The sequence below is a fragment of the Lytechinus pictus genome, chromosome 18 (assembly GCF_037042905.1).
Source record: "Lytechinus pictus isolate F3 Inbred chromosome 18, Lp3.0, whole genome shotgun sequence".
Taxonomy (NCBI): Eukaryota; Metazoa; Echinodermata; class Echinoidea; order Temnopleuroida; family Toxopneustidae; genus Lytechinus; species Lytechinus pictus.
The window spans coordinates 12,253,974-12,316,355 of NC_087262.1; the positions used below are offsets into that span (position 1 = coordinate 12,253,974).

The 62,382-nt window shown below is 36.0% G+C and overlaps 1 protein-coding gene across 1 annotated transcript; it reads left to right on the forward strand.

The window, feature by feature from the left end:
• Positions 1 to 25,920: 25,920 nt before the first annotated feature.
• LOC129281508 (cGMP-specific 3',5'-cyclic phosphodiesterase-like) lies at positions 25,921 to 55,620 on the forward strand. Its single transcript, XM_064112891.1, has 14 exons — positions 25,921 to 26,966; positions 34,527 to 34,587; positions 36,120 to 36,167; positions 37,596 to 37,739; positions 38,607 to 38,699; positions 44,383 to 44,433; positions 44,882 to 45,028; positions 45,884 to 45,991; positions 46,957 to 47,066; positions 47,371 to 47,458; positions 48,493 to 48,593; positions 49,543 to 49,759; positions 50,454 to 50,537; positions 51,072 to 55,620. Exons 4-14 carry the CDS (start codon positions 37,629 to 37,631, stop codon positions 51,279 to 51,281), a joined length of 1,320 nt encoding a protein of 439 aa, XP_063968961.1. The 5' UTR covers positions 25,921 to 26,966; positions 34,527 to 34,587; positions 36,120 to 36,167; positions 37,596 to 37,628; the 3' UTR covers positions 51,282 to 55,620.
• The last annotated feature ends 6,762 nt before the right edge of the window (positions 55,621 to 62,382 follow it).

Genomic DNA, 62,382 nt, shown 5'->3' on the forward strand with positions numbered 1-62,382 from the left:
GCTGATGATGTTGTTGATGTTGATGTTGATGGTGATGATGGTGATGATGGTGATGATGCTGATTATAGTGATAATGATGATGATGATTATGGGGATGATGTTGGTAATGATTATGATGATGATCATGATGATTGTGATGATTGTAATGATGATAGTGATGATGATGATGATGGTGTTAGTGATGATGGCAACATAAATGATAATCAGTATGTCCAAAATAGATGACGATAACGATGATGATAAAGATAATGTTGATGAATGTATGTGATGATGATGACAATGATAACATTCTTTGCATAAAACAAATAATTCCCCCAACTAGAAATCCACTATCAAAGCCCCTTCATCAGTCTTTCGAAATTGTTATTTGACCCCATACCAGCTGATATCATGATTCGTTTGAATGGTAACAAGATGTGGCCCGAAGGTTACCTTGAAACTCTGCAATTATTGCAAAGTCAGCATTGCTTTATTGTGAATATTTCAGTGCAGACAGACAATTTTAAAGCAGAAAATATTTCTTAAACCTCAGATTAGAGCGCCTTGTCCATTTCAGACAGAAAATTTGGTCAGTTTAGGGAGTTGACCTCAAGCACCACTTTACTCCTTCTTGGTCAATTTAGGAAGGGTTCTCATCAGTAGGGAAACTCCCCTTTCTTTTCCACAAAGGTCAAAGTACTTCTCCTCCAATTGGAGCAAGCTGAAAGGGGTGGGGGTTATAGCATATATACTTTTTTCCTTTGAGAGAGATGGTAATTTGATAGTTTCAGCAAGTTTTGGTATTGCTTTTAGAAGAGATCTCTTTCATAGTGCCATTCTCACTGAAAAGAATATCTTCAAACTTGTCCCTTCCTCTCTCAAAATTCTTTATTTTTTGTATGCAGTTATTTCCATCAGGTGTGAACGCCTGTTTTTTTCAACTACTCCGTGATATATCATGTGATGTTTCTGTATAACAGTGTTTCTGTGAAACGATGTTGTATTCGTGTATGAACGAACCCTTAGTTGTACCCTTATACGCATTTAATTCATCGGTCTAGCTGTAAATTGTTGATTGCATTGGAGAAAAGTGCAGGGCTCTGTAAAATGAGAAGACTGACATGGGAGCCATTTCTTCCTCCTCTGCTCCGAGTCCCAGACCCAACCGTTGATGAATTAGATGAGAGGTGTGATGCAGTTCTGTCTGTCTGTCTGCCCGTGTTTCTGTCTTTAGTTCTTTCTGTCTTTAGTTCTGACAATCTCTTTCTGTCTTTATGTCTGTTTTTTGTTCTGTCAGTCTGCCTGTCTCTCCTCTATATCCTATCACATGTCTGTCTTTCTGCCCATATCTCTGTCTTTCTGTCTGTTTTTCGTCAGTCTGCCTGTCTCTCCTCTATGTCATTGCTCGTGTCTACCAAGTTTCTGCCTATCTCTCTGTCTATCTTTCTGTTTTTTGTTCTGTCAGTCTGTTTGTCCCTTCTCAATGTCATTGGTCTTTTCTGTCATTCTGCCTATCTCACTGTCTCTTTGTCTTCTTGTCTGTCAGACTTTCTGGGGGCCTTCTTAGGCTTAACTCACAACTCAGAGCGGCGACCAACCGATTAGTAGCCTGCTCGGGCGCCGCTGGAATTTAGGCATCGCGAAACGATTTTTGTAAAATTCAAGCGGGCTGTAAAAATACTTAGCGGTGGCCAAGCAGTGCCCGGCCGATTACCCATTACTCAAGTCCAAATCTGGATCAAATCGGGGAACTTATATATTTGACGTCCGAGCAGCGATCGGCTTACAACCCACCGAATTCTGGGCGGTCGGCCAACGGCCTATTTTAGGTAACTGCCCATCCGATCTTGAATTCGCCGCAAGATCATCAACCGATCACTGACTGGCAAGCATCCGATGACCACTCGACAGCTGTTGATCGAATGAGATCAATTTACGACCTAAATCGTTCGACGGCGACCGCTCAATTACATCGGCGCCCAGATGGTGACCAACCGGGAGCTGAGCGTATTTCGGGCGGCGAGTGAAAAGTGAGCAGGTGCCACCAGAATTTAACTCCTCGCTAAATCTTGAGCGGCTACCGAACGATGCCCTAAAAACCAGTAGCACCCGGACGGCCGCCAATCGGTGTCCGGGTGAAATTAGCAAAAACTCGCCGCCCGGTCGCCAAGCAGGCTAAATTTTGGAGTTGTGACCTTAGCCTTCTTTTTATCTTTCTGTGTGTCTCTGTTTTGTTGCAGGATTGTTTCTGCTCGTCTCTTAGTCAGTCATTATGTCTATCTGTATTTCTCTCTGGCTCTCTGATTGTGTGTCTATCCCCTTGTAATTCATTCATCCATCCATCCAGCTATTCATTCATGTATCCATCCATCTATTAACTAATTTGTTCATCCATCCATCTATTCACTCATTCATTCATCTATCCATCTATTTGTTCATTCATTCATCTATCCATCTATTCATTCATTCATTCATCCTTCCATCTTTTCACTCATTTGTTCACGCATCTATTCATTCATCCATCAATCCATCTATTCATTCACCCATCCATTCATCTATTCATTCATTTGTTCATTCATTCATCCATCCATTTATTCACTCAGTTGTTCATCCATCCATCTATTAATTAATTCACATATCCATCCTTTAATCCATCCATCCGTCCGTCCGTCTGTTCATTCATTCATTCATCCATTCATTCCTTTACTTTTCTCTCTGTCACCTTCTCTTTATATTTTACCACTTTTGTCTGTGTCTTTATTCATTTTTGCTACCCCTCAGTCTTCCACATTCCCCTACTTCTGCTGTGGTGTTTTTCTTCTTTGATTAAATGAATTTGTTCTTTATTTAAATCTGTTGAATCTGTTTCCTTTTATTTTCCAACTTTATCTTCTAATATCTTTTTTTTTCTGTCTTCCCTCTTTTCTCCGTATCTATCTTCATCGCTTTTCAGAGTATTCATATCCTACCAAGTTAACTTTTGCTTATTGGCATATGGAGGGGGTGGAACTCTGCGGATACCCATTTCAGGGGGTCTGGTACAAAATAATGTAACATTAAAGAATAAGAAGAAAAAAAGAACAACAAGAGGTATTTAACATGATGAACAACCTCATAAATCCACCAGCTTCTACAGCTTGAAGGGGAAACAGATGGGGGAGGGGGGGGGGGGGCGTGAGGCCTCACCTGGGCTGTGCTTTCCTATTAGATATGCCACTAAGTTTTATCCGTATGATGACGGCTGTTGGTTCGGGATATTTTTTTGTACAATACATGATATAAGGCTACCAGGACCTTTTCTTAAAATGTAAAAAGTATCTTTTGAAAGATAGATATACCACTTGCAAACAGATCTATTTTGAACCTTTTGCCTTCAAATCATTATTGATTACATACGTGGTGCTATTGAATGTATGCCTGTATGTTGTGTAGTGGGTGTGTTTGATGATGATTTTCAAATTTAAACAGCAACATGAATCATGGGGTAGGGTTATGAAAATGCAACTACAGAACACAAACACGATGAGGGGTGCACTGTTCGGTGTCGAAAAAATATAAAGCTGATTATACGTCGATCGTCTTTAAATTTCCCGCTCTCGTTTGACCCATGACAAGAAAGGTCAATTCTGACAGATGCTTGAGTAGGCAAGAGAAAATTTAAAGACGTTCCAAAACTCAAATCGCTTTCAGTGTCGCATTTGCGATGATCAAGGTCTAAAAATCAGATCTGATCGCATTATCCAAACTAACCTTTTTCGTGTGTTTAAATTTTCCTCTGAATCGCGATCTGAAAGGCGTTTGCTGTTATGATTGTTAACAGGGGACAATGAACACACCCTTTGTTTCTCATTTTATCCATGTTTTGTAATGATGTATTCAATCATGTTTCATGTTGCTGGTTAAATTTGAAATTTTGACATGGAGACACCCTCATTATGTTATTCAAATGAACGAAACACCTGGTTGCATATAAAGGGTTTTGCTTCATTTTCACACCAACTCAAAATCGACCGAGGGAATACCATGGCTTATAATGTAATAGATTTTTTCGATCTGGAGTCGGTTTTACGTTTTTGTGTAACTGTGGCAATAGGCCATGTGCAGCAATGGGTTTTATCAGGAATATTGTATGTGTTTTTTCTTTCTCTCAATCTTCCTTAAAAAAAAGCAAGTCCACACATAAATACCAAGAATGTGTATAGCATTTTCATTTTTTCGAATGCAGGATTAAAGCGCACTGTTGAATGAATGCCATACTCACGGGCATAAGTGCTGTGGCTGGGGGGTTGAACCCTTGTCTTTCCTGTGTCAGGTCAGGTGCCTTAGACCACTTGGCCAAGGCACCATCTTATATTTCTGTGCGGACAAACCAATGAAGGATTCAGGAACACCACATTGAAATCCTGCATGCGGCTATGCCAGGGTTATCAATTGGGTTAACGTGTTGATTACTGAATTCTGTAATTTTCATAGGCTTTGTACCGGGACTACCTTGTTCTAGTGGTCATTAGGTTAACCTGTTAACTGCTGAATTCTGTGATTCCCATAGGCTTTGTACAGAGATCGTCCAGTTTCAACAGGCAAATAAGTTAATCTGTTGACTTCTGAATTATGTACTTCCCATAAGCTTTATACAGTAACCATCCATTTCCAATAGGCGATGGGTTGAACGTCAGATGTTCCTTCGTCAATAACTCCAATCTTCTTTTACCTGAGGACGTATGGTTAGGATAGGGTAACAAGGTCCATGTATTACTAGATGGGGATTAAATGTACAGATTTTCTGGTACACACTTGTTATTCTGAAGATATTTGCTATTCCCTACATACATTCTTCCAAAGGGCAATTCCATAGGTTGGTGGACATGAGCTCAATGTGTCTTTGTACATAAAGCCCATCTGAACCGTAACGTGAGTAACCACTTTATCTGCACCCCTGGTAAAAACCATGTGTTCTTTATTTTTTGAATTATATACAAATTTGTCTCCCTAATATACTTCTTTGAAATGGATATAATCAACTTTCATAAAAGCCTTGTATGAGGACACTTTTCACTTATGTCCACTTTTCATTTTATGCATGTCCAAATCATGTAACGTGAGTAACCGACACATTTCAAAGATTTGCCAGGAGCATAATGAAATTTCCCAAGTTTTGTTTTTATACAAAGGATAGTCAGACTGCCTACTATGTTGTGATAAAGAGATGTTTAGTTCCTATCAATAATAATGGAGTTACAGCTCCAAGTATGAGTCAAGGTGTCTCCAAATGTAACGTGGGTAACCGTGGAATAGCCCCAAAGGTTTGTTACTCTGAAACAAGCAAATTTGCACAGTAGTTCTTTAAAAGGTTGAAACAAGTGTTTTACATCTTCAACAACAAGTTTGATTTTTAAATGCAATTCTCAATAAATTAAGCAATTTTAAAACTGTTAACACGTACTGGAAAGTTCATACAGTAAACAACATTGTAGAAAATTTTAGACAGCACTTGTACTGTGTAATGAACCACAATTTGCGATCAGATTAATCAATCTTTGGAATATCGAACCTTGTTTCATTTTTTCTGCATTACAAAATGTCTGACTAATGAACACTTATGATATTAAACCTTTGGAATAAACAGCTGTAACTTATTCTGTGGAAGTATTTCTCTTCAGATCACATGTCATTGACCTATTTACACACTTAAAGTTATATTAAACTCTGTATATTGTATGAATGTTATAAATAGGCTAATTTCAGTATTGATATATAGTGCTGGTAGGTGTATAATGTTGGTTTCCCTTACAAATGATGATGATAGAATGATATGCTATTTCATTTAGTGTAATGAAAATTGTTGTGTGAAATTCTTAATGATCATGTCACATGTATTTACCCATTCAGTTGTTAACAATTTCAAACCTGGAAAAGTATCATGATATTTACTTGTGTGTATTCGTAGTCAAATTATTGCCAGTAATTCAATGTTTTACTCGTTTTTCATGTGCGGTAGTCTCATGACCAAAAACGTCTTCTATGTCATTTTTTTTCCTTTCTGCATTTTTTTTTTCTTCTTTGCATTTTCTAGAATCGTAGGAAATGGATCATCCTTGCTGGTTTTTATTATTTCATGCAAACAATTTTTTCCCATCACATGCTCAGATTTTAAATCCGATTCATTCATTTAATGTGATCATTGACATGTTTTTTGTCTATAACATCCCCTCTGGAAAGAAAAGAAACATTAATGAAATGCATTTTTTAGAAGAAAAAAAATAAGAAATCCACATTTTTTCTAACTCATTGTCAGCACTTCCATAATTTTCTGTCCTCTGTTTTATTTATTTTTACTCTTTTTATTCACAGAAAAAGAAAAATAAGCGGATGGCCAGTAAAGAGCAGACGGTACATTTCATTTTAAGATTTACACTTTTTGAGTTTTCTTTTCTTTTCATTTCCTCACTGATTTCACCCCTGTTTTTCTGAGAAAAAAAAATACACAACACTTGCACTTTTCCACCCTTCCTTATTTTCCCCCATTTTCTGGTGTTTTTTTTCTACGCTTAGCATGAGGAGACCCATATCTATATCCACATGGCAGAAGCATGCTTGTGAACATTAATACGCATACTATCTAAGTTTGTAACTTCCCCCGTTTTCTTTCCATTGGCTTGTGCGTCTCCCCGAAACATGCCATTCTTGTTAACCACCTTCATTATTTATTCCTCAAATCAGCAACAATCTTGCTCTTCCGATGCCTTATTATCAGCATCTTTCCTCCGGTGTAGCTTGGAAAAAGGAGGCATCTAACGCTATCTATCTCTGGTGGCATTATCGTATTAAACATTTACCTTATTCACTCGATCAAATTGGCAACGATATAATCCCTGATATTATACTGATTATACTCCCACCATTTTTTTTTTGGTTGTGGTATATCATAGCATTTATCACTTTGTTCAGATGGATGCAGCCTACTCCTTGATCTTTATTTTCATATGATTCTCCTTAAATTGGCAACAGACTCTGATCACATTTTAGTGACTATTTTTCAGCTAGTACAAAACAAAATATCCAATGAGGGCCATGGCCATTAAGGGCTATGAGCATATCGATTCGATATGAAATTGTGTGCATTTATTTTCTCATAATTTCCTTTTTTTCCCAATTTTTTTGAAAATATATATTTTTTAACACATCTGCATTGCCAATTTGAGGAGTAGATATTTTCATGGTTGATGGGTTATTGCATTTCATAATGGTTGTGAAATATGCATTTTGCCTAACCTAGATCAGAAAATTAAGTTAGAGACTAATCTGATGAAGTTTGGTGTTGCCAATTTAAGAGGGTAGTGTTGTGTCGTGCCAGGTGTGATTTGTAAAGTTCATGTTCCCTTTCTCGCCCCATAAGTAGCATGACTTGTTTTTATTGTGTGTAACAATTGTAGTGTAATCTATTTACTAATTTCTTTTATTTACCCCCATCCCCCCTTCCTATTTCTTTGAGCCCCAGGTTAACGAGAACCTGTAACAAGTTTGAATGAAAGAATTGTTAAAGAATAATGGATTATACGAATGATTCAATTTGTTGCATGCAATAAAATGGCAACTTCAGATCATTGGCAATAAATGCACAATTCTATTTTTTCGTAAAATCTTATAAATTAATTAATATTACTTTCTTCAGATAGATACTTGGAATGTTATTGAATTATGATCCACATTTTGTTAATTATAGAAAGGAATTCAAATTGCCACTCCCTCCCCAAAAGAAAAACATATGTATGACAGATGCCAATTTGTGTTCAATCCCTTTCTGTTTATCATTGTATTTTTTTAGTTAATAAAATCATATAAATCAATCAACCAAGCAACAAATTATTCAATAAAAAACATAGTTTTATAATGACTAACAATAATATCCAAAATTTATTTCAATCTCATTAAAAAAAATGATGAATTTGATTTGTCTCGAAAGTCTAGAGCCTTCTTCATTCCTTAGTTTTTAGTAATTAATTTCTGGATGACCCCACCCTTATGTTTGAACCCCACCCGTTTCCTAGTTTGTACCCCTCCCCCGGTATGTGTGTGTGCATTGCGCCCTCTTGTTTTCCGTCTTTATTAACAGTGTGTTTCCGTGAGTGCAAACGTGAGTGCAACTGACCGAACTTTTGACGATTGACGATAACACATGCCGTAGGCATCTTGCAGAAAGTTTGTGCCATGCTATTAAAAGGAATCCTACTTGGCGTCTTTTACAGCAGTGCCAAGTCAAAACGCTATATAAATTTTTATACAATGCTCTTTAATATGAACCTTCAGTAGTTGTTCAAACAGTTTAAGCAATTGTTTAAAATCTTACACAATATAATTTAATTTTTAATTTATGGGGGCGGCGTGATCAAGTGGTTAAGACTCGTCTTTCAATGTGAGGGACATGTGTTCCATTTCCAGCCAAGAGGTGTTTTCATTCAGCAAGAAATTTGTCCACATTGTGCTGCACTCAACCCAGGTGCCCAGGTGAGGTACATGGGTACCAACAGGAAGTAATTCCTCAAAAAGCTGTTAGCACTGGAATTGGTAGGCTAGATTAGCCGGGGTAATATAGGAGCGCCTTGAGTACCTAACAAGATGGATATGCACGCTATACTAATCCTATGTTTTTTTATTTTATTTTTGAATATTTAATTCTCAATAAATTAAGCATGGTTGCTTAAACTCTGAAACATCTAAACAAGTGTTTAAAATCTTAAAAAACAAAGTTTGAGTTTTAATAAAATTAATTCTCAAAGAATTAAGCATGGTTTAAGGCATTTCCACAGTTAAAATGAAATCCATGTCATTTTCACCAAATTTTGCACAGAGTTACTTAAGCACCTAAATATTCCAAATATCCCAAAATTAACATGGGTTCATGTGCTTGATTTTTTGCTATCGAGCTTTGCAGTTCACCCATTTCAAAGGTCTCGAGAAGTGCGCAAAAAAATAATTTTGCAATTTTAGACCTCAGGAGATAACAACGTTGAGTTTAATCCTCTATTACTCGATCAAAATCCATCTAAATTTCACCAAATTTTACATTATAGGTCAGAAATATATATTTAAGATATAGAATCCACTAATATTGCTTTTCATTTGCTATTTGATTTGAAAATAAGGTGTGAAATACGACAAAAACATATTTAAAAATATTGACATTTATGTAACAGATTTAGGAATACAATGAATGCTGCAGTTTATTCAAAACCCATGTCATCTTTACCAAATTTTGCATGCTGGTAGAGAAAGTATGCTGAAAGAGGTGTGAACATTGAAAATTGGGGTTCATGTACTTGTTTCAAACTATCAGCAAATGTGCCTTTAAAAACATCAAAAACGTGTCAAAAGGCTTGCATCTACGTAAAGAAAAAATCTACACGCTATCCCATTTAATCTAAATCAAGGTCGTATTTGTCATACCTCGCAGCGCTGCAGAGTAGAGTATTCTGAAGAGGTAGAGGCATTTAAAAAGTTGGTCCATAGATTATTTTCAGCTAATAGCTTCATAAAATAACACATCCAGATTTGCTAATAAAGTGCAGATGACTGGAAAATCAGCTGATACCTGTTACTGATTACTCACCTGTTCACTTATTGTGACGTCAACGCGCATGGCGTAAAATATTCGCAGATAGGACTGCGCACAAACATAACTGGGGAATGTTCTTAAACTGCTCCAACACTTACTGGGATCATACAGCATTGTATAAATTTTTTACTAGCATATTTAGTGGATATACTTGCTTTCCCCATTGATTTTGTGTATCCACTGCAAAAGCAATGGTGTAAAAAAATACACCAGTTGGCGTTCAGAGATGACAACACCAAGCGTTTACACTAGTGTTAATTTCATGGTGTTTAGTTCAAAATTCTTTGATGTTATCATTACACAATCCATTTGTCATTTAAAAACTATATGGTGTTGTGTTCAATCTCCATGGTGTTCTTTTAACACCAAAGGATATTGTCCTCTAAGAACACCAACTAGTGTTCTTAACACTTTAGTTTAACTAAAATGTTTCATTGGGGGGTTAGAACCAAAAGCAGGATACCGGTAATTGAAAGTTTTGGCCCACACTTTTGCTAACAAACCTTTTTTTTTCCAGCTTAAAGGTTTAACTGCTCTCATCTTAGTTTAACACTCTAGACAAACTAAACACTATTCTGTAAGTTTTAAAACACTAAAACACTTTTGGATCAGAAATTGCAAACACTTTGAATTTAAAATTATCTCATATCTGACTAGCTTTCCAAGTTACTTTGACTCCAAGTGACTCTTTTTAGGTGAAGCCATCCAATTATATTCCAGTCATATGGTTTTAACTACCAGCTGATGAAATTTACACAGTAAAAACACTGTTAAAAAAAATTAAAAATCTTAACAACCATGCTTAATTTATTGAGAATCAAATATCAAAAATTAAACTTTGCTGTTTAACATTTGAAGCACTTGTTTAAACTGTTTAAATAACCAAGGTTCATATATATAGTAAACAACATTGGTCAAAAATTTGAAACCATGTTTTACTGTGTATAGCCAAAACTACACTCTGTAGAAACGCTAATGTATATTCTAAGATTCTGATACACCTTTGTTCTGCCCACAGTAAAAATGCTGTCAAAAATTATACAACACTTTAAAACTTAAAGATTTTTAAACAGATATTTAAAATCTTAATCAACAAAATTGAATTTTTGATATATAATCTTCAATAGATTAAGCATGGTTGTTTAAATTTTTCAGCAACCTCTGTAAAGTTCATAGGAAACAGAGTTGTATAAAAGTTTTAAACGGTGTTTTACTATGTCCGGTATTAAAATGATTGAAAACACTTTTCAAAATCTTCCAAGAATGGATCCAGAGTAGAATGAAACATAGACCAATCCTCTTTCCGAATTTCAAATTATCTTCTTTGTACCATAGGTAGGCCTATATGTTTAATCTCTGACTGTAAATTCACATTTGCATAAAATACACAAAATTTTAAATGTACATGAGTCAATACGACTTGTGCCATTTAATCAGGTTATCGCGTCTGGTCGCGGTCAATCGCGTAACCCGACCATTCAACGAATGGCCCCCTAAATTCCTGAAATATCGGTCAAACCTACCCAACCTTTTGTAGTTTGGCTGTAATTTTCACGAAACATCAGGTAAATTGCACCCGACCTGTCAGGAAATTATGGGGCCTTTTTCTCATATGGTTGGGTAGACTACCCGGAGCTTCGGCATATAGGGGGCCCTTTTCTCGAATGGTCGGGTTTCGCGATTGCCCGGGCCAGATGCGATAACCCGATGTGATTGCACAAGCCGTCAATATCAAGAACCTAGCTACTCTCATAAATCATAACTGTAATAGAGATTACTCAGTGGTATTTTTCTCAAGCTCTCCGCACTTTAACATTTTGTTCTTATACTGTAATCTAAGTAAATGTTGTTCTTTTGATATATTTTCAAATTCTAATTTACATGCAATGGCCCTAATGTTTTTATTTATTTGTTATCAACACTTCTTCTTACAAAGATACTTAATATGAGGCATATCATTTGGTAAAAGAAGGCAAAATGTCAGCAGTTATTTAGCTATAGAAATTCTATGTATTACATTTTATGTTAATCCTTTTAAAGAATAATTTGTACAATTTTTTTTTCCTGAAAACTAGGAATTTAGATTTATATTCTATTGCTTGTATACCCTCCTCCTTCTTGTCATCCCTCTGTCTCCTTCTCTCTCCCCCATTCTTTCATCTTTCTATCTCTCTTTTCCATCTCCTTTTCTTTTACCTTCTCCCTTTAAATAAAGTGTTGTATCTGATTCTCTCAAAATCCCCCCTTCTTTCTCTTTCTAATCAATCTTATGCAAATTCATCTAGTATTATATTGAAATGAAACTTAGATATATATCTCCATATTGAACTCTCAGCTTTAAATTTTCAGTCACATAATGTCTTCAGATCTCATAGAGATAGATGAAATGAGTATACAGTTTAAAAGCACAGTACTTTTGGTGCATTGTTCCAATTTTCACCGTAAAAGGCTGTTTAAAATGTTTATGTATCGCGGTTTACTTATATCAACCTTACAGTAGTTTAAATGATTTTTTTTTTTAATGTGAAATCTTAAACAACAAAGTTTGAATTTTAATTTTCAATTCTCAATAAATTAAGCATGATTTGATTAAATTGTTAAACAACTAGTGTAGAGTTCATATAGTAAACATCATTGCATAAACATTTAAACAACAGTTTTACTGAGTAATCTTTTCTCATATATGACCAGAACAAATGCATGTGGTCAAAATAGTATACAGTAACAGACAATGCATTTAGAAATCAACTTCTGTATTTCAACTAAATCCGCTATAATAACTATATTTCCTATATTCACTCCAACAGCATAATATATGACCATTGCTGTAGAAGTTATAGATCTAGCATTAATCAAACACAATCATTATAAATGTTGATTACGAAAGTGTATTCACAAAATGTTTAGCATTTTTCACAATTTAGATGTATGACATCTGCACAACTTCTCTTTTGTATACATTTTGAAACAAATAGATAGTTTTAGTCTGTAAATTCCAGCCTAACAATTTTTGAAAACCAATTAACATGCAATGTTTTGAAAAAACTGTTACAGTGATATATTCTATAGCAATGTAGTTGATAGTATAGGTAATTAAATGCACTCATTTAAAAGTAGGAATGGAAGTAGTCTGCATATACCTACATCAATTAGAGCTGATTGGTATTCCAGTATAAATAAGTACATGAAATTAAATATAATTCATTTTAAAATGCTGTTGGTAGAATATTGCGCTATCATACCTGAACAATTTAACCAATGTACACACTAAGGAATAGAGGTTCAAATCTTACCCCTAGGGGTTGGTACAATTATTATAGGAGCACCCCAATGGCTGGTAATAAGTGCAAGTATGCTCATTTTGTGCACCTATAAAGGGTGCAGTAAGCTATAGCACTCTTTCAGGTGCAGAGATGAACCACGTAATACAGGTGCAAATTTGAACTTTTTAAATATCAAGTATTATGCACCTTAAAATGTGAAAATTTGCACCTCTTATGGTGTAAACAAGTGCTTCTTGGTGCAAATTCTAATAATGAAAAGGTGCACTTTTGCACCCTTTTCCCACTTAGGATGCAAGAATACACCTTAAAGAGTTGGTACCATTGTTTCATTTAGGGTACAAAAAATTCTTAGCATGGTATTATATTATTTTCTTAAACATACTGTGGCATTTTTCATGTCAAGAAATATTTCGAACTATGAAAAATTTGCTAGCCATACCTTGGTCAGCATACACAAGTGACAATATCCACCAGGGGGGTGTTTCACAACGATTTAAGTATGACTTAGGTCACACTTAAATACCGACGCGTACAAGATATGCAACGCGTAATCTTATTGATCAATACGCATTACAGCGCATCCTCTTGTCACGATCTGACCAATGCGGTCATGCCTTTTACACCGCACGCAACGAGGCATGTAGGTGCGACTCTAAGTCATACTTAAATCTTTGTGAAACACCCCCCAGGTAGGTGTTTCATTAACCTGTTCATAAAGTTGTGTGTAAAGTTATGCACAACTTTATGCATGACTGGGAAAAGGTTCTTATTTATAGATGGGTTTTAAGAATCTTTTTGAAGGGGCTTATAATAATACACAGAAATCTGTGGAAAGACGGGGCACTTGAAGAAGTTGACCTGAAATATGGTACAATAATCCGATATACCTGTCTGCTAGATTGTAACTGACTTTACTAGCTGGCTTGGCATTGCTTTTTTGCTATAAGCCCCCGACTTGATGGTCCTATGCATGTGGATTTTGATATAAATATGTATCTATGTATATCTTTTTTCCAACAGGTGTTATTTATTGTATGGTTTGATTTGAGTTTTTCATCCTGGTTTTTTCCCTGAACTGAAGTGTGATTTAATTTCGTTTTTTTTTTATTTCCGGGTGGTTTATTATTTTTAGCATCCTTTTGAGTTTTTCTTGGAATGAGTGGCATTTATGTCAAGCATGGTGGTAAATTATATATCTTTTTACAGTATATATATGGTAAAATATATCTTTTTACAGTTTATATATATATATATACATATATATATCCTGTATTTATACAAATTACAAGTTATTATTATCTTGTAATTTTGCTAATGATTTCCCCATTATATTTTCTGTTTATCTATACATATATACATACATGTATATATTTTACTTTGTATACATAATGATGCATAGTGGTTTTCTGTACCTGGGAGGGGAGGGTTTGTATGATGTGGGGGGGGGGGGGGCGGTAGACCCGAGGGCGGGGTGGGGGCCCTTGATCCAATCCCCATGTGGCATGGAGATCTGTTCGTTAAAAGCATGGATCTATTGTTGTGGAAATGATGCAGTGTTCTTGAAGATGTCGTGCAGTGTTGATGGTGGAAATCAGAGTCCGATTTCATAAAGACTGGTTATGATAACAAATGCATGATTTCTATAATTGATTTACTATCAGCTAGTTAGATTGAAGGATTTCGGCAGCTTTTACGCATTATTGTAAATTTTTTATTATAACAAGTTTTATTAAATGGATCCCAGTCCCGTTTATCATGGCCATGGGCCAATGGCTGTATCTTTTGCTATGGTAAGGAGGTCAATGTTTTGTTTTTTTTTGATGATTTTTTACCACCAGTTTTCAAATTTTTATTCAGTTTATCAGTAATTTGTGGTGATGTTGAGGTGATTTATCTTCAAACAAAAAACTTTTTTTTTCATACAATGTTGGATATACTTTTTCAAAGCCCACACCACTCCCTACCCGCCCTAGCCTAATACCTTTCCCCACAGACCATCGACCAATCCATGAGCTGACAGCCCTCAATTCATTGGATTCACAATACGGTGCACCACCCATTGGTTGCAGCGGACAGGCAGAAATTTGCATATTTGCATATGCTTTTTACCAGGGTCAGGAGGTGGGAGAGAAGTTTATTAAATGGTGCTTATTTCTTTGCGAAAAATAGACCATTTTCTGTGAATTCTTCCTCTGCTTTTGCCATTTTGTTTTCATTTTTGAAGCATCACAGTCGCATTACACCACTAGCTATGTGCGCTGCCTGCGCCTACGTGCAATGTCTTCCCCGAAGTTAGAAATTGGCCCGTCTGCTGCAACCGATAGATTGCGCACCGTTTTATGAATCCACCGAATTGAAGAAAGCCAGCTGCCCCTGGATTCAGTGCATATAATGCAAATAATGCACAGGTGAGAGAGTGTTTGATGCAGTGCTTTCAAGGGTATCTGCAATGGCGCAAGAACAGTAAAGCCAAGGTTGTTCTTGACAGGTTGAAAGCTTGCCAGAGGTCTGCCAGTTATGGATACAAACTCTGTGTATGCACATACTGGCAGGATAGATGTAGGCTGAAACATTTTTTTTTGTGTGTTGAAACGAAAAAAGAATGAAAGGATTATGAAAATGATAATACACATTTCTTGTGTAGTGCATACAGGTTATCATATCATGTTTTGATATAACGTCCCTATGCGCCTCGAAAGGTCTCGGATTTTGTTACCCCGACTTAAGCTCCTGCAGCCTTTTACAGTGCGCAAGTATTTCAAGGAATTAATTCCTGCAAGGTATCCATTACCACACCTGCGTCAGGTGCATCACAATGTGGATAAACATTTTGCTGATAAAATCATGCTTTGGATGGGATCCAAACCCATGACCCTCTGGTTCAAAGCCAGAAGACAAATCCACTGAGCCACATTAATGCTCCAGATTACATCAAATTACACTGAATGATTTGAAGTGTTTTGATTCATTCAATAATTTCCAAGTCGTGAAACACTGCTTCTAGGCCTCGAGAAGCGTTCAGAATTAGAATATCTGTGGTAAATGATACTATTGAATCCACCCATGAAATGACCCAAAACAAAAATGAAGAACAAGTGAATTAGAAGTTAAACTGGAGAAATGCTAACTGGATTCATAAGCAGAAGATGGGGGGAAAACCTCTATCTAGTTTTGCAAACAATTATTGTTAATCAAGTATTCCTTCTGTGCAAATTTTGATTCTTTTTGTCTGTTTCTCTCTTGGGTGTGGTACTTTTTTGGCATCCAACCTCCTATCTCATCTCTTCTCTTTTATCAGTTCCTGTCTGTCTGTGCCTCATCTGTCTGTTTGTCCTTCTGTCTGTCATCCACTCTGATCTGCATTTAACACATACAATGCATATCCCCCCTTTCTCTTTGCTTGCCTTTATCCCCTCCTTATCTGCCCCCCCCCACTTTTACAATATCTCTCTCTCTCTCTTACTGCTCTTACCGTTTCCTTTCTTTCTTTCTCTGTATCTGCCTTGTTTTCTGTGCCTAGATATATCCCTTTCCTCTCTTTGCTCTCTCTCTCTATATTTATATATTTTTTTTATTTCCTTCTAATTATTTGTTGATTATTTAGTAGCATTTCTCATTCTATTATTTTCTTTTCCTTTCTTCCATCTCTCTCCCTCCATCTTTATATATCCCTCTCCCCTCCCTCTCCCTCTCCCTTCCCGCTCCCTGTCTCCCCTTCTCTCTCCCCCTCCCTCTCCCCTCATCCATCCCTTACCACCCTTCCTCTCTTCCTCTCCCTGTAAGTTCGTGAGCAGTTTCATACTCTTCAGCACCCCCAATCTCAATTTCCCCCTTCTCTCTCCCTCTCCTTCCCCCTCTTTTCCTCGCTCCCTCCTGTAAGATTAAGAGCAATACCGTTCTCCAGCACTTTACCCTTCTCAATCTCACCCCCCCCCCTCCCCCTCTTTCCCCCTTCCTCCCTCCCTCTCTCACTCTCTCTGTAAAGATCAAGAGGAATGCATGCTGCTCTCAGTCTCATCCCCCTCCCCTTCTCTTCCTCTCTCTCTCCCTACAAGATCAAGAGCAATACCGCACTATCCAGCACTTTCCCCATCTCAATCTCCGCCTGCCCATTCCGATTGTTTTCTTTCAATACCTCTCCACAAACCCAAAAGTCGTCCCAGGAAATTGATCCTGCTGCTTCAGAGATCTTCTTAATTCAAGAGGGGGACCGCATTAGGGCATTGTTTCATGGACCCGTATCTCCGCACGCATTCTCCGTCTCCTTACCATTTAAATACCCTGCTGAGGGGTTCTCCATTCATTCCTGCACAGAAGAATGATGGTAACATGCCCACAATGTATGAAACTGTTTCTATAATATTTATTGTGAATTTAGCTTGATAATGTGATATTCTCATTAAATAATCTAATAGGTAAGTAAAATACTACATTAGGCCCTTGTTTTAAGTACCTGTATCTCGGCACGCATTCTGCGTCTCCTTCCGATTTAAATACCATGCTTACGGGTTCTCCATTCATTCAAATACTGAATAATGGTGGCAATATGCCCACAATGTATACAACTGTTTCCACACTATCTTGTGTGAATTTAGATTAATTTTGTAATATTTTCATTTAATAATCTAATGTAGGCAAGTAAAATATCACTTTAGGCTATTATCTCCTGCATCATTTCTCTGCACGCATTTTCCCTCTCTATTTAAATGCCCTGCTTATATTATGTAGGTTGATCTAGGTTCCCTATTCATTCAAATATGGAATAATGAAGGTGACATGTCCCAACAGTATACAACTGTTTTTATACATCTATTGTGGATTTAGCTTGATACTGTAATATTCTCATCAGTGATAAAATAAAATAAATCTATTTAGGCAAGTCAATATGGCATTAGGTAATTATTATATATCCATATCTCTATATGCATTTTACGTCTCTATCTAAATGCCCTACTCATACATGTAGGTTACTAATTGAAAAAGGTTCCCTATGCATTCAAACGTGGAATAATCATAGCAATAATACCCACATGTATACAACAGTCTATAACATCTGCATTAGATTTGGATTGATGTTGATATATCTTCATAAGTGATATGCAAATACTCTAGGCCTAAATATATTCAGGAACAGTACTTCAACAATTTGTTTACAATCGATGGAGATTTGACTGCATATAGCATTCTCAGTTTCCAACCATTGAGATACTGGCTTAAGGTTTTGTTTTTCTTCATTTATTTAAACATGGAATAATGATAATGATAAGGCCCCCAAAAGTATTAATGTTCAGGAAATATGATATAGTTACATTGACTGTATGCAAGTATGAAAAATACAAAGTAAAGTTCTTTATTTAAAATGTTCCATTTTTCCATCATATGGTCCTACGTACATTGTAGAAATCCAGGTTAATTGCCAGCATACCATTATAGATTTAGACCGTGTTCATTAACATAAATCTAACTGTTTCAAATCATGAAATATAAACTAAAAATAATCTCACTGGAGATCGTCAAAAATGGATAAGCACAATGCATTATTTGTATTGCCTGGAAAAAGACCCGACATCAACTGGAATGCCATGCATATTTTGTCCATTTCTCAGTGATAACACATTTTGTAACAAGCATCGTGTGGCATATTTTTCTTTGAATTTATACAGTATACACACACACCCTTGGATGGCATCTATTGGATTCTGTTCAAACCCATTTTTACGATAGTTGACACCACAATTGGCTTCATCTTTATTTTTATTATATACTTAGTCCGAAGGAACAGAGAACGGTCAATGACAGGGAAGGATCGGGGTGGGACCTGGAGGCCAGAAGGGGGGCATTCTTCAGCCATTTAGGCTTAATGGGGGTAATACGATACCTTGCCGTGGGGTACCAACCCCAAATATGCTCTCTAATTCGCTGGATAACTGCCCAGCTCTTTCTATCCGGCATAGCAGCATGCGTTGCAGTACTATGGCAGTGTGTGCAGAGGAGATATGCGTATACAGTCGCATTTGTACATGTGTGTAGTTGATGATAAGAGCTGCAAGGTGTATGGTAGCATGAAAGAGAAAATTATAATTTTCTTTTCTCTTTCTTGAGAGGACATATCGGGAGTGGTGTAAGACTTGGACAATTTTTCATCATCTCAGACTTTCCAAAATCACTGGAATGTATTTTTAGGAGAGTTGTAGCATCACGATTTAACTCCTTTCGATGGGCAGTATGTAATTAAGGCATGGAATAGCGGTGATCGATTCTGATTTTTGTGGGGGAATGCAGTAGAAATAGCTGAGAGAGTGAGAAGAAGGCAAGAAAGGGAGAGGAGAGAGAGAGATATTGAAGGAAAGGGGGAGAGTGGGCGGGAAGGGGGTTACAGAATAGAGATGAAGAAAGAGAGGTCTGGAGAGATTGTAAAGAAATGGGTAGGAGTAGGAAACAAAATTGGGAAGAGGGATAGAAGAAGAAAAGAGAAAGGGAAGAGAGAAAGAGGTAACGTATCAAGAAAGAGGGATAGATGAGAAACGTGGGATGAGGATAAAAAGGTAAAGGAGGTGAGGGGATGTATTCAGTGATATACAAGGAAGAGTATACTTTACCTTTGGGGTGGTTCATAAATCTGCTCGTCAGTAACGGATGACTTTACGAACAACTGGTGATGCCTTCTTCCGTGCTATTATCTGTTTCTCATTCATTTACGTGTAGCCCAGGAAGGTATCATCACTCATGCGTAAAGTTGTTTGTAACTTAACGGACATCTTCATAAGGTACCCACCAGAACTCATTTAGGAAAACTACAGTACTATTAAAGGAGAGAGAGAGAGAGGAGGGGTGGGTGGGGGGACAAGACACAGGGGAAAACAAATCAGTACAGATTTGCCCAACTAACCATACTGCACTATGGTGGATATGTGTGTGTGGGGGGGGGGGTATTGCTGAGATATGAACCCTATTACTTATTCATTACCCCAAAGCTTCACACAGATATCTCACAGCTGAATTAAATTTTCAGTATTCCCCGACGTTTTCTGTTTATATATTCAAGCTCATCTCCCGAGATCATTTGATTTTTTTTTTTGTTCTGTAAAGGGCATCCTTCACCCATTGCAGGCAGAGTTATTTTGCTATAACATGTTTTCCATAGACTCCAGGGGGGTGTTTCACAAAGATTTAAGTATGACTTAGAGTTGCACTTAAATACCGAGTTGCGTACGATACGAAAGGCTTGACCGTATTGGTCAGATCATGTCATGAGGACGCGCACTACTGCGTATCTATCAATAAGATCGCGTTGCATATCATGTATGCGTCGGCATTTAAGTGCAACTTAAGTCATACTTAAATCTTTGTGAAACACCCCCCAGCTTGCATATATCTGGGCTCAGTCTCCAAGTTAACTTTCCTGGATTTTGTGTACTAGAGCGGGGATAGAAAGAGAGAAAAGGAAGGAGATAAGTGGAAATGTATATGGAGAACAAGAAATGTTGTAAACGTTTCCTGACTGTAGATGTTTTGTTAACATAAGAGGCACTACAGCTTTATGTTTGACAGAAATCAGTTGAAGAATGGCCGACGTGAGAGATTAAGCAACTAGATATCGTGTTAGGAACGGAAGAGTAGACTATAGACAAAGAAATCTTAACAGCTTACCACGTCAGATGCGAATCTTTCAGCTCTTAGTCAATGCAGCGGAAGATAAATACTACAAGATGGGCGTTGAAAGGCCCAGCCCTATAGTTAATTAAAACCTTGTCGTTTTACGCCTGGCGTCAGCTGATTGGGGCATGGCGTGATGCATACGATGGGAAGAAGCGTTGACTTTCCTTAATACCTACATGTATTTCATTGAAAGGAAAAATACGCTGTCATCGTTTTCCCCATTTAGGATTTGCTCTTTTAAAGGGATTGTAAGAAGTTGTTTCTAGGGCTTAATGTATTATGATGAACATTGCATCTCTAAAGAGATAGACAAAAGAGATTGAGAAAAAAAGACAGGAAGATAAATAAGATAGATAGATAGATAGATAGATAGATAGATAGATAGATAGATAGATAGATAGATAGATAGATAGATAGGTAGATAGATAGATAGATAGATAGATAGATAGATAGATAGATAGATAGATAGATAGATGGATATATGGGTAGATAGATAGATAGATAGATAGATAGATAGATAGATAGATAGATAGATATATAGATAGATAGATAGATAGATAGATAGATAGATAGATAGATAAATGGGTAGATAGATAGATAAATGGGTAGATAGATAGATAAATGGGTAGATAGATAGATGGATAGATGGGTAGACAGATAGATAGATAAATGGGTAGATAGATAGATAGATAGACATGGAGATGAATGGAGAGAGGGAGGTAAGATGGGAGGGAAGAAAGGATGGAGGGATAGATACATGGAGAAAAAGGAAGAATATACATTCATTATCCACCTGCTTTTAAATAATTAATTGAATTTGATCAAATCTAAATCACACAAAAAAATATTATATCTGCAAGATAGACCAGTACACATATAAGGATAATGTTTTTCTTGTTAAAAGTAATATGATTATGGAAAAAGGGAGGATGGGAAAATTAATTTTCTTTGACATATAATCAGTTTCCAGCAAGATATCAGATTTACAGCTCAGTGATTGATGAGCTTAATTAAATGCATTCTGCTCTAAAGACAGGAAATAACAGCGAAGGAAGGAAAATAAGATAAGCAAGATATAATCTTACATGTAGTTAATGTATTTGAAAAGTAGACAAGCTTGTCTCCTTATAACAAATATGTGGGCACTAATAATTTGTGGTACTTCTCAATTTTTATTTTGTGCAAAAACGATAATGCAGCATTGAAGATTATAATGTAATCATTTAATGGTTTTTTCCAGCTCTAAAAGTCTAAGATGACTGGGCACTTACAGTGGAAAAATATGGAGAGGTTTAAATATTTTATTTTTTACTTGAAATCATGTTTTGCGCCAATTTATAAAGCGATTTAATGGCTGGAACAAGGCCAGCAGTGTGTTCATATCTTATAAAGATAGTAAAAGCCTGTGCTTAGACATGGTGTGACAAGCGCAGCGATAAAGCATTGCAGCAACAAAGTACAGAAGTCTTCTGGCGTAATTTCCTTCAGCAAGAAAATCATCCACATTGTGCTGCACTCAACCCAGGTGAGGTGAATGGGTACCCGGCAGGATTAATTCCTTGTATGCATGCATGAGCGCTGAAAGGCAGCTCGAGCTAAAGCCAGGGTAATAGTAATAATAACAACGCGCCTGGGGATAGAATATTTCTAGATAGATGGCGCTATATAAATGCTTATTATTATTATTATCATTATTACAGAACAATATGCAGCAACAAATGATAACAAAAAATTACAGCAACAAACTGTGTCAACCAGGATAGGAAATAATGTTTATTTTTTAGGGGCTATCCTTTTCTCGACATTGGTGCAATTGCAGAATTTTGGGGGCTATTCATTTTATTTCAAGGGCTACTTTTTAGGGGCAACAAGCAATTATGCAGTAGACCTTAAATGCAAGTATATGATTCTGCCATCATCTTGAATATTGTTTGTGACTGATCTAGGGGCGACTCTAAAAAGAATGGCATGCATTTTGGGGGATTTTAGGGGCTATTTGGGCTCTCATGAGGGCAAAATCGCCCGTTGCCCTCATGTTTTTCCTATGCTGGTGTCAAAGCATAACAAATTGCTGCAAGCAAGTGCAGCAACAAAATGCAACAGGAAATTGCAGCAAATATGTTAAGAAACAAATCACAGCAGCACAGCAACAAGGCAAAACTACAAAACTCAACATTTTATTTTATTTATAAAGTTAGTGTATGATGCAGGTAATTATTCTTTAATTGATGTCACATTTTGATAACAGTTATCCAAGATTAATTTACATACAGTAATTAGCTTAACATAATTTTTACCTACATGTAAGATGTCATATAGAGAGGCTAGAATAGATTGAAGAGATGCTGTTTGTTTATATTTATGTATTTTTCTTTGGATTGAAGTACATTATTAGCTACATCACTAGGCTACATATAGATAGAAGACCAATGTTTTGCATCAAATCGTGACTGTTATTCAAGTTTCATTTTCTAAAAAAGGGGGATTTTTAGAATAAAGTAATGCCTCTAAATAATATGCAAAGATGACGGAAGGTCAGATTGGCTCTCGCTATTCCAATACCTGAGTAGCACGCATGGCGAATCTATAATAGTCCCATGCATTGTGTTATGTGTACTGTCTCTCTCTCTCCGTGCCCTGCCATCGCAGTGAGACAATTACAGACGATATGTTGATGCTGTGTGCTTAGGGTGCCCTGGCATAATAGACAGACAGACAGAAAGATGTCTGGCAATGAATAGAAATAGAAGTACAGAGGGCAGGTTTCACAAATGTTCATTTCAGGTTCTTCTGCATCGAAGAGTAGTGAGGACACATGATTGAATGTCATTTTGTGTCCAATATTATGCATTGTATCTGTTATAGGTCTGTTTGGCAATGAATAGAAATGGAAGTACAGTGGGCAGGTTTCACAAATATTCATGACAGGTTCTTCTGTATTGAAGAGTAATGAGAACACACGGTTGAATGCCATTTTGTGTGATTTTCTGTTCATGGGTCTTGTAACAGAAGGTCCCACAGCCGGTGCTAGTTCCATACCCTTTTCGCGTTTCAGAACATCTTGACTTGAGCGGCTGTTTTGCTCATTTTTTACGCTGTGCTGTGGGCTCTTTATCCGCTTACGACACTTAAACCCTGAAAAAACACCCTTTTTCTAGGTTGCCTTTTTTGCAAATGGTGTCCACTTTTCAATAGAAGTGACACCCCCCACCCCCTGCCCCGGTGTTCTCACACCAATTATTTTGAGCTCAGTATTACTCATTGTATCTATTTAAGTTCAGTCTGGCAATGAATAGAAATGGACGTGCAGCTGGTGTTTCCATAAGTTCTCATTAGAGGTTCTTCCGCAAATCGAAGAGTAATGGGAGCACATGGTTTGGATGCCATTTTGAGCCCATGCAGTATTACGCAATGAACCTATATGAGTTCACTCTGGCAATGGATGGAAAAAAGGAATACAGGGAGCAGGTTTCATAAGTTGTCATTAGATGATCTTATAAGTGGTGAGAACACGTGTATTTCTGTAAGAATTCCATTTTGAGCCCAGTGTTACGTAATGTACCGTACCTATTTAAGTTCAGCGAACACCTGCTCATTTTTTATAGAGAGAATTCTTACAAGATTTCAATTTCCGGGGGAGGGGGGGGGGGAGCCTTTCAGTGTAATCACGACTATGACTGCCATCCACAAATTCAGAAATGATGTAATTCTGTCTCGATCGTCATAGTAAAGTTTGTCTGAACCTGGCCGAGAGCTTAGTCTTGTTCATAATTTTGTTGCATGGCCCCTCAATTACAGGTTTCTGTTGGGGCATGCACAGTAAAAATGCTGTTTAATATTTCACACAACGCGGTTTCCTATGTGAACCTTACACTAGTTGTTTAATAGTCCAAACAACTATGCTTAATTTTTTTAGGATAAAGTACTAAAAAAGGAAATTTTATTGTTGAAGATTTTTAACATTTTATTTAAAATGTTTAAACATCTACTATGTGATTCATATAATAAACAGTGTAAAATTTTACAAACATTGAAATTTTAATCAGTGGTTTTTATCGTATGTTGCTGAACTTAGATCACTACCCTATTGTGCTGTTCACAATAAAGCTAGATTTGGGAAGAAGTAGATGAAATATTAGCCGAACACTGATGCCAAAAAATGAAAAATACTTTCGAACAATCTAACGTAAGTCATTGTGTGAATGCAGCCTCATTTTACTCTTTGGCGCCGGCAGAGTTTACGCTTATTAAAAAACTAAAGTTAAGACGTTCATTGCATTCATAACACTGCATGCTCTTATAAATGCTGGTGAGATGGCAAATGTTGCATGTTGTGGTTGTTTTTTTTGCGGTGATGAATTGATCGAGCAAAGATTAAATTTAGCGGTACATCTTCATCAGTATGCTCGGAAGAGCCTTTCATTGAAGATGATTATTCTTTCCTGCGATAAACACCAAGGCCCCATCTACTCCTCCGCATCAAGCTTTTCTACTCCAGCAAACGAACCCATCTCCCTATTGCATTCTCTGCTGATAGTCAAACCTGTTGGGCCCCAGCGCTTTATGCCTTTAAGGCTTGCAGACTATTTTCAATGTAGCAAACCAGGAGAGGAACCATGTCACTTTTCACACATCCACAACAATAGCGGCACGAAGAATGCCCCGTTCTCAATGCTGTTGTACGCAGCTTTGGTTCATGCCAAGTGTGTGTGAACTAGAACGCGGGCATTGCGTGTCCGAAGGGGGAAGCAGGACGTGCCATCTTTGACGCTTTGGATGTATTTACTCTGTGAAACCTACCTCCATTGACCCATCGCTGGTGCTTTAGCCAGCATAAAGGAGGCAATAACTATAAGATGGAAGCTGTTAAAATGCATCTCCCAACCTTCGGCTTTATGAAATGATGCTGTTATGAGACTTAGTTATTATTCTTGTCTTTCCTCAGTCCCCCGTATCGATGGGAATTTGTTACCCCATTTGTGGGGTAAATTTGAAACATTGAGATGTAATTTCCCTGAATCTTGCTTTTAGGAATGGCGATCATTGCTTATTCCGACTCCAGATTTTTAGATGGGTGTTTTGTTATGAGAGTCAAATAGGGAATAACTCCGCTTTCTCTGTGTAATGCAGTAGACAGCTGGAAATGCATCACCATCATACATACTAGCATGAATTGATCTTTGTAAACTTGCATTTCATGTTAGGTCTATTGGGTGTTAGGTCCAAGTGCTTGGTCTCCAAGCATTTGGTCTATGTCTCAGATAGTCTAATACCACATGGTCTTAACCCATTTGGTCTACTATCATTTGGTCTATCAATTTGATCTACATTACAGTTGGTCTGTACTTTTTTTCCAAGTTAACTTTAAAGGGGAATCCAGCCTTTGTTGTAAAAATGTTATGTTAGATAGGAGAAAAAAAAAACAGAATGGTGAAAGTTTGAAAGAAATCGTACAAGCAATAATAACGTTATGGCTGCTTTAAAATTGAGATGCCTAAGACTATGTAGATTTCAAATTGGCAACTGGGTGAGTAAATTATGACAAGGGGCAAAGACAACTTTCTCTTTAATAGGCCATGTTCTTAATCATCAGGAATTTGTGGTTTTCATGTAAGTACCCATTCCCCTGGGGCAGTAATCTGAATATAACTTAGGTACACGTAGTATATTGTTTTATGTCCTCATGAAAAAAAACTAATTTGAAGTACCGGTAAAATGTTTTGGGGAAAAACACATTTTACTAAAAATTTTAGCTATTTTATGTATTGGAGTACATGGAAGAGTGGTCCTTGCCTTACATCACTATGACATCACATATGTGGCCAATTTGAAGTCTCCATGGGTATATTGATTACCAATTTTTACAACTTATAAAAAATTCATAACTCTCTTATTGTTCGTCTGATATTGTTCAAACATTCACCTATCAACTAATCTGATTTTTCTTTTTCCTCTAATTTTTATTTTTTTATTTTTGTTGGATTCCCCTTTAAAAGTAAATAATACAGGATAGAGCTCGAGTGCAAGACAAGTACATGTAGTCCCAATGCCCGGCGTGCATCATGCTATTTCCATACACATATAGCCCACTAATACTATACTGGAAATACTAACTGCATAAATTATACTTGTGGCATTTCTATTATTGAATAACTTGCTACATGTTGTGAAATTTGAATTAAACCACATGTTTGTGACTAATTCCATTTCTTTACATTTTCAGTTGTTTCATAGCGCAATAATTATCTCTCTTTTTTGCTTCTCGCTCTCTCATATTCTTGAAAAACATGCTTAAGATTTTCTCTTTTAATGTAAATTAACTTATTTTTTTCTTGAATTTTCTTTTGATTAAATTTCCAGAGTATTTTCTCTCAAGTATTTGAGTTGGAACTAGCAGATCTGGAAAACAAAGGACCTCACAATGGAAATGGGTAAGATTTTCTGCCAATGAGGATTGGTCAAAATAATTGATTATTCAGATTAATAAATCTGTCCCGCCAAAAATAATGGAAAACGTAAATCAGTCAAGATGTTTGTGAATTATAACCAGTTATTTAGTTCATTTCTACCACTTTTTTTTTTTTTTGGGGGGGGGGGGGGTAGGACACAATTGGCTATTTTGACTAATTTTTTCGAGAATTTATGAGATAGAGGCTGTATGGAGGGGGTTGTGGGGGGGGGGGGCTAATCAAAGAAATTACTGGCTACTTTATGAGTCCATTAGCATTTATCAACCACAAAATCAAATTTCTTTATATTTTCGATGTATGTCACTTTTTACAGGGAGGGGGGGGGGGTATACTAACTAAAACAGCGCCCTGTACACAACACAGATCACAGTTTTGAAGCTGGTTGCTTCTTTGGTTTTTCTTGTGATTAAACTTTCAAATCACTTTTTTATACAGCCTCCCGCCACCACCCCCCCAAAAAAAATATTGCCACTCAGGGGGTTGTGTTAGACGATGTAGCCTGTTTGATAAAAGTTGAGTAAATGTTGTGTAACAGCAAAATCGGTGCACTATCTATGGACACTTAAGGACACTCGAGGAGGTCCAGCCAACAGCGGTGCTCTCCATTCACGCCTGCTTACCCTTCCAAATTGGCAACGCGTAGCTGCCTTTACGTCGGGCCCATTTGAAAGTCAGTGGGCTATCTCCAAATGCTCTTTGCCTCGCATAAATCAGCATGGGAAACAGGACATAATCGAGGACTGAGCGTTTCGGCGGTCGAGGCCTGAATATTTGGATGCATGTTTTCATGATGGAAGTTGGCAGTGATGGGGAAATGGAATTGTGGCTTTCCATGGGTATATATTCAAGATTTCTCCCAGAGAATGAGATGGTTTTATAATGGAGGATGAATAATGATGATGATTCGTAATAGATGACCATGATGAAGTAGATATACACAGCAAAAACTGTGGTGTTAACCGGTGTACATAGAGGACCGCACCAGTTATTTTACACCAGTGTTGAATTGACAGTGTTAGTTTAACACCTATAGGTGTTATTACAACACCTTTGGTTGTTACATTTACACTCTTTGGTGTTATGTTTAATTTCTAGGGTGTAATTCTAAAACCTCAGGGTGTGGTCCTCTATTAACACCAACTCTTGTCAGTTTTAACACCACAGTTTTACAGTGTATAAATGCAAACTTAAGAAATAAAGAAAATGCCTCTTTGTGGGAAGGAACAAATATTTTTTGGAAGCAAGATGGATAAATGATAGCAGAAGCAAGGCAGAAGATAAGAGAGAGAGAGAGAGAGATAGTGAGAGATAGGGAAGAAAAAATAACAAAAAAATACAAAGGAGAGAAAAAGAAATGATAGAGGTACTACTAGGGGAGGAAGAAGAGAAAGGAGAGGGATGGACAGGGAATGAAAATATAAGAGTGAAAGAGCAAGAGAGAGAGTGATGAAGAGAGGGTTTACTCTATAAGAGAGGAGAGGAATGAAAGACAAGTAGTAGGCTAATACAGGGAGCAAGAAAAGAGACAGAGTTGAGGAGAAGGAAAAGAGGAAGAGAGGGAGAGAGAGAGAGAGAGTGATAGAGAGGTCAAAGATCTTTTAATAATAGTAGAGTATTTACATTCTTTTTTACACTAAACATGGAGATTATATTCTATAACCAAAGAATAGATGTAATAAGTTCAACTCTAACCATTCATAGATGATACGACCCATAATGGCAATTAAATCATATCAAGAAAGGTAAAGTAGTCATATAGATGTAATCTCAAACAATACCAAAAAAATATTTTGTTGAGGGAACGTCTAATTACTGACTAAGTCAAGCATGACTGCCACTACCAACTAATGCACAGTTCAGTCGGAATTGCTCGGTTGAGCTTTCGCTTTTAATACAGCAAATATTTAAGATAGGATGTTGACAAATGGGCAAGCTTTGGAAGGTGTACTATTCATGCACTTGGAAATAGCTGAGATGAATTAAGGAGCTTGATATGGACGCTTGTTTAAGCTGAACTCTGCATTGTTATGTGCAAGAGGGCGACCTTTTCCTTTGATATAATGCTTTTTGCTCACCATCAAATCAGGGAGTTATATGGGACCTCTTTGTATGACTGTTTGATTTTATATGCAGACCTTTTGTATGAAGAGATGAAATATTTTCAATGAAATATCCGCAAATTCAATGGCTTGGGTTAATTTCTTTCTCCCTTAATTTTAACCCTTTGCACACTGATGTTGCAATCTTGCACATTCGTACAATTAACTTCAACAGTTGTAATAATTAGTTTTCTCCTCTACCTTCAAATTAGATAAGCTGATAAAGGCAATAGTTCCTGGATAACATCTATATGATAATAAGTATCAATGGTGCAATATGGATATCTTGAATTAAAGAAAATAACATGGAAACAATGGTCAATATTATCCCCCCCCCAAATTAATTCAGCGTGCAAAGAGTTGAACAGTAAAATTATAAATATTTGTAATAGTAGGTAATAAGGACCTGCGAATGATTTTCTAAGAGGGGGTACTAGTGAGAAAACTTGACAACCAAACAAAGGAAGGAGATTTTTGTAAAAAAAAAATCCCAGCACTTTCATAAATGGTGAAAATGCTGTGCAATATTCTTTATATATGTATCTGTATAGCGCTTGGAGACAAACACAAACACATTGATATTTAACATAATAAATTAATAGAATAACTGAAAACAATACTATTACTTAATCTCTCATCTTCACATCGACAATACATAGGCCACCTTTTTCATGTCAGTAGGTTAAAAATGATTTTTTTTTTCCCCTTTAGAATGTAGAACATGTATGCATTGACGTGATGGCAATCTTATCATCATTGATCAGTATATGCCCCAATTAGCACAAGAAAGGCCAAGTGTAAGGTTAAGGTGGATCGAACAAGTTTTAAGATTAGATTAGCCTGCTTGCAAGCCTTTTGCTCATTCCTGTGCATACCGGTATACAATACGGTATTCTAACCAGAGGGTCTCGCATTCAAATCTCACCACCCAGCCCAGCTTCCGTTGGTAAGGCGTCAATCCACACTTTGCCACTCTCCACCCAGGTGCTAAATAGGTACCCGGTAGGATGCGAAAGCCTATGTAGTATGCCTAGCAATCGAGTCTTGAAACTCTTGCTGGAATGCTCCCCAGAGAGTGGAGAAAGTGCATATATTGTGTGGGCATGTCAGGATCCGATGACCGGTGTAATAATAATTGCAATGTAGAGCTCTTAGAAACAAATGTTATTAAGTGCTATATAAAATGTAACTATAATTATTATTATCATAATTGTTGTTGATCCTGTTGTTGCTTGTAATTCCCTACCCCCCTTCTTCAGGGTTCTTTAATTTGAAAAGAAAATTTGAAGATAATTATTATGCAATATATTTCATATATCTGCATACACATATTGTAGATGATTAATATGACAAATGTAATGTAGCAAATTATGACAGTCAAATATACAATTACATGATTTTTGTATAACAATATTATTTACATAATAATAATGATAATAATAATAATAATGATGATAATAATGGTGATAATGATGATAATACCAATAATGATAATAACATATAGCATTTATGAGGCGCTGATTATCTAGTTGGCTTTTCAATGGCACACTATAATAATAAAAATGATTTTAAAAAATCAGAAATCAACAACAACAAAAGATGGCGAATAAAAACGTGGATTTTATTTTGGCTTGAGGAAGGCTAAGATTAGATGAGGTTTTGTGCAGTGATTTGGCAGTATCGTAAAGGTCAGTGTTTGGATGGAATTGATTAATGAAATGACCGTGCTCAAAAAGGCTGTAGCTTGGCTCTGATTACAAAAAGAGAGGGGCAAGAAAGAAGGAAATGGTTTGTCTGTCGGGAAGCTACTAATTGCCGAGAAGATTTCGGGTAAAGAAAAGGATTGCTTTCTTAATGTGCATCCAGAATTGAAAAGAGAAGAGAGAGAGACATAGGGGGGAGAGAGAGCCAAAGAAGTCACATGACTGTATGTCTGTTCACACGTGCGACAAGAGATATGTATAAAGTTTCCATTTCTTGTTATGATGTAATATGCACCTGGTTCATTGAGGGTGTCAGAAACATACTGAAATTGGAAAAGAAATGATTGTTTTTTTTTAAAGATAAGAGGAAAAAAAACGAGGGGAAGAATGAGAGATAAATAGCAAAGTTTCAACATCAGACAAAGAAAGCTTAAGGAGTTGTTAAAGGACAAGTCCACCCCAACATAAAGTTGATTTGAATAAAAAGAGAAAAATCCAACAAGCATAACACTGAAAATTTCATCAAAATCGGATGTAAAATAAGAAAGTTATGACATTTTAAAGTTTTGCTTAATTTCACATAACAGTTATATGCGCATTCAGGTGGGTAAGCAAATGAGGAGACTGATGACGTCATCCACACATTATTTCTTTTGTATTTTATTACATGAAATATGGAGTGTTCTATTTTCTCATTGTCAAGTGAAACAACGATTAATTCCTCCCTGAACACGTGGAAGAGCATTGTTTAATTACATGATTCAGTCAAGTTGGTCCTTATTGTCAAATCTATAAAAAAAATTAAATATTGTATAATTCAAACAATATAAAAACAAAAGAAATAGGGAGTGAGGGACATCATCGACTGTCTCATTTGAGTTGTGCATATCACTGTTTTGTGAAAAATAAGCAAATTTTAAAATGTCATAACTTTCTTATTTTACATCCGATTTTGATGAAATTTTCAGCATTATACTTTTTTTTTTTCTCTCTACTTATTCCAATCAATATTTTTCTGGGGTGGACTTGACCTTTAAGTAGTCTTATCATTACTGTCATAGAATATGAATAAATGATCAAATAAAAAAGAGGGGGAGAGAGAAAGGTAGAGACAAGAGAAAAGAGAGAGAACAGACATACTAAAGTCATATGGATGGAAAGAGGGAAAGTAAGCGTTAGGGTTTGCTGTGTATTCTCATCAATGCATGCTTATCTTATAAAGATACATGGTATATAAGATCAAAGAAAAAAAGGATGGAGAGATAGACAAATGAAAGTAAATATGTAGAGTTGCAATGCAGTCTCATCAATACATTCATATCTTATGAAGATATATGATCAGAGAAAGAAAGAAAGAAGAAAAGTTGGAGAGAGCGTCTGAGAGAAAGAGAGGGAGCAAGACAATCAGAGATTGGATTAATATTGGGGGAAAGTGAATAATGGGGATTAGTGATCAAAGAAAGAAGAAAGGTTGGAGATAGTCGGAGAGAAAGAGGAAGGGACAAAGAGACAAGTGAGAGATATTGGATAACTAATGGGGGAAGAGATGAAAAGAAAATGTGAGTTGCTATGCAGTCTCATCAATACATTCATATCTTATGAAGATTTACGATCAGAGAAAGAAGAAAAGGTGGAGAGAGCATTTAAGAGAAAGATGAGAGACAATCAGAGATTGGATTAATAATAGGGGACAGTGAATAATGGGGATGTGTGATCAAAGAAAGCAAATAAGGGTGGAGATAGTCGGAGAGAAAGAGGAAGGGACAAAGAGACAAGTGAGAGAGATTGGATGAGGTAGAGAGGAAAAAAAGAAAAATGTTAGGAGGTGCTAAGCAGCTTACATTCACATCTCATATGTGATCAAAGAAAAAAAAAGTGTGGAGAGTCTGAGAGACGAAAAGAGAGGGAGTGAGAAACAGGCAGCATAGGTAAATAAAAAAAAGAGTTTCTAAGCCTTCTCAATACATTCAAGTCTTATAAAGATGATAGATCAAAGAAAGAGTGGAGAGACAGAGACAGAAAAATAAATGATGAGTTGACGAGCAGCATCATTAATGCATGTACAGACAATGGTAGATCAAAGAAAGAGAGATAGACAGAAACAGAGAGACAGAGATAGACTGTCAGAGACAGAAAGATAAATGATGAGTGGCCGAGCAGCATCATTAATGCGTACACCTCTTGGAAAGATAACAATGTCTTGTGATAGAGTAGGATATGAAAGACATTTTTCCATCGCAAGACAAAGAAACTTGATACATCGAAGAAAAGCGACGCAAAAGAAGAGAGAATGGTATCGTCGAGCGCACATTCACTCCCTTTGTGACATTATAGAACCTAATGATGGATTAATGTACAAAAGATCCTAACCTTTCTTGAATATAAGGGAAATTAGAAGGGAAAGAATACGTGGGCAGACAGTGTGAGAACAAAATAGAACATGAAATTATTTGCATTTATTGCTTGCCCTAAATATTTTTGATGGATGGTATAGGCCTTCCTCTTTCTATTAGCGAGAGGAAGAGAAAGACGGAGACAGAGAGAGATAAGTAATACATTACCAGCTTAGATATTCACACCCCGTGTGAACTTTGGGTTTCTAATGATGGATTATTCTACAAACGAGCATGCCATTTTCAAAAGAATGAGGAAGAATTGATGCCGAGGGACTGTAAAGAAAATATACGGAGCTTTGATCTTTAAAGGTCAAGTCCACCCCAGGAAAATGCTGACTTGAATAAATAGAGAAAAATCAAACTAGCATAGTGCTGAAAATTTCATCAAAATCGGATGTAAAATAAGAAAGTTATGACATATTAAAGTTTCGCTTATTTTTCACAAAACAGTGATATACATGTACACAACTAGGTGAGTCAGTCGATGATGTCCATCACTCAATATTTCTTTTGTTTTTATTGTTTGAATTATACAATATTTCATTTTTTATAGATTTGACAATAAGGACCAACTTGACTGAACCATATAGTATTAAACAACGTAATTCCACATGTTCAGGGAGGAATTAATCGTTGTATCAAAATACAAAAGAAATAGTGAGTGGATGACGTCATAGTCTCCTCATTTGCATACCAGCCAGGATGTGCATATAACTGTTTTGTGAAATTAAGTGAAACTTTAAAATGTCATAACTTTCTTATTTTACATCCGATTTTGATGAAATTTTAAGTGTTATGCTTGTTGGATTTTTCTCTTTTTATTCAAATCAACTTTTTGTTGGGGTGGACTTGTCCTTTAAGATATGTGACCAGTCACCCCAAATCCAACCATAGGTCACCAGGGAAGGTTCTCTGCTAATAGCCAAAATATAAATTTGGTCTTTGAAAAAGCAAAGATTAGAAAATTAGCTCATCTGAAAGAGTAATTCTTCTTCATACTGTCAAACTTTGAAATTGATAAAATAAGTGTATAAATACAGCAACCAAATTCCATTTCTATTGTCAATATTTGTGATATTACCCAAATAATGATGATTGTATTGTATATTATGTAGTACATGCATTTTGTGTTTGTTTATATGATTTGTGGAGAAATTTCGAACATTTCTTTGAAAAAAAAAATTGATTATGTATTTTTGTTACTTCTATTGTTTATTGTCAGAATTTCATTTTGTTTTAGAGTGTAAATGTACATGTTAATCTATGAACTATAGGATTAAATAAGCACTGAACTGAACAATTCTTTTTTTTTTTTCCTTTCAGGAATGGATGCAGGTTTCCGATCCATATTGGTATTACAGGGTACGTTGCTACGACAGGGGAGGTAGGTTGTTTTTTCTTTCAGTTCTCTCTCAACGAATGTTATTCAATTCACTTTTTTAGTGAAAGTAAAAAGCTTAGTTTTTAATATTTTTAGGGTTAGTAGAAAGAGAGAGTTGAGAGGTGGAAGAAAGAGTAAGGGGAGAGGGTAGAGGAGGAGAAGGAGAAGGAGGAGAAGAAGGAAAAGAAGAGGAAGAGGAGGAAGAAGAAGAAGAGGAAGAAGAAGAGAAAGAGGAAGAAGAAAAAGAAGAAGAAGAAAAGAAGACGAAGAAGAGAAGAAGGAGAAGGAGGAGGAAGAAGAGGAGAAGGAGGGGGAAGAGGAGGAGAGGGAAAAGAAAAAGAATGAGAAGAATGAATGTTAATGTTATCTTTCCACCTGGTACTCTTCTACACCTGGGTGGAGAGAAGCCAAAATAGATTCATGCCTTGTGAGACACATGAGTGCCATGCCAAGATTTAAATTTGAATCGCAAGATCCACGGCTGATGGCATGCCCACTAAACCATGGTATCGTCAGATACCCATACCTCGTAATATATCTCCCATTATTGAACTTTTCATGGCTCCCAATGAAATCATCTCCATTTCACCTCCCCCTTTCCCAGTTGCAGCAAATTTAATGAAAAACAAACATACGAGTAATTAGGCATTCATTTAGAAGATCCCTTCTATTGGTATTCTTTAATTGTACTTCTTGGAATCTTGTGCCTTTGCAGCCCTCTCGTTGATGTTTGGGTAGATTACTGACTAATGAATGTACATGTGTGTTAAAACCTGACATCTTACCTCCAATAATAACAGGGATTGTCAGTTTGGAGAGCACAAAGGTTGTCTCATTGAGTGAGATTAATATATATGTTTATGATCTGAATTACAAGATTTGTATTGAGCTTGATAAAGCACATCCTAAAGTTTAAAATGATATGTAGCTTGTCAAAATTGATCAACAATAACCCACACAAACAAGCACTTTATTCAATGCAGATGGAATTCAGCGAGAGTTTCATAAAATAAGGAGAAAACAAGGTTCGAACATTGGGCTCATTCAAGCATGGGATGTGCACTCTGCGCAATCTCAATTAGACTTCCCAAGAGTCCATAAAAATGATGCAAAAAAAAAAACTCTTGTATCTTGTCTTTCATTCACCGTGACAACTTCAAATATTTAACAGTATAAATAAAAGAAGAAGAATTACTTTTTCAGATGAGCTTATTTTAAATTTTTGCTTTGTAAAGACCAAATTACTATTTTGGCTATCTACAGAGAACCTTCCCTGGAGGATGTTTCATGAAATTTGTCAGCACTGACTAAATTGTCAGTGCTGACTATTTCAGTGAAATCCTTGCATTTGATTGGCTGAGAGGCACTGGCCTCTGACTGTTACTGTGGTAACAGTCAGAGAAAGACATCTTGTCAGTGCTGACAACTTTCATGAAACGGTCCCCTGGTGACTTATCGTTGGTTTTGGGGGTGGCTGGTCACGTGTATTCTTCTCTTATGATGATTAAAAGTGTCCTTATTTTTTTTTCTTGCAGACCCTCAACATTTCAGATGCATATAAGGATCCCCGGTTTGACCCTAAGGTAAGAATCCTAGTGATATCTCTCTCATAAGAAAATTATCACAAAACATTATATAGACCATGTGCCCATAACACAAAGGTTTGTGATTGATCATACGCTTGATTTTCACGATTGATTGTGCATTGTAATTAATGCAGTAAATCATAGAAAAATGGACTATGATCATTGCTAAGCTTTGTGTTACGGGCCCGTATTTTGAAGTCTAGTTTAACTGTGACCGTGGTCTAACTCTGCTAAAACTATGGGATGCCAAAAATATCAAGAGCTTGTTTATATTGTTTGTTCTTATGTTTATTTTGCCTTTTCTTCATGCTTTATTGATTCAGAAAACAATTGCAGTTATCATTTCTTGACATTGATGAATGTTTTGAAAGTCAAATGAGCTGATAAATTGAACCTCTTCTGTTTAGAAATTTTTGTTGCAGTTGGCCATCCATAGTTAAACCACAACTTTAGAGGAGGGTTTAAATTAAACCAAAATTCAGAATAAAGACCGTATTTGAGCACTTCCTCATACATGCCTGGTAGTTGGGCCGTTATTCATGGTAATCCTTAGAGATTGCCTGCCAAAAGTGTACACAACATCATGCATTATAATCACATTTTTTCTTTCAAAGTTATTTATTATTTATTAATTTTCTATATGGTTTCCATATAATGTTCAGAATTTTGTAGTTTCTTATATGCGTTTAGTATCTCATGAAAAGGTGCGATATGAATGAAATGTATTATTCATAATTTATTTATTCACTCATTTTATTTATTGGGATATACATGCATGCACATAAAGATATTGACCAGCGGCACATGCTGAAGGGGTCAATTTACAAATTCATGAATTACAGCATCGTATCAAAACCTAATCAGGGCTCCACACTAAGCCTTTTTCTACCGGTCCAATCTGTTAATATCCGACCAGTAGATACCAAGTTAAATTTACACTTTTTTACTGGTCCAAACTTAAAATTCACTGGTCCCAAAAATAAAGGAAACCATAAAAGACTTGAGTTTATGTTGCTGTCTTTTCTTGCTTTTATTGCTCCCCCCCCCCCAAAAAAAAAAAAAAAAAAAAAAAAAAACATACAAACAGTATGCACACACACACAGCATAATTCATTAGAGCCATAAATATAATTTACTAAAGAGGAGAACATATCACCCGTCTCAGATATATTTTTTACTGGTCATGTTGAACCAGTAAATTTTGCTATTTCTGAAAAAGCAATTTTTACCGGTCTGGGACCGTCGGACCGGTGCCAGTGTCCCGCGCTGCCTAAGTCTACTTGCAAGATACATTTCATGACATTGGAGGTGATAGGAAAAGAGGGATAGCATGGGGGTGGGGTGGGAGGGGGGAGAGAAACAGAGTTATTAAAAAAATATCTCTAATTTTTCAGCTTATCAATCACTGCCTTTTCTTATTCCTAGGTTGACTCCGAGACGGGTTTCCGCACCCATGAAATGCTCTGTATGCCCATCAAGAACGCCAACGGGGCCATCCAAGGGGTCAGTCTACTGGTCAATAAGATAGACGGGTCAGCCTTCAACAAGAATGATGAGGACATGTTTGAGGTAAAAGAGGCGTACTGAAATGGAAAGTGGGGTTTGAAATTTAGAATAGTATAACTTCACTTCAGAGTTTGCTAATGAAACAAAACATATTGAGGGAGGCATTCAAAGACAGAGGAAAATATTGTGAGTATAGATATAACGTGAAAATACCCAAGATACAATATTTATATCGATAGGTTTATGATGTATTGGTACTTAAAACCTGCCAAAAAAAAAAAAAACTTAATGAAAAACAACGGACATGATACAAATGGGGATATTGAGAATATATTTTTAGTGTGAGAGAATATTCAAGCTGGTTGTTGGAGGGAAAGATATTGATTAGTTATCGCTTTCCACTATGGGCTCAGTTACAAGCAATTCCTTTTGTTATTACAACATGAAACTTATAGGCCTGTATTCTGAAGTCAGGTTTAACTTAGACCATGGTTTAACTCTGTGCTAAACTTATGGGGAGCCAAATAATTTATGCTTATATTGTATATTTCTTATATTCAATATTTTTCCCCCTTTGCTTTCATAATGAAGAAAATATTTCACTTATCATTCTGAGACAGTTATAAATCATTTGAGTGTCATAGGAGTTAATAAATTGAACATGTACTAATAGAGATTTGTAAACCAATTGGCTCTCCATAGTTAAACTACAACTTTAAACAAGGGTTTAATTTATACTTGAGTTCAGAATACGGGCCACAGTGTGTTATGTCAAACGAAAATTCCCATCTCTCTCTTTCTCCCTCTTTGTGCCCAATTATCTTTAATCTCTACGGCGCTTAGAGACGTTGTTCCAATCTATTGAGCGCTATATAAAAGCGGAATAATATAATTGTTATTAGTATTATTTTATCTGTCATTTTCATGCAGGCATTTGCAATATTCTGTGGAATGGGTATACACAATACCAAGATGTATGAGAAGGTGTGTCGAGCGGTTGCTAAGCAACGGGTAGCACTAGAGGTAAGAACAGATCTACACAATCCATCTTATGTATTTATTTATTCATGAAAAAAGATAGATAAATATAAACAATTTTTCTTTGATTCACCAACAGGAGCATATCACAAAGCCTCTTTCCAGTAATCTTCACTGACATTTTGCTCTCTGCCAGTCAGATGCAAGGATATAAGTAGCTTATAACATTTGTGGTTGAGATTCACTGCCAAACTGTGTTGTGAAAGGCTCCACTGTTATCTTTTCCATGACCGTTCTCACTATGTAATCTAAAATTCTAGACATATTCATAATGATATTTCAGGGATTTTATTGTGAATATGTGGGGTTTTTTCTCTTCTTTTTACTGCCTCTTTATTAAGATTTTCTATAGCACACATGGTTTGCTGAGTATTTCACATTTATGTTATTTGGGGAATTTTAGGACTAAACAAGCACAGAAATTTCCACATCCTAATATAAATATACACAAAGTTTATGAAAAATGCAGTGGAATCATGAAAGTATGATTTTTGCTATACAAAATCAATCAAGGTCAATTTATGGTTTACACTATCATACTGTACATATAACTAACTATACAGAAAAAATGACATCTGACAAAATAACACGAAGCAATATGAATCACTTGACTGCAGAGGCTCTTCTGCAGTTTTGTGAGGGCAGCTAGCTTATGAAAACTTCCTAAAATTCTCTCACCTATCTGATTTCATTTTGTTCTTACTCCAACCCTAACTGATTGTCAATCATTCATCCCCTGCTTCTCTATGACCAATCCATTTATTTATACGTCATCTTTGACTGTCATCCCTTCTTGTCAATCACCTGGGCCCTGTCGTACAAAGAGTTATGTTTGATCTGATCAATCACAACTATTGAAAGCCAGCAATGCCAACGTCTGATATCCATGTTGGTTCAAAAAAATTTCTAGGTGGGTGTTTCATAAAGCTGTTCGTAAAGTTACGCACGACTGCAACATGGTCTTAGGTCATCAATCAATTACATAGGGATATCACATAGCACGAGAAAGGATCACCAGTCGTGCGTAAAGTCATTCGTATCTTACGAACAGCTTTATGAAACACCCACCAGATAATTTGGTGTGCTCCTCTTTGTTAACATGAAATTCTGCAAATTTCTATTAGGAAAATTAATGACATTGATGGATTTTTTTGTACTCTTTGTAAGTCTAGGGCCATTTCATAAAGCTGTTCGTAAGTTAAGAGCGACTTTGAGACAACTGGAGATCCTTTCTGACGCGTTAGCCATGGCCAATGAACATTTTGATGTATACCATTACCAGTCATTCTTAAAGTCACGCTTAACTTAGAGCGACTTTAAGAACGACTGGTAATCCTTTCTTATGCATTAAGCCATTGCCAATGAACATTTTGATGTATACCATTACCAGTCATTCTTAAAGTCGCTCTTGACTTAGAGCGACTTTAAGAACGACTGGTGATCCTTTCTTATGCGTTAAGCCATTGCCAATGAACATTTTGATGTATACCATTTACCAGTCATTCTTAAAGTCGCTCTTGACTTAGAGCGACTTTAAGAACGACTGGTGATCCTTTCTTATGCGTTAAGCCATTGCCAATGAACATTTTGATGTATACCATTACCAGTCATTCTTAAAGTCGCTCTTAACTTGGAGCGACTTTAAGAACGACTGGTGATCCTTTCTTATGCGATAAGTCATCAGCAATGAACATTATGATGTATACCGTTTACCAGTTCTTTAAGTTACTCTTACAGTTTTATGAAACACCCACCAGGACCCTGATCATTTTCCTCTGTCTATTATATTCTCATCAGTCCATGGAACTAATCCATTATATCATCAGACTAATCTCTTGGTATGCGTGTCGATCCTCCTTCGCGTCTGTCCGTCCGTCAGCAAACCAATCAAGGGAGATGTGTGCAAATTATCTCATTCATAACAGACTTTTCAGGGGATGTTTCTGTAAAATATTTTGGAAAATCTGTGAAAAAAAAGAGATGTTATAATTTCAAACATCGGTCAATCAGCCAATCTGTTTGCAAGTTATCTCATTGAAAACATACATTTTTTTAGGATGAATCTGCAACATATTTTGTAAAATCTCTTAAAGATCTACTTATTTCAAACATTAATTATTTCAAACATTAATTATTTCAAGAGGTATGTTTGCAAATTATCTCATTCACAAGGAGAAGTTTTAGAGGATTAATCTGTAACATTGTTTGGAACTTATTTAAAAGGTCTTGTTGCCTTGAACATGACATAATATATTTTTGAAGCAGATTTTTGAAATAATGATAAATAATGAAACCCTTTCATTATACATGATGAATGTACCTACGAATCGAAATGTCAAGCATTCAGTAGTCAAGATTCCTGTACATTCACATTAAAGATAACTCTTTTTTCAAAACCTTTATATTTCTTGGGAGTAATTCACAAAGATTGATGGATGATTAAAAGTCACTCTTGAATTCCCAGTTCTCATGGTTAATAAAACATCACTGCATTGGTCTAATGATGCACATGGGATGCTCTGTGCTGCATATTAATCATTTTGATCACACACACTAAGTTTCATTGGTCATCAGAACAAAAGCATGACATTTAGTCAGACTGGACTTTTTGTAACCCCCCCCCCCCCCCCCCCAATCTCGAACTGCAAACAATTTATTTGAATCAATGTTTGACAAAAATACAGGAATTAAAAAAATTAAAGGTGTTGTGACTCAGTGGATAAGTCTCTGGACTTTGAACCACAAGGTCCGATGTTCAAATCCCACTGCAGCACTCCCGTCCGTTAACAAGGCATTTTTTTTCACATTTGCCACACTCCACCCAGGTGTTGTAACTGAGAACCCAGAAGGAATTCCTTATATGCTCAAACACCTGATCATAGTAGCCATGTTAAAGCCAGGGTAATGTTTCATAACTTACACTTATACCAATGTACTCCCATGTTTCATAGATGCAGGCTATGTTACAATGGAAAACACTCCATCCCTCCGATAGGATGTTAAATGGAGGCCCCTCGTGGAGGAGAGTCACCACCTTTGCACGTTAAGAACCCACTGCACTATTCGTATAAGAGTAGGGGGAAACCCCGGTGTAGTGGTCCACCTGCACTCCCCCCCAATCAGTTATATCGGGAGGAGAGACCTGCGGGTCACAGTGATTCATTTTGCTTTTCGCCTCCCAGGCACAGATGACACCAAACAAATAATAATGATAATAGTATACAACACTTAGAAACATAATGCACTATGTAATGAATGTTGTATATCATTATCAAGATTCCAGTGCCCTTTAAGTGGAAAGTTTTCCGTGTTCATGTCAACTTCCCATATCGTGCTCACCTAAGCCAGTCTGTCAATCAATCCATCATTTTCTACTTAGTGCATTCTTTGGTCTGGCTCATAGACTAATCATTCATAATTCTGTCTGGTTGAATCAAATGCTTGTAGGCGTCAAATGTAATTACCAGCATTGTTCAATTATCCCACCCACTTTAATTGGCACGCAATAATGTGAAACAGACAAGCCGTGAAATGCGTGCACTCATTCAAACCAAAATTAGAAATGATTAGAATAGTACGGACACATTCAACTTAAATTTTATTTAGTTTATTAAACCCGTAACATTTGTTCATTTAGGAGACATTTTTACTATATGAACCTAGAAGTAATACAGTTTAAATAAGTGTTGAAATCTTAAACAACAAAGTGTAATTTTTAATATATAATTCTCAATGAATTAAGCATGGTTGTTTAAATTGTAAAACATCTACTGCAAGGTTTATAATTAGTAAACAGCTTGCATAAAAAATTTTAAAAAGCAATTTTACTGTGTAGCAGTGATATATGGAATACAATTAGAGAGAGAAAAATAAACTCAAAAGATGGATGAATGAATCAATCAATCAATCACGCAATCAATCCTAAAATGAAAAGATCACCAATTACAGGGAGCTTTTTTATGTGGGTTAGCTACCATGGCTATGAACTTTCTTTACCAGTAAGAAAAGTTTGTTTTTTTCTCCATCCCGAAGCATAAAACTAGTCAGCAAGCACGCAAGCAAACAACTCAATATCTTCCCCCAATTAGGAATCAAATGAAATAGATAGATAGCATTTATCAAATTTCCAGGTAGAGTCATGTGTGAGAGACTTGTATTTTGCAATAGAATGGATAACCAAATCAAATTAGGAAAACCAGGCACTTCATCTCTCATCAGATGGAGCTTAAAGTCTGGTATTGTTTAGAGATTTCAAAGCTTTGTTGGAGATTATATTGTCTAGTTTGAGAGATGGAGGAATAATAACATAAATGTTGACGCTTCGCATGTCATAATTATACATAGACTTTTGACTTCACTCTTCATCATGGGATTAAAATAGAGAAGGAATTAGAATTGTTTTAGACCAATATGACATCTGAATATCTTGGAATCTCTTCATCATTTTTTTTTATTTATGTTAAGAGCATTATTGTTTCTCTCTTGAAAAATATATAATTGCTAGATATTTTAGAGAGGGAATTATTTGAGTCTGATCATTGCTGACAAATCATGACCTATGAAAGATAAAGTTTCTAAAGGACTTGGATACGATTACACTGGTTTTTACCCTGCAGCCTTATACAGCACGAAGGCATTTCAGAGAATGAATTCCTGCCAGGTAGCCTTTTACCTCACCAGAGTTGAGTGCCTCACATTGTGGATCAATTTCTTGGAAATTACACAAAGGCTGAGATTCAAACCCAAGACCCAGTACACTAATCCACAGGTCCACAATGCTCCATATAATATACAAATAATGCACGTAAGCGAGTGCATGCAGGGCCAAATAATGAATGATGTGCAAGAAGAGCCAGTGGATATACCGCACCGAGGTCCGCAGGACCGAGTGCGGTATATCCATTTGGCGAGTCGAGCACAGAGTTCATTAGTTAGGTCCGCTGTGCACAAGAATGCGTGTATTTTTTGTTTTATACGATCCCTCCCCCCTTCACCCATGTTACTGGGTTGCCCCGAATGCTATATTTATCTAAATTCTAGATAATTCCAGAACTCGCACTATCCTGCACTCTGACGTCAGAGTGCAGGATAGTGCACTTTGGATGCAATAGTGCAGTTCGCTGAATATCATGTGATCCGAATTGGACCAATCAGATTACAGAACATTCTTGGGAGTTGTATAATATGTTGTTACTATCCTTCTCCATTGTATATTGAGCACCTGGCAAGAAGACAGGTCCCATTTTCCCCCCAAAAGTCTTTAATAGGACCCCACTGGTGTTCAAACCCACAACCTTCCTTGGTGGCTCTCGACCACGTAACCACTGCACAGTAAGAATGCTGTGTAAAATTTCATTCAATGCTGTTTACTATATGGACCTTGCAGTAGTTGTTTAATAGTTTAAACAACTATGCTTGATTTATTGAGAATCATTTATCTCAAATCAAACATTGTTGTTCAAGATTTTACGTACTTGCTTATAAAACTGTTTAAACAATTACTGTGAGGTTCATATAGTACATTGTAAATAGCATTGTAAAATATATTAAACAGTGTTTTAAGAAGTAGAATATCACTGCCATTGATTTTTTATTAGAGTGATATAATTAGTAAGACAGTGATCCATTAGATTTTTTTTTAATTCCTCTCCTTTCTATTTTTACTCAGACGTTATCATACCACGCCACAGCCCCTTCCGAAGAAGCACAGAGAATAAAGGTACGTCTGTACAGCAGAGGTTATGTTCTTGACTCCTCTATTTTTGTATCGATATGCAGTAGTTCCTGTAAAGGGGAATCCAACCTTGGTCTTAAATTTTGTAAGAGAGAGGAGAAAAATGAGTAAAAGAGAATGGCGAAAGTTTGAAAAAAATTGGACAAGGAATAAGAAAACTATGGCTGTTTTAAATTGAGATCCCTATTATTAATTAATGTCAGATTGGCAACTGAGTATGTTAATTATGACAAGTGGTAGGGACAGCTTTCCTATAGGTCATGTTCTTAATTATCAGGGATTCGTGGTTTTCTTTTAAGTACCCATTCCCTTGGGGCTGTAATCAAAACATGACACTGGTACCATATTGTTTTATGTCTTCATGAAAGAAAATATGAATTCTTATTTAGTGATGTATTTTGAATTTCCTTTTCATTGTCTTTTATTTTGACAGAAACTTCCAGTGCCAACTTCTAACGAACTAGGTCTTCTAAAATTCTCCTTCAGCGAGCTTCGTATGACCGAAGACGAGACGTTGCTAGCAGCCATGAGGATGTTCCTTGATCTAGATCTACTAAACAAATTCAGGATAAATTATGAGGTAATATTCCTGTGGGAAAAATTTCTTCGGAAACTAAATAACATTATTTTCATAAATTCTACATTTACTGTAGATATTACACAGGTGGGATTTAGATGTTTTTGTAAGTAAAAATTGAAATTGAATGATAATTACGCCATATTTTCACCTAGTTGCGGTAATAAAGATTTGACAGTTGACCCAACCTTCAGGCTAAACTAACTCTTGAGCTGCGTTTATGTGACCTCAAGAATGAATCATGATTCAAAGCACAACATAAATCATGGTAAGTGCAGGATGAGGGTTTAATCGAACCTTATTCCAATGCTGTTTCCCACTCACTTCAAGCCTAGCCAATGCGCATCGTAAGTGCACATTTTGACCCAAGAAATATAGGTGAACTTCTCTTTAGGTTTGAATTGCAAAATATAAACAGCTTTGATTACTAATACATATACATGTGTACGGCTGTAGTGTGAAGCGAATGCGAAAAATGCGACCGGCAGCGCGCAGTTTGGCATGAAAGCGGAAGTAGGCTGACACAATGACGTCATAGAATCATGATTCAAATCAACATTATGTTTATTCGACCATTTTCGAACATGATTCTTCAGAAGCGTCTTTCCGAATGCCCCTTTTCAGTGTTTCATGTTTGTGATTTGAAATACGTTTACTTGAACTTTTGCCTTAATGTAGAATTGTGTTTCTAAACGTGTTTCAAAGCATGATTCTTGGGTAAAAACAGTGGTGCATAAATGTACCTTTAGATTAAGAATGATTTATCCACACTATCACCTCTCAAAAATGTAGCAAAATAATGTATCAAAAATCTCATCACTGTGATCCATTTTCATTCTTTCAACTTTCTTTATCCAGACAATGTGCAGATGGCTACTGAGTGTGCGTAAGAATTACCGCAATGTGACGTACCACAATTGGAGGCATGCTTTCACGGTAGCACAGACAATGTTTGCCATCATCAAGGTAAAATGGAAGAACTATTCTGATTGGTTCCTAGGTAGTATTTTGAATGGAATGCCCATGTAAGAAGGATCATCATTGGCCATTGCAATTTGCAAAAAAGTAAGAATAAGGTGGAGGAGGAGGATTGGAAGGCAATGGGTTTGAAATAAATTGCAAAAATCACTCTGATTGATCTTTTGTCAGTGTTTTGAACAAAATATGCATACAATAATGCTTATGATTGGCATTTGTTATTTGGCAATCGATTGAACAATTATATGTTAGAGACATCTGGATTTCCTTTGTGAAGGAACAAAGGTGATAATTAAATCTTAGCCAGATATTGTCACAGTTGACCCTGTTTCGATGCTGTATGATTTTACATTGAAGGTATTTTGTAATTGTAAATAAAAAAATCATTTGAGAGAGTAAATAGATAAAATTTAAACAAGGACAAAAGCAGGGAGGAAAATGATGAGAAGAAAAAGAAAAAAAATGGGACCTTAAGTGTTAATGTCCTGCTTTATACAACGCTTGATAGATCAGAACTAAGTCTCTACTCGCTTTACATATATGTTATCACCCCAGCCATTAGATTATTGCCTTCACACAATGTCTGCACTTTCTCCATCCCCTAGGGGTCATTCAGAAAGATTTGTCAAAGACCTCAGTTGATAGGTGTACTTTATTTGAGGTGAAAAAGAAATTGGAGAAGGAGATGGAGGGATAGGAGAAGAATGAATAATAAAAAAGAAAGAAGTAAAATGAAGGAGGCAGAATAGAAAAACAGAAGAAGAAAAAGAAAAGTAGGAGAAGAGGAGAGGGAGGAAAAAGCAGAACAACTGATAAACAATAGACTAAGAGAATTAGAGAAAATCTTTAAATAAAAATGAAGAAGGAAGAAGGAAATGAAAAATGAATATTAAAAGAATAAGAATATGATGTTCATTATTTCTGTCTACCTTTTCTTCTCTCTGGTCTAATAGAGTGGTGGCATGAAGAACGTCTTGACGGACATAGAGGTCATGTGCCTGATGGTAGCTTGTTTGTCACATGACCTCGACCACAGGGGCACCAACAATAACTTCCAGGTCATGTGAGTATCTCTGTAATGAAAACAAATATTTTTCTGCAAAATATGTAAATTAAATGAAATCATTTAAAATGCGGTCAAACTTTTTAAAGCATGTGTAAAAAACTTGGGTTATTATCTAAAATTTGGCTTTCCAATTAATCACCCATCTTGTTTAATTTCTTACATATTTTCTAAAATATTATTTGAGAACCACAAACTTAGTGAATGTCTCTGGAGAAATTGAATAAAGTAACTATAAGATAAAGTATGTAATTGATGAATTTAAAATGCTTTGTTATTTCTTTTCTCTTTGGTGCTACCATAGGATTGAATCTCCTCTTGCGCAGCTGTACTCGACTTCCACCATGGAACACCATCATTTTGATCAGTGTATCATGATCTTAAACAGCAAGGTATCTAATTTTACTTTGCACTTCATACTCCTATTTCATTATCAACTCCACCTCTCCTGTACTTCATTCATCAGAACATTTCATATTCTCAAAACATTTGAAAATTGACTAGAAATGATAATTATAACAGTTCTTCACCATTACAGCAGGAAAAAAGATGAAGTAGTCATAAAGTACTGCTAAGCTTAAAGGGAAAGCAAACTGACCAACACTTTTGTGTGGTCTCTCATTGACTCTGTGTTATAAGTTGTCTAAATTATATACATTTTGAGAGAACCATCAATAATACAAAGAAGAAAGCCTATAATTTTATTCATACAGAGAAACTAACATGTTTTTGAGAGGAAAGTACTTGTTTGGTATAATTTGTGTGGTATTTATGTATTGAGTGGTGAATTAATGTGTCATCATTCAAGTGGGTCTATATTACAAGACTACACAGCTCAGGTGTCACACACGTAAAACATTCCCCATAGACTTGTGTGTAAAAATGGCACTTAAGAAAAATTCATAAAAAATAAATGTGAAATTAGAGGGTCGAATGTTTACTACCTTTGGATAGGATATAAATGTATATCTGACATTCCATATCTGACCAGAGAAGGGTATCGTAGCCAGCTCATTTTAAAAATAAATCGCCATTTATGAAGATAACTATGATGGGATCAAATTCATCAACTGAAACAGTAAAATAGCCCCAATTCTTCTGCCAGTCAAAAAATAGTTCCAAATCATCGATGTATCTTCCCAATTTGGGCAAAGGAAGTTCAGTAGTTACCATTTCTAGAATCAGTGTTAGATTTTGAATCATATTCGTACACTTTTGCCAATCAGCATTATCAAATTGAAAAACTTCGAATGAGTTGGGTCGAACGAATATCTTTAGCCCTCCTGATGTAATTTGATTGCTGGATTTGATTGATTAAGGACTTGAGGTGGCGCTATTTAGGCTATTGGTTCATTGCTGCCATAAGTATCACCATTTTCTGTGCAAGTTCAATCGTCTGTTTTCTTGTGTCTGATTTCTTCGACAGGGCAATGAGATCTTCATGAACCTCAATCCAGAAGAGTATACCAATGCCATCAGACTACTAGAGCACGCCATCTTAGCTACGGACCTAGCTGTTTACTTCAAGTAGGTTCAGACAGAAAGAAGATTCAGATTCTGATATTTTTATTGTTCATGAGGCAGTAGTACATATGGAAATTCAATTTGTTTGCACAAAACAATCTGTCCCTCGGATGGGATATTAACTATTGCAACTTTGTTGTACTGGTTCACCTGCATCCCTTCTAATCAGTTATATCGGGAGGAGAGACCTGTGGGTCATACTGATTCAGTTTGCTTTTCGCCTCCCAGGCACAGTGGAAGGCAAACAAATAATAATGATAATATTAACTATTAATGTCTTATACACACAAAAAAGTTACATGGTTTCAAAGAATTACATGCATAAACATTATACAAATCAATAAACAAAGATAAATGAAATTAAGATAATGGGGGGTTGGCGGAGGTACATGTAGTATTATGTTAGGTATGGTGGTTAAATGTATGGATTGTTACTGGAACAAAGGAATTTACCATAAGTAAGGTTCTACCGGGAAATGATTTCAAACGTTCACCTAACCTGAATCAAATTTTAGTATTTGTCATTAAAGAGCATGGTTCTCATTGGTCTAGATCTCTTTGGCTTTTTAGGGCTCTATTAGAACAATGATATTCTTTATTTACATATACATGTATTTGGCTCTTATTAAATTAATAACTTTGCAATATGCCATACGCTTGTAGTCAATACCACATGGGGGGAAGTTCCAAACTGGTGCAGAGGTTCGAGCCCTGGTCATGTCTTTCAGATGGAGATGTTTAACGTCAGCCCAGAGGTTAATAATCATACCTCATTACATACTCACACACACCCATTCATTCATGACATTTGATCACCCTTTTTTCATAATAGCAACATTTGTAATCCTATTTCTTTCACTCCTGAAGATTTAGATATATTCCTTTTTTGGAGATTGATACTTGTATTCATTAACAAAACGTTGGATTTTTCATATTCGATATTTTTCGTCAGATCTCGAGGTGAGTTCTTCCATATTGTCGAGGAGCAGAAGTGCGAATGGAACGAGGATGACCAACGGGAGCTACTGAGAGGGATGCTGATGACCGCCTGCGACATCTCGGCCATCTCCAAGCCGTGGGATGTCCAGAAGGAGATCGCCAAGCTGGTCTTTGGCGAGTTCTTCGAGCAGGGAGACCTAGAGCGACAGCAGCTCAATAAAGTTCCCGATGTAAGTCTTCTTAATATTTCACTTTTTAAAAGCTCTTAAAGCCTGTCATTAGCATTCCAAAAATGATTTTCAGAGTCAATTGCTAAGCATACTTTTGGATTTTGCTTCCTACTGGGTACCCGTTAAGAACCTTGCTGGAGAGTTGCGAAGTGTGGATTAACACCTTGCTGAAGGATGCTAGAATATAAGGCAAGAGTCACAAACCGCTATATCATGCTCCTTCATCTTCTTCTATGAGCTACATGTACACTGCTTCTTTTAATTCTGAAGATTCTTGCAGTATTCTAAAACTTTGGTTCGACAGGTACAGAACACCAGGTGAACACCTTTCTCTTTTACAGAAAGTGTATTGGTTTCAATGTACAATGGTTTTGACTCTCTAACTCGCGTTCTTTCTGATCGACGGAGTGTTTTGCTGCACTGTATACAGCTGCCGCAGTGAGGCATGCTGGCAAACAACATTGTAATAAATTTTTTTAGTAAGAAGTCTTTTAGCATAGTTGGGACTCGAACCCAAAAGTAATTCTTCATACTGTCAAAATTTCAAGTTGTAAAGTTGAATAGAAAAACAAGATACAAAAGTTTCTCTGACCCAATTTTTTGCAGATTGCTTGGAATTTTCACTGAGATTGGAGTTCTAATGAATTGTCTGTATATTTTTGTTTGTTCTTTCTCTCATCCCTTTCCTATCTAGGACATGATGAATCGGGAGAAGAGGGATCTTTTACCCAAAATGCAAGTGGGTTTTGTTGATGCAATATGTCTACCATGCTATGAGGTAAGTACATGTATCTTTAAATCTTAAGTTGTTGTAGCAAAAATGTTGAATTCAATTGGAATTTTGTATTTGATATCATTATAAATGAGTTTTCTTGTTTAAATATCAAAGCATTCGATTATAGAGATGCTGTAGAATTGAAGAAGGTGGATGTTTCTTAGATAACACAACATTTGCTCTGGTCTTGATATCTCAGAGGGCATAGGGTTAGAGTTGGATTGCTATAGAGTTTTTGGTTCAGAATAATGTAAAGATAGGGTTAAGGGTTTGTTTAGTTTTGAAACGTGCAGATTTTCGGAGAGATTGCCACCGTAGCAAATGTCATGGAACGGTTTCCTATTGCTGTTGCTTTATAGGAACACGCAACTTTACAAACGTTTGTGTAATGACATGCTGATTGTGTGTCTCAGTCACATCAAGTCTGTATTTGGGGAAAGCAACCAGCCTTTTATGCAACGAATACAAACCACTTACAGACCAAGTGAATCCCCATCACCATTTTTTAATTTTTCCACCTTACCTTTCGATGTGCAGTCCTTGACGAAAGTCAACGACAAGATGAAACCACTCCTTGACATGTGTCAGTCAAACCGCAACAACTGGCAACACTTGGCTACCATAAGCACTCAACAGATGGAGGAGAAGGAGAGCATCAAGGGCTCAGCGGAGGAGAAGGACATCGACGAATCGGAAACCTCGCTGTCAACGGGGAAGTCGCAGGGTGCCCCGCCCAGAAAGAAGTGACGCCAGATGTCAGAGAAAGAGAGAGAAGACGACGATGACGAGGTCGGAGGAGCATGGAGCGGAGGAGGTTATAGGGGATTTGGACCAATGCTATGGGAGCAAATCGATCTTGGTGAGGTGATGGGCTGCGAAGAAGGATAAAGGAATAAAAATCCTTACAATAATTGTTTCATGATTTATTATCTGTTCCACTTGACCTTCATCCCCCTTTACTCAATACTGATTTGTACCGTCATGTGTTATGAGGACAAAGTCATTCATTATGAAAAATAATCTTTTCTTTCTAAAGATACCCTTGTAGATTTTGGAGTCCATGTGGCCCCCTGCTGAAGGTCATACTGTCTTCACACTAATCTCTCTTTCTCTGGGCATTTTTCTGTTTTTCTTCTGCTCCATTCACTCCATTTCTTGATTTAAAATACACTGGTTATACAGTGAAGGTGTAGTGTCAACACTGACAAAGCACTTGAAGTTTGTTTTATTGATAATTGATTGACCGGTCAAGTAAAATACTGTGTTTGAATTGCATTAGGTAGTATCATCTTGAGTGAAGGTGTCAGCATTAACACTCAGGTATAACAAGCTAACTCTGATGGGTAATTGTTGCCATAGGGCTACAAGTTTGAGGAAAGAATTGAATGCCATACAGTTTTACAGGGTGTAAAAGCATAGAATCAGTGCTTATTTATTTCATTTCATTTATGCTGACACTAACACCAAATGTTGGATCTGTTTACATGCTGTGGTCAGCACAGGAGACAGCATGAGGTACATGTATTTAACACCTTTCACAAGGTGGTGCTCAGTTGAAGTACACTGCAGTGGGTTATAAGTACCAGCACTACACATTTTGTCTGACACTAGCCTTTTGGTGCTAGTGTAGACTGTCTGTGAATGGCCATGCATATTGCTTGGATATGTGATCAAATGATTGTTTTATTTACACCAGATATAACACCATATTGGTGAAGGCGCTAACTGATTCACATTGTTGATTGTATTGAAAGGTGCTTACACAACAGCTCCTGATCGTGAACCTTTTTCAAAGTGTTTGATGTTATTATGACTGTGGCAGTGTTTGAAGTATAAAACAGGACCAAAGTGCTTGTGCTGAATTTGATTTAATCCTGTCGGAAACCTTCAAAAGCTGTTGCCTGATAGCAAAAATACTGAAGACTGTGTCATATCACAAGCCATCATTTGTTTTTGTTTTTTTGTAATACCCCCCTCTAGGATTTGTTGCATGAAATAATGGATAATGATAAAGGAATTCTTTGAAAAGGAAGAGGAAGCTGATGAAGAATGTTTATTCCAAAGAGCAGATTCCCCAGAGAAAGATTTATTTCTGTTCGACTTCAAAGTCCTCAGCAAGGATTGGAACCCTTCTTCAGTGGAAGAAAATCACAAGTCATAAAGTGCTCATATTTGCTCCTTTACTTTCATGAGGAAATCTTTGTCAAGGTCAAAGGTCATGTTTCGATTGTCTCCTCTCTCTTCTCTCTGTGTCGGTGTCTATCGAACGGGAATTAGTCTTAGACCAAAGCTGACTTGCTCATAGAACAAATAGATATGATATTTATTTTAGAATTTACATGTAGCTGTGAAAGGAGGAAATTGCATCTCTGATGCAGTGATGTGATTTAATTTTATGAACCACCTTGTGCATGGTGCATATTATCCTAATATGTTACAATATTAGATAAAATAACTCTGCAGAAAGTTGTGTGGCTTTTCTATAACTCTGCCAGTGATGTTGATTCAAGAATACACAGGAATCTTCTTATCATACCAGTATGTATTCGTTGTGCAGTATTCTTATTACAGGTTCCTACCTTACACATTTTTCATTGTGTTTGGTGTTAGGTAAATACTCTTCACATAAACAATGGATTTATATCTGTTAGATTTTTTTATCATTAACTGGCTGAAACAAATCTGAAATGTGTATAAAGGCACTTTATGTCAGTTTCAAGTTTTCTCCCTTTGTTTGCCTATTTATTATTCATAATGTAATATGTTTTAGTTAAAAAAATGACTGCCTGTATATTAAAGTAATAATAAAGATAATGCACAAAAAGAAATTTATTCAAATTCTAAACCTCATGCACAAATTCATACGCATGGCATTGTAACATTATATGGGTTTAATGACGGTCATTTTCTTTTATGAATTTGAAGACGCGGTGGTGATTTTCTTTTACCTGATTGTGAGGAAAGCGTGAATGCTTGTTAGCAAGCAACCAGAGGACCTACGGCTTAAGGGCTTCTTCAAGGGACCTGGTACTAGCGCAAGTGGGAATGGAACCTCAGTCCCCTGATTCCGAAACCCCTGCTCTGCCGACTGAGCTACCACACCTCCAAAGTGATTCGATAAAAGCACTCTGATTTATAGTAGATGTCTGACAGTACTGATTTAAAAATTTTCACCCCTTTTTTTTTTTAATGATGGATTTTGCTTTGAATTATGATTTCAGGTGATATCTATTAAAATAGACACTTCAACAGTCAGCTCTTCGTGGGACAAGGTAAAAGATAAACTCCAATAAGATGCCAGATAGTAAGGTGCTGTCTTATACCAATCTGACGAAAGTTATTTAGTGATTGGACATAAAATTTATGAAATCAGTTTATACCTGTACTATACTTTTCATCTTTGTTATAATCAAATAACCATGAATCAGTACAATCGCTGCAGTTATGCAACAGTACTGCTCAGTTGAGGATTTGCATGTCAAGATATAGCCAAAACCTAAACACTATTGAAGTAGTACTAAAAAAAACTATTGAATATATGCACGCACACACACAAAAACATATATATATATTCTCAGTGTGATATTTATGTAACTGGAGATATATTAGTTGCCTGAATAAAAATGGATATAGTGAGAAAAAAAATGGAAGGTTTGGTGGTAATTCAAAATAATAAATGTGCAGTGAGGTATAAAAATGAATGATTGTTATGTGACTTCATTGACTATATCTTTGAAATCAGCATCACAATTTGCAAGTTTAGAGGAAATTTGACAATTTTAGACAAATCTACATCCAAGGATATACAACCAGTTTATTTTAATAATAGTACTACTAATAATAATACTGTGTAACTTGTATATAGAGTCCACTGAAGGGAAATAACAAAAAAAAAATCCTTATGAGCAGATGGTGTTCATAGAGCGGTTCATTTAATACACGTTTCAATGGGGAAATCCTATTCAAGGTACACTCTAATGAAAACAAAAAACTGTTGAAGCTATACAATTAAATGATGAATCCTCTGTATAGAAAATTATCGAAATTATTATGGGGCATTGTGGCCCAGTGGAGTAGTCCCTTGACTTTGAAACAGAGGGTCGTGGGTTCAAATTCGAGCCCATGACGTTGTTTCCTTCAGCAAGAAATGGATCAATATTGTGCTGCCCTCAACCCAGGTAAATGGGTACCTGGCAGGAATGCATTCCTTCAAACGTATAGGTGCTATCAAAGAAATAAATGTGATCTGCCACCCCCAAACCATCAATAAGTCGACCAAAATGAACATTGAGATTTTTATTGAGCTTGAAATTTCATTTCCTAAGCTTTAAAATAATATATAATATGTTAAAATTGACCAACAATAGCCATTACAAGTACTTGATTAAATGCAGAGGAAATTCAACAAGAGCTTAAAGAATAAGGAGAAAACAAGGTTTGAAGTTTGGGGTTCACTCAAGCATGAGATGTGCATACTGTGTAATCTCAGTGAAACTTCCAAGCAGTCCGAAAAAGTAGTGTCCAAGAAACTCTTGTATCTTTTCTTTTATTCAACTGACTAAATTACTCTTTTGGCTATTTACAGAGAACCTTACCTGGCAACTTAATGGTGGTTTTGGGGTGGTAGGTCACAAATCATACTGGGTGATTGTTCAACTTACCTGGGTCGAGTGGAGCCAATTTGTATGCATTTCTTGCCGAAGAAAATGTAACATCTGATTTAGGATTTAAACCCACAACTCTTTGATTAAAAGGCAAGAGTGTACCACTACACCGTGATACCACCAGGTCTGTGTGGCACAAAGATATTCATATATTCAGACACCTTATGCATGTGATGTCAAAATTACATAGCGCCCTCCCTCAGAGGATATAGGAATATGTGTAAATGGAGTTGTCAGAGATGTGCCAGCTGCATATCACAACCCATGCAATTCTGTGGCGTCAATCTCTGACATCAATACATAGACAGTCTCTTTTGACCTTTACCCTCAACTGGAATTTATCAATAAATGTGGAATTCTGCCCATGTATTACTTAGTTTTCCATGAAGAAGATGATATTGGTGGACTTATAAAGCATATACAAAAAAAATCAAGATTAGTATTACAATTTTGCATTACAGTATATCATTAGTATTATCAAAATTTCAGTAATTGCAGTGAATATTTATAGATGTAAATATTTATACAATTTTTAATTTATATTCAGGAAGATTATTTAATGCTTTCACTATCAATAAAATGATAATCTTATATACACAAAGTCTACTAGAAATAGTCTGGTTATAGTTTGAAGAAATATATACATATAGAAAGAGTCGACGATACTGTTATTATTATTTTAGTAATCTTTATTTCTTTTCAACTTAGTCTTTCTTTCAACAAAAAAGTATGTAAGTTTGAATGTAGCAATGTTATATATTCCTAACATTATAATGCATATTTTATACATCTTAGAAACATTTTATAATTGTAAATAATATTGTGGGTTCTCAGAGTCATTGTCATGACCTGTGTAAAGTATAGAATGCTTTTTTTTCATTTTCAATTTTTAGCTTTTGCATGTGTATGAGTTTTGTTTTATTTTTGTAAGAATGGTCTGGCATCTTGTCTTCTGATATAGAAGAATTATGCTCTTTGTGTGCAAAAACCAGTTGAAACCTCTTGGAGTTATGACTCGTAGTAATTACTTGCAGACACCTGCTTGTGATGCATATCATTATTTACTTTCATCAGAGACATTTCAAAGATATTCTCAATAAATTTTTCGCCGCAGTGAGTTCAAGATTACCAAGGAGAGCGTCTCTCATCTTATCGATAAAAGGTCATCATTATGGAACATTTAAGTTATCTTTTCACAAGGAATGGCTTTCGGCTTATTCAAACTTGTGATGAAGCTGCAGAGAATTGAAGATAAGTTCAGGATGCTGCAAACATCTGCAGAGTTAGGTTGGGGGCCATGTGGCCCCCTGCGCAAGGTCATACCGTCTCTGCATACATATCCACTGCATTTCCATGTAGTTCTTTGGAGTCAAAGTAAGACTGGTCTTTCAGGCATTTTTTTTTTCAGTTTCAGTTATATATATATAGTCAGAAGTATTAAAACTTGGCTTTTAACCAAGGCCAAAAATCATTTCATACAAACTTAAAGGTATAAAAGAAATTGCATTAAGATGTTGTCCTGGTGTGTTCAATGAGCACTGTACAGAAGTGGAAAGTTATTATTCACCTCCTAATCAGAGTATCTTTATCTGTGGTTGTTAACTGCCTGAAATTGGACATTCTTTATCTATGGTTGGTAATGGCCTGGTTGGCGTTTCATAAAGCTGTTTGTAAGTTAGTAGCGACTTTTAGAACGACTGGTGATCCTTTCTTGTGGTAAATGGTATACACCATTGAAGATGGTTTAGCACAAAAGAAAGGTTCACCAGTCATTCTTACGGTCGCTCTTCTTACGGTCGCTCTTAACTTATGAACAGCTTTATGCAAAGGACCCCAGTGCACATATACAGTATATATCCAAACCTTGCTTTTATGTGTTTTTTTCCCCTTTCATCATTAGTCGCTTGGTATGCAAGGTATGTATAAGTGGTGCGGGTAATTGAACCTCAGTATAATGTAGAGGAATGCAATTTTCCGAACATTGCAATGTCATGTGTGTGTGGATGGGTGGGTTTTTGTAGAAACAGAAAACCCACAAGAGTCATGATTATCTCATTTCATCCTTGAAATCACGCTTGTGTGATCTTTGAATTTTCTTCTGGATATTTGATACTGAATCTGGTGATTCGTTCTGTCAAATCAAACAATATTCTCTGTTATATTTACATCGTTTGGGGTCAGTTGTTTTCAGTCACGTTTCTGCGCCCTAAGCAAATAAGCATTGTCCTCTTGCCAAAGATGAATTGATCCGAGCTGTCATTGGCACTGTGACCTTGGCAGCCAACCAAGCCAACTGCATGTATGCTGAGGAATGCTTTATAATAGAAACAAGAAGAATGGATAACAATTCTAGTTTATCAGCAAATAAAAGGAGGCTTGAAGAATAAAGATGAAGTAAGCAAATACAAGAAGAATGTAAGGATAGGCAGAAATGCAAACTAGGTGGTACTGTGAAGTGGTGTTTGGATTCAAGAATTCAAAATTAAGTCATGACAACTGGACTTGTTGATTCAGGGAATGGTGTCCAGGGCATTACTGGAAGCAAGGTGAAATGATATGTTTACCACTCATGAAATTGCTTTTCAATAAAAGAGATCTTAAAATAAAACCGGGAATATTTCAGATTCTTGTGAAAGTTTGAAGTCTTTTCACAAAGAGTTAAGTATGACTTATGGGATGTTGCAAGAAACTTGCAATCAATCGCAAGTCTATTTTTTGTCCCTTAATCAATCATATATCTTGCAATAATTGCAAATTTGTGATTGTTTGCTGATCTGCACCCAATTGCAGTGCAGAATCAACTGTCAAAGTCAGGTTCTCTCAAGAGCATTAATAAGAAAATTATGTTTGATGATTTATTTTTTTCATCTTCAACAAAACTGGGAGTGATATATTTCTTCAAATGCAAAATATTTTTTTTTTAATTATTTCTCTGACGTAGGATGGAATGTAAAGTAAATGTATAAGGGCCTGTCTCTGATATTCTATTTCTTTTTTTTTAAATTTTGTCAATCAAAAATGCAAAATGATTTTTAAAAGGGTTGATGATTAATGTAACATGGAGAGGTTTAAGTTGATCTCTTTCTTTGTGTATATCCTTTCAGTTTTCATTTCATCTGATTGTTGTATAATCCGAAGTTTGGTTTGATTTTTTATTTATTTAGGTGTCCACCTTTTCTTTCAAATTTGTTTTCATAATTATTTGTTGTTGCCAGCTCAAGTTCTTCCAGTTTTTTCGTGTATATGCCCATAAATCGCAGGAGATGGGGAAAGGTGAATATTGTGTAGATTATTTTAGAAATAAAATGATATTGCTATGAGTTGTGAGAGCTATTCAGCGGAGAATACAGGACAGTAGTTTTAGAGTCTTGTCAGGCTTGAGTTTGATTCATAATCAAGGTTGCTGTATACATGTAGGTCGCAAACGAGGGAACATTTCACAAAGAGTTACATGTAAGTATAACTTAGAGTCACTCTCAAATACCAATGCGCACATGATATGTTACCCGCGATCTTATTGGTTAATTCGCAGTAGCACGCTCCCTCTGAGTACGATTTGACAAATGAGGCGATGCCTTTTTTAAGTGAGACTCTGAGTTACTCAGAAATCTTTGTGAAATACCCCCAGATTCTTTCCCTGTGGTCATGGTATTTTGAAGTCTTGACAGATTTTTATTGATGACAGAATCAAATGAAATTTTCACTTGTTTACGGTTTTTCAAGTAATTGCTTTGAAATGGTTTCATCTCTCTGGATGGCCGTTTGCATTGGAATGAGTTATTTCTCAGTGGTCATGACATGTTGTAGTCCTACTTGACGGAATTTGATGATACCAAACTCAGTTTAAGCTTCTCACTTGTTTAGACTTTGGCAAATCATTGATTTGAAACAATGAGTTTGTCTCTCAAGGCTCATTTCCCCCATGCTTTTCACCGTCTTGAACTATTTATTTATTACTAAGGAGTAAAGGCAATGTGTTTTGGTTTGTCGATGATCTAAGTCTAAGAGCTCGGTTGCAATTTGTATCAATTGCAAGAAGTAGTTCTTGGAGGAAATTCACATCAGCGGAGGCAAATCTATCCTTCATTTGTGATTTTTCACTTACTGTTTATTTTATTGAAAGTGGCTCCATGGAGATTTGCGACCCATATATGTTTCATGTTACTTAGCAATAAGTAATTTTGTGACAACTTGGCATGAAAAGAAAACAAGAATTCAACTTTCCTTAAGGAGGAAATTCCTCAAAGGGAGTCACACTCACGATCAAATATGTCAATTTTTAAATATTTGAAACAATGGTTATGGCTTATCACAGAAAAGGGATAATTCTTTTATCTAACAGTGTTTTTAATGATATTTCTTGGATAATTTTAAATGAATAACTAAAATAATCATTGAATCATACTTGTCATATATTTGTGTCTCGCACTTCAAAGAAATTTTTGTCACTTAATTGAACTGCCTAAACTTACAATCAAATGATTATTCTCTAAAATGAGCTACAGTTTGAAATACACTGTGTCCATCGTAACCACAAAATACGTGTTAAAATTTAAGTATTGCATTTTAAAGGAATGCAAGCAATGTTTTCAGTTATATTCATTGTATTTGCCATGTTGTCGGTTATACTGTAGCAGAGAAAAATCAAACTTATATTGTTTTAAGCAGGGTTTTAAGTTAATGCATTGCAAACTTTTGATATTTGGTCTTATTTGTGCTCGTGTATCTATGTGAAGGTTCATTTCATTTTGTTAGTAGACAGTAACTGCATTTTGATATCATTTTCACAAACAATTCATACTTCTAGTCGTTTTTTTTTCTCTGTATTTTTCTCATGTTTGTATAAATCCGAAATTTAGTGTGCTGGACACACCGTGAGATTTTAATGAATTTTCATCTACTTGTCTTGTCAGAAACAAAAGGACGTTTTGGAAACTAGACTTGGACAGGAATCATAAATTACTAATTACGAACGCAAGTTCTCGGCCAAATTTTGATAGCATGACTTCCGAAACGAAAAATTATATACACACTAGACCAAGTTACTTTCAAAGGGCTTTGAATGGAACAGACTGACGAAAACCGATCGTATTTCTTTCTCTATTTCTCAACAAATTTTGTTTTGTTTTTTCAAAGTTTGTCAACATGGGAGTCCATTATGTGTGTTTGTCCATTATATCTGGTGGTACATTGTGTGACACGTGTCCTTTGTAACCTTCTACCATCAAAAAAGCAATAAGTCAATTTTTGAAGAAAATTTTACTGATACTATGCATCATATGCCATAGATGATATGATGTGATATATGTAGATTTCATGTAGATTTCTGTTGGATTCTTTTCGTAATGGGTGTGTACGCTCACATATTTATTTCCCAATAATTAGTGGAATGTCAAGTATTCATAAAGCTATTGTATATACTATTGAAAGGAGCAAAAGGTAGTAGGTTGGTGAAATTGCTGTTTGAACATATGCTATGTGTTTATAACCAGTATAAAGGTTTGAGAATGTTGTCACATGGAAATGATATTTATTCTGTATGGATCAGTTTTCCCTCACAAACTGTTGAGGGGGAATGTCCACACTTATGTTTTGAAACCATGTTACTGTCATAATGGGAACACTCCCTTCAGTTGTGTGAAATGTACAAAGTACTCATTAATTCAAATTTCTCAAAGACATTATGCACAAGTGTAAAGATATATCAAGAATTCATTCTGAACAGTTTATCCTTGAATGCTAGAAAACTGTGCATGTTACATACATTTACCACAAAAAAATTATTTTGGAAGTTATTTCAATATAGATTTATGATATGTACTATTATTATAAGATAGATGTATAGTGGCACCTAAATAATGAATGAGTGATATATATAAAGAAATATATATATATATATATATATATTCACGAACAGAGTATGCAAATATTATAGATATACAAAGAACATATATGTAGACATAATATAACAAAGGCAAGAGCATTGATATCCTATTTGTTAATACACATCTACCAAATTTTACAGAAATTGGGATATTTCATGTCCTTTGTCTAAATTGTCTATTGTGGTCGTTTTAAAATTAATTTTATCAGTGACACATTTCCGTTAATTACAGCAAGACTATTTCTCTTTTCGAACAAGTTAGAAATCGGAATATATTCATTATATACATATCAATGATCTTGCCTTTTTGGAATAGAACTGTTCTCCCAAATCTTCAATGCATTTTGTTGGGATTTGTTGTATATCTTGCAATTTGGTATATTCGCTGAATACACATTGTATTCACCAAGCCCACAAAATGATTACAATCAACACCTGTGTGTAAAAATGTTGTATGTGGATGTATTTTGAATCATTAGATATTTTCAAGGGGATGTCCCGATAATCATTTCTCATAAAAAGCTGAATTTGGAATGTACTTCACTTGTTTTAGGTTTCTGATATGTTAATGATGTTTTAATGCTCTACTTGTTTGCTTATTTATTGTCAGATTTTTTTTCTTCAAATCTCTTCTATGCATCTGTGTACAAGCCACTCCTCTTTTTACTATAGTATTCAGAAGTCCTTGATCCTTTTCATGTATTCATATATAGAAATGGAAGAGTTCATATTAGTAGCGGGGGTGCAGAAATGATATGTTGAAAGGTTATTTCATAATCCTAATGTTATTTATTCAATTTTTTACTTCATTTTGCCATATCCATGGTTCATTTTTCTGTGTGTTCTTTAATTCATAATGTTCTTTAATTCAGTCATGTTGCCAAATGTCATATTGTGCCAAGTGAATTATTTTCTTTCCATTTTGATACTTTTTTTTCTTTCAATATGATTTATTTTAAGTTGTTTATCCTAGTACATCTCGCTTTCATAATCCCCGCAATTTCTTCCTTCACTTTCTTGCTCTTAAAATAAATTAAATCTTTGATTTGTCGCTTTCATTTTTTTTAATTGCAAATAATCGTATGGGATAAAAACCTTCATTTTTTTCACTTCATCACTTTTTTTTTCATATTGATGCCAGTATTATATCATGACTATTGCTTTCATAAACCAGGCACACTGCCATTTGCCAAAAGGTATTCCAATTACTGAGGTTTATAAATTGTGTGAAGTTACCTCCTTTCTGCCCCAATTGGACTGTCAAGATGTGAGGATTTTTCAGGTGTGAAGTTACGTCCTT

Coding starts and splice junctions, on each gene's coding strand:
- LOC129281508 (XM_064112891.1), top strand. CDS start 37,629: ATGCTCTGTATGCCCATCAAGAACGCCAACGGGGCCATCCAAGGGGTC. Junction 48,594..49,542: donor GACCTAGCTGTTTACTTCAA/GTAGGTTCAGAC, acceptor ATTTTTCGTCAG/ATCTCGAGGTGAGTTCTTCC. Junction 49,760..50,453: donor AGCTCAATAAAGTTCCCGAT/GTAAGTCTTCTT, acceptor TTTCCTATCTAG/GACATGATGAATCGGGAGAA.